The sequence below is a fragment of the Dendrobium catenatum genome, unplaced genomic scaffold, assembly GCF_001605985.2.
Source record: "Dendrobium catenatum unplaced genomic scaffold, ASM160598v2 fragScaff_scaffold_9, whole genome shotgun sequence".
In the NCBI taxonomy this organism is placed as follows: Eukaryota; Viridiplantae; Streptophyta; class Magnoliopsida; order Asparagales; family Orchidaceae; genus Dendrobium; species Dendrobium catenatum.
In genome coordinates this window covers 1,903,602-1,975,690 of record NW_021318471.1, presented here as the reverse complement: position 1 = coordinate 1,975,690, position 72,089 = coordinate 1,903,602, and the positions used below count along the sequence as shown (strand labels likewise).

General features: G+C 35.9%; 2 protein-coding genes across 2 annotated transcripts in view; one reads left to right on the top strand and one right to left on the bottom strand.

Moving 5' to 3' along the window:
• LOC110092479 (E3 ubiquitin protein ligase RIE1) overlaps positions 1 to 14,279 on the bottom strand; it is a 35,234-nt gene extending 20,955 nt beyond the window's left edge. The window contains exon 1 of the mRNA XM_020817048.2: positions 13,546 to 14,279. Within this exon, the coding sequence (XP_020672707.1) occupies positions 13,546 to 14,024 (479 nt within the window). The 5' untranslated portion in view covers positions 14,025 to 14,279. The remainder of the gene's footprint in view (positions 1 to 13,545) is intronic.
• An 11,255-nt stretch (positions 14,280 to 25,534) lies between these two features.
• On the top strand, positions 25,535 to 61,738 carry LOC110092477 (two-component response regulator ARR14). Its single transcript, XM_028700143.1, has 7 exons — positions 25,535 to 25,989; positions 27,639 to 27,791; positions 27,871 to 28,272; positions 28,412 to 28,488; positions 53,942 to 55,158; positions 60,959 to 61,267; positions 61,513 to 61,738. Exons 1-6 carry the CDS (start codon positions 25,797 to 25,799, stop codon positions 60,981 to 60,983), a joined length of 2,067 nt encoding a protein of 688 aa, XP_028555976.1. The 5' UTR covers positions 25,535 to 25,796; the 3' UTR covers positions 60,984 to 61,267; positions 61,513 to 61,738.
• Positions 61,739 to 72,089: the final 10,351 nt, after the last annotated feature.

Below are 72,089 nucleotides of genomic sequence, written 5' to 3'. Positions count from 1 at the left end.
AAAAAAGGTGAGCAAATAGAGTGGTTGAACAAGAGGATGAGTAAACTTTAAACTAGGTGAATCTCTTGAAACTTCAATATGAGATTGCTTCAAAAATTGCATGCACCATGATGATAGCTTACATGACTTTAATGATCTGTATGGTCTCTTAGGGCGCGGTATGTTGTTGTTCTCCAAGTTTCTTTCGATCTCAACGCTTGGCGATAAATTCCATTAGATATGCTTTCTTGATTAACTCCTCAAGCAATCTTTAAATACTTTATAGTCCTTGATTTCAAGGTCATGATCATTATGGTATAAACAATACTTTAAATTTTCTTTTCTCTTAGACAAGCTTTCTCATATAACCAGGCCATTTAAACATAGTCTTCCAAATGGCTAACATGAAAATGACAAGTGGTTGGTTGAAAGGTAGTAATTGAGCTTTATAGTACTTTTGTGCATTATAATAATTTAGAACTTCCTGGTCAGCTTGTTGAGGGGGGCGGAGTTAGTCTTCTTGCTTCTCTTCTCAAGGTTAGTCGATGCTTGCTCAATCTTTTTTTATCACCAACTCAGACACATTTACAAATTCCTCTGATAATGAATTTTATTATTTTCTACAGCAGCTCCAATATAGAGCTGCGAGGATTTTTCAAGAGATTGCAAACCAAAAGTGAAGGTACCTTTAGTTATGGACTTACCTCCATCAATGATATCATTGGAGGCTTTATTGAACCTCGATACATACTCCCCCTAGCTTTATCCTTCATTTTTGTCAATGATGGAAGAAGATAAAAAAATGAACCACCTCCAAATGGCAACCTTGAAAGAACTCAAGTTTCGGAGTCTCAAACTTCAATGGAATGAATTTTTCTAGAAGTTTCAATGCAAAGGGAGAGTTATGTGCAATGCTTATTGCATGTGGAAAGAAAGGAATATCCTAGATCAAAATCTCTTTTCCCTTGTTGAATATGCGAAAAAGTTCGGCGAAAAGAGGAGGTTGGAAAGCGTATGTTGCATTGACAACTTCCATAAGGATAACAAGTTTGTAGGTGTCTTCGAAGTGAGTATCCAATTGTTCACAGGTGCCTAAAGTGTTATTGTTAGTATGCAAGAGAGTTCTCTAATATAATGTTTTGAACACACCAAATTTGGTTGTGGATAAGATTTTGAATGAATGCTACTATTGTGATGGTGTTCTTCCTCCATGGCTCCTTTTCTTCATAAGCACTGATAAATCTTCTACAAACAATGCCAACGATGTGAACGACACAAACTAGCGTACCCGAAAAAATGACTAGTGTAAAGAGTTCAAGAATGAGAAAATGAAAGTAACACTTCTAGATCAGGCTAAGAGAATAATAGCAACACAAAGAGAATGCACAAAATTCATAATGATTTGGTCGAGTGATCTACGCCCATTATAAGGTTATCCAAGGAGAAATATCCATCACTTGAGAGCAATAGTGCTACGATAAAGAGAAGCGACGAGGGAGAAAAAGATCAAAGAATATCTAGCAGTGAGCATCTAAACTCCTTTGTAGCCAACTTTCCTAATGAGTGTCTAAGCATGTATATGAGGATGTGTGTATGTAACCTCAAAAATGAGGTTACGCTACAAAACTTATAGTGGTGATTCTCCTCAAAATAAGGTCTAAACCATTATGATCGTTTGAGAAAGATGATGTGCAGAAGATTTTAAAAGATGGCATTGTGTTAGAATATAAAATCTCTCATTTCTAAATCAAATTCTTAGAAAGATGGTATTAGCAGCTTAAACTTATCCATAACAACAACGCACACACAAATATCAACAAAGAAGAACCCTATTGTATGCATAAAAAATGCTTATTTGATTCTCCTATCTCATCATCGTGCCCTGAGTCAGGATAGGATACCAAAATTCAAGCATATTACAAAGAGGCTAAACTCATTCTCAAAAGATGCCTTACTAATTGAGTAAAGGCACGAGTTATGTTATCCATTTTCTTTTATGAGAGTTATTTCGCATACTCCACAACCCTCTGTAGGCATGCTACAACCAGAGCTCTGCATGGAGAAACTGAAGTGCAGAACATGTGATGATAAATGATTTGACTGAGGTATCTTCACCCAACAATAGAAGTTCACATTATCAGGCTCTATTGGTTAGTCAAGATATGCTGTGTATACTAACTAGCAGACAATAAGCCAAAAGCCTGGTTGGTTAATGCACAACAAATTTACAAACAAAGCTTAGGGTAAAAGGTTCATTAGTCAAGGAAAACAACATGTGATGTAGTCAAGAATTTACGTTATATGTATTTTATTTTTGTATTGTCATATTGGATGCTATGTATTTTTGTATTGCTCAATGATAGAAAACAACCAATGATCATGCTGGGGTTGACTTCTCGGGTTGGTTTATAACATTGGGTTTGATCTTACTTCCCCTCCCCTCTTTGGCTGTTTGGTTTTCCCCCTTGCTGATTTAGTTGTTTGGGATTCTTCCCCTCTTCCTTTTGGCTATTCGGTTCTTCCCCCTTGCTAATTTGGCTGCTTGGGATTCCTCCCCCTTGCTGATTTGGCTGCTTTGGTTTTCCCCTTTTGCTGATTCCTATGCTTGGTGCTTCGGCTTCTCCTTTGAGAGATGATTTGGTTTGTTTTTATTGGTTGAAATGTTTGCTCATTTAATTAAACAATTATATGCCCATTTCCCCTCCTATATAAAGTGGCTGAAATTCTCTTGTTGAGGATAGTTTTTTTAGAAGAAAATTTCAACTTGAGGGTTCTTCGTGGCTTGCAAGCTAATCTTTCCTCTATCCCTTAATACTACATCTCGATCTTCTTTCTACTTATTCTCTCCACGGTTTCCCTTCCATATATATCTTTCTTCTCTAAATATTGTGAGTTGTGAGATGGTGTTGTTACTTTGTTTTATTGGTATTTACCTGAGGAGTGCATACTTGTGCCGGATCAAAATTTCAGTGATGGATTATTAGCTAGATCTTTCATTTGAGCATCTTTTCCTAGTTTTGTGAATTGCATGTGATGTGACCCGTCGTTGTTGGTCTGAGGGTTGCTTTTTATTTATGTGTTTTGTATCTTTCTTTCCTATGTGATTTTTCTAAACAATTTCAAATGTTTGTTTTCTACCAAGTCTCTCTCGGTTTGTGTTTGTGTATGCTTTATTGAAATGAAGTTTCTTAATTGCATGACTAAGTGTTTCCTAAAAGGTTTAGGAACTTAAGTTGCATCAACATGCCTAAGAAACCAGACAACCAAACAATTGCATATAAATTTATGTAATGCGTAGTAACTCCTAGCAAGGCATACATGATAAAAGCAATAGCATTGTGCTAACAGTGCCATATGGGCCATAAAAAGAAAATTAACAAAACAAAACTGAAAATAATAGATCATGAATGCTTGAATTGCCATGTTCAGATGAACAATTAAAACAATATAACTCAAACATGAAGTTGAATACAAAGACACTATGTGGCAAGTACCACATAAAGGGAAGGAATACAGTTAAATGCAAGCCAAAGGATAATTGAATCATGAAATGGGCATGGTCCCCAGAAAATAATCCTAACCCCAAACAAGTCGTTACATAAAAGGGAAAAACAGCATAAAAGGATCAAAAGTACCTCTTCATATCAACACAAATGTATGATCAGCAAAAATTCAGAAATTATAGACTGCGTGACAAATAGAATGTTCAAATCTATTAATTGCATAACTGCCAAGAAAATTTAATGGATTTTGTTAGGCCGGTTCACGCTGAATCTATCTTCCTCCCTTTCTCTTGCCCACCCACATGGTGGGCCCAACTAGACAATTGATTTCAAATTGAAAAGGAGGGGGCAGCTAGAGCTTGGGAGAGAAATTAGATTAGGAAGGTTTTTGTATCTAAGAGCATGAGATGTTTAGGGAGGGATTATGTTTTGATTTGTCTCAATTAGGGTTCCTTGGCGACTTGGGCTCTAGACTCGCTTGTCTAGAGATTTGGGTGCGGGCCGCCGCCGACCGGCAGAGGAGGAGGCGTGCGGGCCGCCGCCGGCCGGCAGAGGAATGGGGCCCCGGAGCATGCAGCATCGGCCGGGAAGGAGACCGCGCGGGTCGATCCGCCGAAGGCGACGCGGGCCGTGTCCGGTTGACGCGGAGCGCGGGGGCTTCGGCTTGAGCGGAACCGGTCCATTTCTGGACCGGTTTGGCTCGGGTCTGGCCTGAGCTGGGCGGTTCAGCTTGGGCAGCCCACTAGTGGGTTTGGTTTGGTCTTTTGCTTACTATAAGTAGGGATTAAGGGGGGATTTCTAGGGTTATGAAAGATTTGAGTTTTCTCTTAGCCTCCTTAGTTTCTTTCTCTTGTTTTTCTAGGGTTTGTAGTGGGAGACCTTGTCCTTCTCGAAGTGGACAAATTGTATCTTGTTTTCCCTTGGATTTTGAATGCAAAGGTTCTTGCTCTTCCTCTCATCCCTCTTGTGTTTATTTTTTTTGGATTTGGTGGAGAAATTCTTTCTTTGAAGGAGCATTAGGGCAAACCCAAACTTGGGAACCCTAGAGCGTATCACAATCCTCCTCTCGAATTGAGGATCTCTGGATTGCTTGCGAACTCAAGTATTACCCTTAGGGTTACTTGCGAACTCAAGCATTTCCTATCAAATTGGTATCAGAGTAAATCTTGAGATTGTTCGTGGGCTGATTTGGGCGAACTCCTGCGACTGATTTTTGGCCAGGAAAGGAGAAAGTTGTTGTTTTTGTAATCCAAATTCAGAATTTTTGGATCTACAACAATCCGGATCGAGATGGCAACCAAGAAAAATAGATGCGCTTGAAGAAAGGCTTGAAGGGGAGATGGATCAAATCAAGACAACGGTGAAGGAAAGGAATTCCTTCATGGAAGGACAAGTAATCAATCACCGGGACATGATGAAGAAAATGTTGGAAATCTACAACGTACAACCAAACGGCGGCTTCCGTGGCAAAAAGGGTGGAAGAGAAAAGCACGAATTCTGAAATCCGTGGGGATGAAGATGAGGAGAAAATCACGGAAGGAGAAAGAAGAATATCCCATTTGAAGCCTGTCCAAAGAGAATAAAGAGGAGGTGGATATAGGGAATGCGAGGAGGGATACTATGATCGTCGAGGTGCTGATTTTGAATAAACAAAGGGGAAATTCGAAGGGGGTTTGGGCTATGTCATGGCAAGGGAAGACCGGGAGACGTGGGGATGGACGAGCACTTGGGAGAGGGGAGGCTAAGGAAGAATAAGAGGGAATGGTGGAGATCAGAAGATGAGGAAATTGAAGATGCCCATATTTGAAAGGAATGATGCTTATGGGTGGATTTATAAGGTGGAGAGGTACTTCGCCGTAAATGGGCTGACGAATGAGGAGAAGCTGACAGCAGCAGGCTTGTGCTTGGAAGGAAAGGCTCTGTCATGATACCAGTGGAGACCATAGGAGACCTATGAGAAACTGGAGGGAATTGAAGGACTGCATAATATAACATTTACAAACCGACTGGGGAGGAGATTTCTATGAGCAGTTCTTTGCTTTGACACAGTAGGGATCAACAGACTACCGGGAGCAGTTTGAGCACCTAGTCAGTACGGTGGAGCGATTATCAGATACTGTAGTGGAGGGGAATTTCATGAAGGGGTTGAAGGCAGAGATCCGAACAGCAGTGAAGGTTCTAATGCCTCGTGACATAGGGGAGGCCATGAAGTTGACACAGCTAGTTGAAAATTAGAGAAATCTGGAGAGGAGAGCCAGTAGTAACAGCATAGGGAGCACTTACAGGATGGCGACCACCCATCTAACACCTAAAGGTCCAGCAACAGGAGGAAGTCGGGAGACCACCAGGGAGAAGACAGTAGGAGGGAGTAGGGGAAATTTAAAGCGGCTGATAGAGAAGGAGATGCAAGAGAAGAGGGCTTAGGAGTTGTGCTTCAGGTGCGATGAGAAGTATACGCCAGGACATCGGTGCAATGATCAAACTCTTCAAATTATCACCGTCTGTGATGACGAGGGGTTAGAGGAGGGGTTAGAGGAGGAGATGGAGGAGAAGCTGCATTTGGATCTGGCCGAGATTTCCCTAAACTCGGTGGTAGGATTCATTACGAATCATGTCATGAAGGTAAAGGGGGAGATAGAGGACAGTGAGGTGGTGGTGTTAATTGATAGTAGGGCTACTCACAATTTCATTTCCACTCTGGTCGTCGACCAATTGGGAGTGAGATTGGTGGATACTGGTTGTTATGGGATGATGATGGGTACAAGGAAGGTGGAGAAAGGCCGGGGATTTGCAGAGGACTGCGATTAACTATCCAGGAGATTCAGGTGAGAGAAGATTTTCTTCCACTGAAGTTAGGGAGTACAGATGTCATCCTAGGGATGAAATGGCTGCAGACTTTGGGAGACACCAAGACGAATTGGGAAGCACTCATATGGAGTTGATGGTAGATGAAAAGGAAAGTGGTAATTAAGGGAGATACAGGGCTATCCAAATCTATAATTTCTCTTAAAACTATGGTGATGGATATACAGTTGGCGGGTAGAGGATATTTGGTGGAGCTGCACAGTTTGGAGGGAGCTAGATTAGAAGAGGAAAGGGACATACCCCTCTCCATACAGCCGTTGATTCAGCAATTCCAAGAGGTGTTTCAGTCACCTCAAGGATTTTTGCCGTAGAGGGAGCAGGAGCAAGCCATCATTTTGAAGGGTCTGTCACTCATCAGCGTACGACCTTATCGCTACCCTCAGTTTCAGAAAGATGAAATTGAAAAGTTGAATAGAGAGATGCTGGAGGCAAGAATCATCAGACCCAACATTAGTCCATTCTCTAGTCCAGTTCTATTGGTGAAGAAGAAAGATGACAATTGGAGATTATGTATGGACTACATGGTGCTCAACAAGAAAATTATACCTGACAAGTTTCTCATACCCGTTATTGACAAGTTGTTAGATGAATTGAGTGGAACAGTGATCTTCAACAAGATGGATTTGAAATCAGAATACCATCAATTTCGAATGAAGGAGGATGTGTCCAAGACTGCCTTCAGAACTCATGGGGGACACAATGAGTTCCTAGTGATGTCTTTTGGCCTCACCAATGCTCCAGCCACTTTCCAGACACTTATGAATAAGGTTTTCAAACTTATCTCAAACGATTTGTACTGTTATTCTTCGATGACATCCTAGTCTACAACAGGATAGAAGAGGAGCACTGGGAGCATTTAAAAAGGGAGTTACAAGTGCTGCAGGAGCACCAGCTGAGAGCCAACTTGAAGAAGTGCTGCTTCGCACAAGTTAGTGTAGAGTACTTGGGCCATGTTGTATCAAAAGAAGGGGTGGCAGTAGATCAGTCAAAAATTGAGACAATGCTGAAATGGCCAGTGCCTAAAAATCTGAAAGAGCTGAGGGGATTCCTAGGACTGACAGGTTACTACATAATGTTTGTAAAGAGATACAGCACCATAACATAGCCACTCACTGAGCAATTGAAGAAGGACGGTTTCCTATGGAGGGAGGTGGCCACATCAGCGTTTGAGAGCTTGAACAAGGCTATGACTACGGTACCGATCCTTGCTTTGCCAGATTTTACTCAGATCTTCATAGTGGAGACAAATGCGTCCGGGTACGGGTTGGGTGCAGTGCTTATGCATAGTTATAGGCTCATTGCTTATTTCAATCAGGTGTTGACTGCTAGAGCCAGGTTGAAGTCAGTCTATGAGAGAGAGTTAATGGCCATCATTTTGGCCATCCAGAAGTGGCGGCCCTACTTACTAGTGAGGCATTTCATTGTCAAGATAGATCAGCGAAGCTTGAAATACCTGCTGGAATAGCGGATGGTTACAGAGGAGCATCAGAAGTGGCTGTCCAAGTTGTTGGGGTACGATTTTGAGATTCAGTACAGGCCAGGAGTGGAGAACAAGGCGGCAGATGCCTTGTCCAGGTGTATGGGGGAGCTGCAGACAGTGGCACTATATGTTCCTTTGATGCTAAATTGAGAGGTCATCAGAGAGGAAAGTGCTAGGGATGAGGATTTGGGAAAGATCATGGCAAATTTAATGAGGAAAGAGGATAGCCAAAGCCACCCAAGGTACTCATTGGAGGGGGGCAGACTGCTATATCAGGGAAGGTTTGTGATGCATCGGACTTTGATCCACATCCCAAACTTACTCCGAGAGTTTCATGAAAGTATTGTTGGGGGTCATTCAGGATTGCAGAAGACATACAGGAGACTAGCTTCGGAGCACTACTAGAAGGGGATGCATAAAGATATAGAGAAGATGGTGGCCAAATGTGAGATCTGTCAAAGAAACAAATATCTGGCTATGTCATCAGGAGGACTACTACAGTCGTTTATTCTACCAGGACGAGTATGGGAGGAGATATACATGGACTTCACAGATGGGCTGCCCCGTTCATAAGGTTTCACGGTGATTTTAGTGGTGGTGGACAGATTGAGCAAGTATGCTCATTTCATTCCCCTCCGACACCCTTACACCACGGTGACAATGGCTTCAGCTTTCACTAGAGAGATGGTCAGATTGCATGTAGTACCAGAGGCGATAGTATCAGATAGAGATAAGGTGCTCCCCAGCCACTTTTGGAGGGAGTTGTTTAGATTACAGGGGACAATTCTAAAGAGGAGCACAGCTTATCACCCACAGACGGATGGCCAAACAAAAGTAGTCAATAGGAGCTTAAAGAATTACCTGAGATGCTGCGTCGGAGACATCCAAGCTATGGGTCAAGTGGCTATCATGGGCTGAGTACTGGTACAATACATCTTTTCATTCTGCTTCTCAGATGACCCCATTCAAGGTGGCGTACGAACATGATCCTCCCCACTTGGTGCACTTTGGGAGTAGCAGTACTTCAGTTTCTTCAGTAGATGAGTACTTGGAGGAGAAGGATAGAGTGCTAGAGGAGTTGAAGAGACATCTAATGAGAGCCTAAAAGATTATGAAAAAATAAGTTGATGCGCATAGGAAGGACATCCAATTCGAAGTGGGGGAGAGGCTGTTTTTAAAGATCCGACCATACAGACAGAAGGCAGTCACCAACAGGAGGAATGAGAAGTTTGCTCCAAAGTACTTTGGACCTTATGAAGTGCTGGAGATGGTCGGAGCAGTAGTATATCGACTGAAACTATCACCAACGGTGACTATACATCCAGTTTTTCATGTATGTCAGTTGAGAATGGCCATTGGTGACTATACAGCCAGTCCCGAGTTACCTGCGACACTTACTGAGGATTTAAAGGTGATTCTGGAACCCTTAGAGCTGATGGGGGCTCGCTAGAAATAAGATGGAACTAAGGAAGTGTTGATCAAGTGGAAGAACCTTCCTGATTACAAGGCCACATGGGAGCCATATAAGAGGGTGAAACATCAGTTTACTTGTTTTCACCTTGAGGACAAGGTGATTCTTTAAGATGGTGGTATTGTTAGGCCGGTTCACCCTGAACTGACTCAGGTCTAAAACAAGTAAACTGATGTTTCACCCTGAACTGACTCAGGTATTGTTAGGCCGGTTCACCCTGAACCGCCTCCCTTTCTCTTGCCCGCCCACATGGTGGGCCCAACTAAGCCAATCCCACTAAGCCAATTGATTGCAAATTGAAAGGAGGGGGCGGCTAGAGCTTAGGAGGGAAATTAGATTAAGAAAGTCTTTGTATTAAAGAGTATGAGATGTTTAAGGAGAGATTATGTTTTGATTTGTTCTCAATTAGGGTTCATTGGCAACTTGGGTTCTAGACTCTCTTGTCTAGAGATTTGAGAGAGACGATTCTCCTCTCGAATTGAGAATCTCTTGTTTGCTTGTGAACTCAAGTATTACCCTTAGGGTTACTTGCGAACTCAAGTATTCCTATCAGATTTAAACTTAAACTAGATCATTTTAGGAGTATTTGTTATCTTCTCCATTAAACAGAAGTATGGTCATTTTCCTAGAGGTAGAAATTGTCGTTTTCATTATTACATAAAACCAACAGAGCATAGTTCAAGGACCTTCGGAGTTAAAAACAGATAGAATGTGTCTTTAAGTCCAGTAGCACATAATAGTTCCAAGAAATTGAATTATTTGCAATGTTATAAGTTATTGTTTTGATAGCATCAATGCCCTCAGTAGTCTTTCCAGTAAAATAGCCCTATCCATCTCTAATATAAGAATAAAACACTAATGTAGCAGAAAGAAAGAAAATATAGCCGACTCAAAAACTTTTGTTTGCTAATTTCACAATTAGTTTTATACTCTTCTTCCCTATCTGTTCCTTTCACAACCATAAAAAAACATTTCTAGCCAACGAAATGCAATGCAGAAGATTTTCAATAGGGCCCTTCAAGTTGGTGAGCATGTAAATCATCAAGGAAATGTTCCTAAGATGGGCAATTCAAACAAACAAAGTAACGTACCTCTGGAGATAAATGTCAAGGATTTAAAACAATGAACGCACTAAATTCATGGTAATATGAAAATGGTAGTTGCAACATCAAACCTACCCAAGGATTTAGCAACATGAAGTCAACAAAGAGTTACTGTGGAGATGTGTGCTTGTTGAGTAGTGGATGTGATGATTAGATAATAGAAGGGAAAGATGTTTTTGTTGAATTGAATATGCTGAGAAAGGATTATTTTGTAGCTAAGAGTTTTGAAGCATTTGTGGCCCGCATAGGCAAAGTTCTATCCGAGAAAGAAGCAGAGGACGAACTTTGGAGCTAATTTGATATTAAAGTGTGGGAGTAAAGGAAGGTGAGCATAAGAAAGGGGTTTGTCTTATCGTAAATGGTATGGTGATCGATTGTTTATTATTGGAGATGGAAATCGGTTTATAGAATATGCCACCATATGAAGGGCATCAACCCAAAGGTTATGAGGTAGGTAGGCTTGGATTAGAAGTGTTCAAAAGGTTTCGATTAGGTGCTTGTGTTTGCATTAGGCGATACCATTTTGCTCTAGAGCTGCTCGCAACTAAGGAGGTGGATAATTCACCTCTATAAAAACCCCTAGCTCAAACAAAAGAGGCGAATATACCAGTGCAAACTTTCAATCCCTTCTCAAATCATGGAATATACCCAAACTATAGAAAAGTCATCCAAAAGTAAAACAATATTTGCATCTTTGATTTGAAATGGTTGAGAAAAGTCCCCATACATCAAAGTGTATTAGTTTTAGAGGATGCAAGCTACATGACATAGATTTGGGGAATGTTAAACAATGGTTGTTGGCCAAGTTACATGAAGTGCATAGCTAAAAAGGAGAAGAAAAGCATATAATATTTGATTATTTTGCTATTGAAGTGAGAACCTATTGATTTGGGTGGCCCAAGCATTGGTTTTATATGGTCGTCAAAACATTGTTGGATAGCAAAGCAGTTTCAAATTTCAAGTAAAGAGAAGATGGTGATTAGTGAATTGGGTAAAAGCCATTGTGGCAAGGACCCAGGAGAAGAATTTGGTTGGTATGAAGGTCCTTCATTGTGCAGTCGTAGGCATCAAAAGATCTATAGCAATGATTGAATGATTAACAGCCAGGAGTATGCAACAAGGAACAAGCGAGCAAAGGAGTTGGCATAAGATGAGCTACGAGTCTGAATTGGTAGTAGGCCCTAAAGTTTGTGAAGAATGGTGATGTTTGTCCAATGAAAATGGTAATTTGTAGTGTGACATTTTAAACAGAAACGTTGGACTATTGAGTTTGGTTTGGTGTGAGATAGGTTGTGGTGTCAGTAACAAGATACCAATTTCTTGTATTTATAAGTAAAGCCCATAAGGAGAAGTAGTTTCATAGTGAAGGTTGGTGCAATGCCTACATTTAGCAGCAGAGTGACCAAATTTGTCATGGATTTGTCATGTGGTTGTTGGCTACCTTGTTCGACCTCCTTAAAGGAGGTAAGCTGCAATGCAATTATGTGAAAACTTGGGTGAGGTACTCTGCCTCGGGTTGCTTGAGGGGCAAGACAGAGCATAACAAATGCAGCCACAGGCGATGGTGAGAATAATTTCTAGTTTGGAGATTCAAAGAGCTTACAATTCTTTTGCGGCAACACAACAAAATTTGTGCCTTCGCTGCAAAGAAGGAATATGGGTCGTAGAGGCTAATGGGTTGAAGAGTGGTTCGAATGGATGCTTTTAAGGCATTATAGCTAGGTGGTAAGCCATTAAGGATGCAAAGGATGATATCCTCGAGATCGAGGGTGGCCCCAATGGCTGCAATAGAATCAATTTTGGATTTGATGGTAGATAAGTATTGAGTCATAGTTTAAGTACCCATAGAGATATTGTGTTGTTCATTTTTGAGCTGCATGAGGTGAGATTTGTTGGATGATTGTAGTCACTTGTCAAGGGTGTCACAGACTTCTGCATGAGTTTAGAGGAAGATAACATGGGGGAAAAGAGAAGTTGAAATGGTGGAGGGGATAGTTGTCCCAAGGTTTTGATCCCCAAGCAACCAGGTGGTGTGGTGAGGGTTAGGAAGGGAAATGGCATGATCATCAATAATAGTCGATGCAGGTGCAAGAAGAGATATGTTGAGGTACTCACTAAAGTTGTTTTCCTTAAAATATTGTAAGAATCTAGGAGCAACCAAATGGGGGGATTTTCTTTGGTGAGTTGGATTGTGATGATATTTTTGAGATTGAACATGAGGAAATTTAGTTGGTGTGGAATGGGGTTGGCTTATTTTTGAGAAATAGAGAACTCTTCACTACTTGAGGAGAGTTAGAATTGGCGGGCTAGAGAACACAATAGGGATACCGGTTGCCATGAGGTTGTTAGATCTCTAAGACCATATAGAAATGTATTAAACTACTATAACACATTGAGATGAGTTAGAAACTAGAACTAGCATATGAATTCATTCAAATTACTCTAGCAATTATAATGAGGTATTTAATCTAAAAGAAGAATGGAGTTTGTTAGAATAGTAGGCTATTAATGGTTGGATTTGTCTCAAGTAGTTAGGAGTGAATGGCGGTGATTTTCCCCAAGAGAGCTGGTGGTAGGGTTTTTGGTGGCACAGAGTACAGTTATAGCTGTCGTTGTAGTTGTGGTTCCGTTATATCTCATTTGAGAGATAGAGAGGTCTTTACTGCTTGAGGAGAGATTAGACTCTGTCATTGCCGGATTATGCAAGACAGTAGGGATCATGAGGATATTACATCTCTGATATCTTGTAGAAATGTAGTAAATCATTGTAGCACAACTAGCAAACCCAAAGGTTATTTCATAGATGTATTTATCCTAAAACAATACATGTGTTCAAGAAAATTGAAAGTTGAAGAAAATCCCTAAAATATCTAAATACAAAAGTCAAGTTTGGAAACAAAAAAACAATCTAAAAGCGTCTCCAATCCAAAAAATAAAAAAATAATCAACTCATAAGCGCCTAAACGTAGCCTGCTGGCTCTACAGCGGCTCCAGGAGGTTTAAATTTCAAAAATTAAAGGCAGACCCCGAGAATATCTACATCAAAAGTCAAGTTCAGAAAGAAAAAAGCTGTATAAATAGTTAAATACAGCTCCAATCCAATAATAATAATCAATATACGTAAAAAGATATATTCTCACAAACCTAGCCCGCTGGCTCCGGCGACCTGATCCGCTATCATCGCTCTCCTCCCCACTATCCACTGAACCGAAATCCAACGCAGTCGGTTCACCGCTGCTCTCCTCGTCGCCAATAACCCGCCCCTCGTCCCCGCGGCGACGCCTGTACTCGGACCAGACCAGAGCAACGTGTAAGACGCACTGAAGAGCATAAACTGCGATCCAAACCCTCACGGGTACATTTGGCCGCTCGCATGTTGAAGCTGCGATGACGGAAGCGGAGACAACGGCAAAGGAGAGATTCCACGCTATGTCCACGGCGACCACCGGCCGGGAATAGGCCCAATCGGCGCGCCGCTCGTCCAGCTGCCGCGCTGCGGTTTCTCGCACCAACGCCGGCGGCCCACGCCGCCCCGCCGCACGACCCAAAAACGCTGCAACACGGTTCTGACGGGATGCCAGCGATCGCCGCAGAAGCGGCTCCGGAGAAGCTATATCCTCCATACCTTTCCTCTGTGCTTCTTCTTTGACCGTGCCTTCGACTAGGTCAGTCGGGATTCATGATGGCTTAAAGAGATTTTGCGACTTTCGTGGGCATCATCAGTGGTGGATGAATCGGCGGAGATGCGGCGGATTTTGCAAAGTGGAGTTTTGTTCCCGGATCTTCTCGTGCTGGCAGGCTTGGCTTTCGTGGTGTGGCGATTGGCGAAGATAGGGAGTAGTTTCGAGACTGACCGATACGTACTGTTCTGAGGGATGTTACGCCTATAGCCCATTAATATACCCCCTAAAGCCCATTAATATAAGAAGGTTTTATGTTATTAAAAGAATTTTTTTTTTTTTTTTTTCCTACGTCAAAATCATGAGCCAAAGGCTCCTTCTACGAACCGTTTTCGATGACTTTTTTAGTATAAAAAAATTAACTTAAAATTTTGTCACTAGAAAATTAATTTAAAAATTAAAAAAAAAAATTCACAAATTAAGTCTAAGATAGATAGGCATAAATTTATTTGGTTCAAAATTATTCTATTAATTATATTATATTATGTGAAAAATTTTAGTTGTTGAGAACTAAAAATACACTTCAAATTAGAGACATTATTGTGGATCAAAGATATATATTATATGATATTTTTATGAAATCTAATAATCATTTTTTCTTTAATTGTTCATTTGCTTTCAACATTGTTAAGAAATATATTCTACGAAGCTCTTACCTTCATATGAGATGCAACATCAACCAAGCACTTATATTTATTGTTGATATTGAATGCATAATCACAAAGAGATTATGCCTTCTTGTTATTCATATCACCACAATTCTTATTAAAAGAAAGGAATAATAGGATTTTTCAAGGTAGAATTATGAAAGCAAATGATCTTATATTGAAAATTCATTTTGTAATTCAGATGAAATGTAGAATGTGGAGATTAAACATGACATTCCTCGAAAATGTTTATTAATTTACTCTATTGGCATTTGATCAGTTCTTTGTGGTCACAGGTTAACTTTAATACCCTATTTTTTTATATTTTTGCATTTGAAAATTTGTGTGCACTATCTGCTTTTTGGTGACCTATTAGCTAATGTTTGGTATATCATTCATTAACAAAAACTACATTATTTCCCTTTAGTATTTTCTTGTTTGTAGGGGAATTCTAAAATTATGTTATATATGAGGCATTAGGCATTTTGGCTATGGTGTCAACTTATGACCCGACCCGAAACCGAATTTCTTGAAACCAACTCAAAAAATTTGGTTTTTAGTCGACCCATTTAACAAATGGGTTGGGTTCCAATTATAATGTCCAACCTATTTAAAAGATCGAATAGGGTATGGGTCAAATCGCCAACCTAAAAATGACCTGGAAATAACCCGCATTATCATACTCCAAGATCTATATTAGAATAATTACTTTTGTCTTTCATTTAACCATTTAACTAGGGCTTACCAATAAAAAGCGGACAGAACCATGATTGCATTTTATTTAGAACTACATAAAGAAAAAATATGCATATTGTTTGGAGCCACATACATAGGAACCTTATCATTTTTTATTTTTTTTTTGAAAATATATAAAACCACATAATGAGAACAAAGCCGAGCAAGTGACTAAAATCTTACAACAACGCAAAATAAATGAGAACAAAATGTTATAAAACATATAAAAATATATATGCATCAGAGTCTATATGAGTTATATATATCAATTTATTCTTCTATAATTCATCACATCTCAATCCACTACATCATCAGTCATTGTATCACTATGAATATTAGTATCATGATCAATAATGTTAAATAGTATAAATGATAATAAATAGTATTAGTGTCAATCATAATATTAGTGTAGTGTTCGTAGCATTGTCATTATAAAAATTTAGATATTCAATGAGTGTATCTTAAGGGTATCTTGCTCTTGCACTTATAACTCTCAATCAGTCTCCTCTTATAACTCACAATTAATGTATTCCTTATAACTCCCCTTAAATCACGTGACTCCTTATAACTCTTAATTAATCTCTAACTCCTTATGACTTTCAATCAGTGAATCACGTGGATCAAAAGGGTATCACATAGAGTTATCATATCATGTATCTGATCTCATTTAGTACTCCATCTAAAATGTAATAAAATCATATCAAATCACTCAGAATATCAGGAGATAATATTTTTTTTTGTAGATTTATTAGAGATAAAATTCACATAAATCAAAATTATTGAAAATAGAAGTAAGCAATTAGTCACTTACAACTAAAAAAAATAAAATATATAACATTAATACTGACAAATATGATCTAATGATCTTTATATCTCCGATATTTTCTTCCCCTCTTTCAATTTGTTCCTGCCAAGTAACCAAGTGAGGGCTAGCACCCAGCGCTTACTATATCAATGTCAAAGCACTCTATTTTTGAATTTTCATGTTTTTCAAATATATTTATTTCACATGTTTGAGCTATTAAATGTGTTCCCACCCCACTCCTGATCGCATGAGGCGTGATTGCATGTAATAACAGTTAAATGTGCTCATCCCAAAGCAATTCTGGGATGGTTGGCCTATTAGAAGTTACACCAACAAGACAAAATTGTGGGGCTCTTAGGCCAAAGCAAATAATATCTCGATAGTTATGAGTTTGGGCTATTATAAATGGTATCAAAGCAATACTCTAGTAATTAAGATGAGAACTAATGTCATACAAGATAAATTGCTACGTCATAGGAGCCACATCTTCAATCCTATATGGGATAAAGTGCTACGTGATGGGAGCCACCACTTGAATTTGTGAGGGCCACCTCTAGAATCTTATTTACATGATTGATGATTTTGGAATAATGTTGAAGAGGACGTTAATTACTTAAGTGAGAGAGATTAGAAATACCCTTAAGTAAAAAGAAGCTAAACTCTTAAACATAGAGGTGCATTTTGGTATAATGGTTAAAATTTTATTTAAGAAATTTGCACTTAAGTGTGATCATCTCAGAGTAATTTTGGAATGGGTGACTTACTGGAAAGTTATACCAATAGGATAGAATCGTGAGGCTCTTAGGTCAAAGTGGAGAATATATCAATAGTTAAGAGTTTGGATTATTACATCGCGTGTCGGGTTTGGTTAACCCGGATTTGGAGCAAGTTAGGTTCAAGTATGCCTTTCTGAATGCGGCTCATTTGGACACTCATGCGAATTACAAACGCCCGAATAGCATTTAGTTTGAGATGCCCTAATACAGAATAGACTCACATTTTAAAGTTTCATAATAATTTTATTTGAATATAATTAATTTTAAAGCTTCTAATCATAAAAGACATATGAATGCTGTTTTTATCTATGTAAAAGTTATTTGAAGTGTAATAATTTGAAACTCTAAATGTAAATATAAATAGTAATTATTTTTATTATGAATGAAACTGCAAGTAGCTGTCATTTTTCCAGCCATTTTATGATATATATGTATAAGTCAACCTGAATATATTTACTTCAAAAAGCTGTGTAATTAGAAGTCTATCATGATAAATTATATGTCCATATTCCCAGGAAATATTTTATTTGAATGTCATTGTTATTTCAATAACAAATTTTTTTTATATAGTTATTATAAGTTGTCATCAAACATGAGATTACACCAGAGTTATGGGAGAAGGTGGTAGCCCAATCCATAAAAGCAAAACTACCCTAACGGATTTTATTAAAAATTATTTCAAGCTTACCCAAGATAATAGCAAGAGGAGACAAAGATTAAATAAGCGAAACTAGTAATGATGATAAACATTGTGTAAACTGTCATATCTCGGATCTGGAAGGCGGTATACCCCAATAATATATAATGGGATAAAGGAATATAATATATATTTTGTACTCACAAAAGAGAAAAATATATAGACCAATAGTATATCTAATTATATTAGAGTAAAAAAATGAAAATAGAAACTAATGTTCATTTCATTTATAAAAAATTAAATAAACAGTACACCCAAATAGTAGTACTAAAATAAGTAAAGGAAATAAAAAAGAAACAATAACAAATAAGAAAACTACCCAACCCTCAAAAGCAATACATAAAAAACTTACTAAACATATAAAAGTATCAACTATAATCTCAACTGTTTATAGCTCCACTCATAAAGTGGCGGTCCACCTAGCACTTTGACATAATCTACTATGAAAAAGTAATAACGAGTGAGTTTGATAAATAAAAATAAGCAAATAACTCATATCTATTAAAATATAAACAACGATGAAATGGGGCATGTAGTATAAACAATCAAAAGGTGGGAGTAGTAACCTCTAGTAATTATATCCAAGTAACAATAATACGTGTCATATGTCCAGTGACAAATTCTAGCATGTTAATGAATATGTTAAATAGCTACTAATGCTAAATAATTTTAATGTTCACAAATGCACCAAATTAGGTGTCCTCATACCACAAAGTGACTTATTTGTCATTTATTGATTTCAAATCATTTCTAATTATATATTCAGATGCACACACACACACAAATATCCATCACTGAAAAGGTAAACACCAGCCATCAGTCTGACTTGCCAATTTCGAATAGGATTCTACCGACTCACATACTATTGCACGTATGCTTATAAATTCTCATGAATGATTTTCAACATGCGTTATATTTTCAATATGAGAATTATCATTTCATAACATAATATAATTTATAAATTTGATATTTATTATATTCAATAAGTATTACAAAAACATATGGGAGATTGTGCAACAATACATCAAGAATAATCTATTTATCAAACTTGCTAGTTCATTATAAGCATATGCAAAAAATAAATGAATTTGTATTAATTTGATTAGTAGTTTAAGTTATTATCAAAACACCTAAATTCAAATAGCATAGATTATACTCCTAATGAAGAATGATACGTTTATCCCAAAATAAATAATAGTTACTTACGTCTAGGTAAGGCATGTCACAACCAAACCCGACCAGGACATGTCCTATCGTGTTAAAATATGACAGACAAACTCCAAGATATAGATTTGAAATTATTTCAGATTTTTTACTGATATTCATTGAAATAAATGACAAATTACATAGTTACTAAAAAATAAAAATTCATCTATAAAGTTTCTTTCATTCATCAAAATAAATATATACACAATACAGGAAATTTCAGTATTACCGGCAGACAAAATCCGTCGTTACTACATAAAATACGATGAAAAGCCTCAATTTTCGGTGCATTTTTGTCGGAATTTCATACACCAGTTTGGTACGCGTTGAAAAAAGTCTTCCAACGAATAGAAGACGCCAGAAATTATTCCGGCGCACTTTGCGACGCATTACTGGCGAAAAATGTGTTAACAAAATGGTGTTTATTACCGGATTATTTCGGCGTTATATACGCCGAAATTTACGATGTACGTATCCTCTGGAAATGCTGGCGGATAAAATACTGTAATGTACGCCGTAACTAAAGCTACGGCTTTTTACCGGCGTGTTTTCGCCGGTAATTCCGGCAGACCTAAAATGTTGGAAATGATGCAGATATTCGTTGTATCATCGTTTTTGGTGAATCACCAACGCCAAATCTGCTAGAAACTTAAGTGAGTGATTCACCCTTTCCATATTGGTTGTTGGGAAGCATGCAACAAATCATAAAAATTTTGTGCATTCTTATTCGGTAACTTTTCTATATTTTGTTCATATTGTATTCCAGTTGCATCGTGAACTAATTTCTCAAGATTTGGTCAGATATTTTCAGCCTTAGCTACATTAGTACTTGTAGAAGGACCACATTGAGAATCAAAATATGACTCGTACTCACAATGAGAAGTCTAATACCAATACCGTCCTTACCAAATTCATTTTGGGGATATGCAATACAAACTGCTATGTATATTTTGAATATTGTACCTTAAAAATCAATACATAAGACACCTTTAGAATTATGGAGTGGGAGTAAACCTAGTTTACGACACATCCATATATGGGGATGTCCGGCACATATATTAAAGACAAAAACTAATAAGTTGGAATCACGTTCAGAAGTATGCATTTTTGTCTGATATCCAAAAGGTACAAGAGGAGGTTTATTTTATAGTCCTCAAGAAAAGAAAGTATTTGTATCGACAAATACTACTTTTCTTGAACATGAATATATAAAAGATTTCAAACCTCAGAGTAAAGTGTTACTCAAAGAATTGCTAAATGAACCAATCACAAAAGAAATGGACACTATTTTTGAAAGTCAACAAAAGGAAACCACCACTCTAAATCAAGAACCTTTATTGCCTCGTCGTAGTGGGAGAGTTATTCGATTACCCTCTCGATATAATATTAATGGAGAATCATATATTGTCGCATCTGATGATGACAATGATGACCCATTAACATATAAACAAGCATTAGAGGATCCTGATAAAGAAAAAATGGTTAGACGCCATGAAACTTGAAATATATTCGATGTATTTCAATTATGTTTGGGAACTTGTGGATCTTCCTAGCGAGATAAGACCTATAGGATGTAAATGGATATATAAGAGAAAAAGAAGTGCTAATGGAAAAGTTGAGACTTATAAAGCAAGGCTAGTGGCAAAAGGATACAACCAAAAGGAGGGTATTGATTTTGATGAAACTTTCTCTCCTGTTGCTATGGTTAAATCTATACGTTTAATTTTATCCATTGCTGCATATTATGACTATGAAATTTGGCAAATGAATGTCAAGACGACTTTTTTGAATGACTATATTGAAGAAAGAATTCATATGAAATAGCCAGAGGGTTTCATAATAGAAGGTCAAGAGCAAAAAGTTTGCAAACTACAAAGATCTATATATGGATTTAAGCAAGCTTCAAGGTCATGGAATATAAGATTTGATGAAGCAATTAAATCTTATGGATTTGATCAAAGCTTAAATGAACCTTGTGTTTACAAATACTTTAAAAATCAAATAGTTGTGTTCTTAATTCTTTACGTAGATGATATTCTACTTATTGGGAATAATACTGAATTATTATTTGACGTAAATAAATGGCTAGCCAAATAATTCCAAATGAAAGATTTGGGAGAGGCAAGTTTTATACTTGGGATAAAACTAATAAGAGATCGCAAAAATAAAATATTAGCACTTTCTCAAGCATCCTATATTGAAAAGATTCTTATAAGATTTGGGATGCAAAACTCCAAGAAATGAAATATGCCTTCACGTCAGGAGTTTATCTTTCTAAAAAGTAATGTCCTCAAATACAACAAGAAAAAGATGATATGCTACAAGTGCCTTATGCATCATCAGTTAGTAGTCTCATGTATGCAATGTTGTGTACAAGACCTGACATTTGTTATGCTGTAGGCATAGTTAGTAGATATCAATCTAACCTAGGAAGGTTTCATTGGGTGGCAGTTAAGCATATACTTAAATATCTTAGAAGAACTAAAGAATATATGCTTGTGTATTCTGGAAGTGATTTGATCCCTACATGATACAATGATGCTGACTTTCAATCAGATAGAGATGAAAGTAAATCCACATCTAGCTCAATATTTATTTTAGGAGGTGGAGATATAGTTTGGAGAAGTATAAAACAATCATGTATTTCTGACTCAACTGTAGAAGCTGAATATGTGGCTGCTGTAGAAGCGGCTAAAGAAGCAGTTTGGCTCTGTAATTTTCTAATAGAATTGAAAGTTGTTCCAAATTTTAAAAAACCTCTAACACTATTTTGTGATAATAGTGCAGCTATATCAAATACAAAAGAAGCCAGAAATCATAAAAGAGCAAAGCATATAGATAGAAAATATCATTTGATAAGAGAGATTGTGAAAGATGATAAAGTATCAGTACAGAAGATAACATCACAAGAGAATATTGCTGATCCTTTTATCAAGACACTGCCTGAAAGAATTTTTCATAAACATGTACAAGAAATGGGATTGAGAAAGATGTCTCATTTACTTTAGGGCAAGTGGGAGTTTGTTAGGGTTGTGCACTAAAAAAATATTATTGTAATATATTTTCTATGGAAATAAATATTTAAAGACAAGTTTAGCATGTTTCGATATTATCATTTGATATAATATTTTTGTTCCATGATTATTTATGCAACCATAATTCAGTATATAATTATATACAAGAGGATTGAATTATGAATAATAATTAAAACAAGTTTATAACTATTAATTATAGTTGGAATCTATAATTAAATATTATTAGTACGGTCCATCAACATTAAGAATGGAATAATCTTATCCAGATTATTCGATATTGAGATATTAAGGATGGAGGTACTTTATATAATATGATTATATAGAACTGGACCAGATAAATTTTGAATTCTATAATAAATTCTGTTTTAATTATAGAGAATTTAAAATTAATCATAAAGATGATCATATATAAAACAATCTTAATCCTGAGTTATTAATAAACTCCTATTTGTGACATTTAGTTTTTTGATTTACTCGGAAATAGTTTGGAAGATATAAACTCAATCCTTGTATTTCAGAAACACAATGAAACAAATGGCTGGGAATGTTAATATATATATATGGAATCCATTACTTTCAATTTTGAAAGTTAGAAAATTAGTTCTCTTGAATAATTAATTCAGAACTTGAATAATTGAGCGCTCAAATTTTGTGACTAGGTCATAAAGTTTATTGTTCATTAGAGAATTAATTGTAATTCAAGGATTAAGATATAATTAGTGAGGTGACAGAATTACCTAGCTCTAATTATTAACTTTTTATGGAGAATTATTTTATATGTAATGATTAAATCAATGGACGATTCAATTTTTTAATTGAGTAAATTACACTATAATTTCAAGAGTGCAATTTCATATTTATAGTAGAATAATATTGAAATTAATAATTTCGATTTATTAATTTAAGAGTTAAATTAATAATCAAATTTATTGGAGCTTGAATTATAGGTCCATAGGTCCCTTCTTCATCACCTAAGCTCTATTATATATTGAACATTAAGAATGTGACATAATATAAATGTTAATTATGATCACATTAATAAAATATTTATGATCACATTTTAATTTTATATTTCATGAAGATAATGATGACTTATCGTTAATACTTTTTTAATATTAAAAGATAAAGATAAGATTGATGATAAGTCATGATGTGCATGATAATTATCATCAAATATCTTTTAATATTAAAAAGATATAGATAAGATTAAAGATAAGATTGATAATGTGTCATGATAATTATCATTTTAATGTTAATTAAAAATACTTCATAAAATACTAAGAGGTGCTTATGAAAAGATGTGAACTTTTCTTATAAATAAGAATTATGTTCTACATGAAGATGATGATGATACATAATTCCTTCATGAGAGATGAAAGAATATGTTTGAGAAGAATGTTGCTCTCATTGTCTTTTCTTTTGAAGGATTAAATTGTGTTTAGAACATAAATTAGATTCAAAAGAAAAAGTGTTCATCAATAGTTGATTGATTGTGCCCACTCACTAAAATATATTTTGTGGGGTGATTAGATGAAGAAGGTTTACGGTCTCAATCAACATTTCGACGAAGAAGATCTCAAATCTCAATCAATAATTCGGTAAAGTTTTCTTCATTTCATATTATAAAGTTATTTATTAAGAAAATTAATATTGAGAATGTCTTAATTTAATTTTCTAAAAATCCTGATTTTTATTTCCGCATTTTATATTATGATATAAAAATTCCAACACTTATCTCTTGAAAGCAGCATAAGGAGTTGCTTATCATGAATCCAGAAATGAAATTGAAACAGATTTTGCTCAGTAGGTTCAAATTTTCATTATTCATTAGATGATAATATTAGTTTAGTTGAATCTTTTTTGAATTGTAAATATTTTTTTCAAAGGTTTCATTCACACCTAATTTATATCAAGTAGACCTTGTTGTGAGAATTCCTAATTTATGAGTCGTAGGGTGGGACTTATGTCACCACCACAGGCGGATCCAGGCACAGCTGAGGGTGGGCAAATGCCCACCCTAAAAAAAAAAAAAATGTGCTGCGGAGGGGTAGTTTTGCTAGTATGCCCCCCCCTAAAAAAAATTTATTTGCCCTAATCTCAGCCATTGCCCCGTTCGCATTTTATTTCGCCTCACTGCCCGCAGCCACTTCGTTAAAACTGAAGAGGTCGTCGTCTCGTCGAAACTCGTCGTCGTCGCCTCGTCGGAGAAGCTGCAGGCGGACTGACTGGCGGAGCACTCTCGAGTCTCGATCACAGTTGCAGCCACCGTCTTCTTCGTCACTTCGCCAGTTCGCGCCGTCTAAGCGTATTCGTGAAGAGGTCGCCGAACGGAAAATATGTTTTCTGCTTATGATAAGGGAAAATTGATTCGTCTTGCAGAATTATATCCAGCAGATTTCTCTATGATTGATCTTGTGTCTCTTGAGCATCAACTATCAACTTATATTGTTGATATGCGTACTAGCGAGGAGTTTACTTCTTTAACTAGCATTGCTGCTCTGGCAAAACAGATGGTAAAGGATAAAAAAAATGTTGTGTATCCACTAGTTTATAAACTTATTATTTTTGCACTGGCATTACCAGTTGTTACTGCTACGATGGAGAGAGCATTTTCTGCAATGAAGATCATTAAGCATCGACTTCGTAGCAAAATGGGTGATGCCTGGCTTAATGACTGTCTAGTGCCATATATTGAAAAAGAAGTATTTGATTATGTTCCGAATGAAGTCATTATGCAACATTATCAGAAAATACAAAGTAGAATGCAAAGTCTGTAACTTTCTTTTTAATTTCAAAAATTATGATGAAATTAATGCTTTGTTTTGAATTTTGTTAGTGAAATATATCTATAATTTTTGTATTTATATTTTTATATATATCGGGTTTGCCCACCCTAAAAAAAAGGGCTGGATCCGCCACTGGTCACCACAAACATTGATGCTAATTTGATAGTTGGTAAAAAAGCCTATAAATATTGTTAAGATTATACATTTACAAATATCTTGACCGGAGGGCTTCTTCTTCACCTCAAAAGCTCCCACAAATTTAGAATAATTCAGCACATGCTATGAAATTAATAAAAATCGCCTCAAGCCAATAAAGCAGGTGGCCACCATACACATTGGAGAATGACACCAATGAAGTTTGCGGGGCGGTTGACACTATAGGAAAAAACAGAAGCTCAATTATTTATGGTGTTGAGATTCGTGCAAGAATGCATCCATCATCAGCACCACGTTGGACAAATACGGCATGAGTAGCGTCGTTAAGATTCGTGCGATTATCCCCATTGTTAGAAGAATAACCAATCATGCAGCGAATCACGAGTTGTGTGTGTCAATCTCAAAGCAAATACAAATGCCGTAATCACGTCGGATGAAGGAATGTGTTAGAATGGTATGGCCCGATCCTTCTCGTCCTGATTGGCCGCCTCGTCGGCCTAAAAAGAGCTCCGAATCTCGCACGCGCACTGCCCCGTGGCCGATGGGCCCCACTCCACTTCTTAGGCCAGTCCCATATCTGAATAAAATAACAATTATCAGAATTCTTTTTCAAAACATTTTGATATTCCTTCAGGCTACAGTGTCTTAGTCACTCCCGCAATAGCTCGCTCTGTTCCTCGCTCGCTTCGTTTCCTCCCTTCTTCAGGCAGCGCGGCTCTCCGTTTCTCTTCACCTCTGCATCCCTCTGCGCCTGCCGCATTCCCTTCTTCCCTGAATCCTTCAAGGGGCATCAGATCCGTCGCTAGTTCCACGCCGTAGCGCGATCTTTTAAGGGATGTGAGGGTAGATCGGGGAGTGTTATAGAGAGAGTGATGGAGGCGATGCAGAAGCTAGCGGCGCCGAACGCTAGCGCGGGGAGTAACTACGGATCAGGCCTTGCTATTGTCACAGTCGCTGGGGCGGCGCCGGAGCAGTTTCCGGCTGGGCTTAGGGTACTCGTGGTCGACGACGATGTTACGTGCCTGAAGATCCTCGAGCACATGCTCCGGAAGTGCCGGTACCACGGTGAGTTGAACTTTGACCTAGCTGTCTTGGGCGTTCAACGGGGCCAATTTAGGGTTTCTTGGGTGTGTTTTTTGCTTAACTTGTTTTTGCGGAGTTGTGGAGTTCTGAATTTGCTTATAGTTGTTGGATATGCTTGCTTGAGTGGCTGAGCTGCTGATGAGCTGAGTAGGGAAATAGCTTGTGCGAGGAGGTTTTTTCCGTCTTTTGGCGAAATATGGCGAGATGATATGAAATATAATTCTTTTGGAAAGGAAAATAAATTAGCAAAACTTTTTTGAATTTATGTTTTAAATCCCGTAAGTTTATTTATTTATTCCTTATTTTGTTTTCTTTGCGGGGTTTTGGCGTTGAAATAAGGAGATAGGGTATTGGAACTTGGAAGCCGTTGTTGCTTTGTTGCTTATCGTTTTCGAGGAAAAAAAACATCCATATTGCTCATGGAGGCTTTTGCCCCTTGATTTATCTTACTCTCTTAGTGATAGTTATAATCTTGATGAACTTCTTGTTGGTTTACCAAGTGTTTCATGGGAATGAACGAGTTAAAAAGAGTTTATTATTTCGGTCTCTGGTTATCTTTTGTTATTTAGTGAACTTAAAAAAAATCATGCAATAGTCGGAAATTACGACATCTTCTGTGGCATGATGGTCATGCTTTTGGCAGAGCTGCCGATAAATAATCTGGAGGCTTCTAAAATTGCAATGATCCATGTAAAATTCATGGCACATCTTCTGAACAAAGCTTCATGATGATTTCAAGTGTTTTGATTCTTAGGGGCAGTTTGGTTAAAACTAGGCTTTAGTAAATCATGTAAATTCAGATTTAGTAAATCTTGATAGGATTAAAAATTGAACACTGTCTGGAATTGCAATTGTTAATGTACTGTTTAGCTGCTAGTAGGACTTAGCAAATCCTGTTAATCTAGATATAATAACTCTTGAGAGGATTAAAACCTTAAAACCCTTTGACATGACATTTGTTAAACCTGACTTAATTTCTGTAAATTATTTGAATGTCTTTATTCTATTTAAGATTTATAAAAAAGAAATCCTTACATTCGTTAAATCTTGGGAATGGTAGAATTTAATAAATTCTTGGATTTAACTGATAATTAGCCAACATGAGATCTATCAACTCATTAGGATTTAAAATTCACAAAATTCTATTTGAAGGATTTAAGCTAGATCTTGTTTAAATCTTGTTTAAAATGGGATACCAAACACCCTGAAAATCTTGCTAAATATTGATAATTTTTTTTTATTTGCTTCAAGATTTTAGAATTGTAACAGGAGGAATCCTTAAAATCGTGAAATCCTATAAATAGTGGTATTTTAAAAATTTTGAATTTAACCAATACTGAGGTTGAAAAGTAGTTTATTGAAATAATGATAATTTAAGTTCCAAAAATTCTGTTTGGCTGGATTTAGGCTCAATCATGCTTAAATCCTACTTAAATTAGGATACCAAATAGCTCATTAGATTAAATTATTTTATACACCATGTAGGCCTAGTAGTCTTGTGGAAAATTTGCCATCTATAATAATATGAAGGAATTCTTGTTATACTTAACTATTTAATACTTAGCTTGGTTCGCATCTATTTTTGCTTTCATGAAGCTTGCATATATTAACAAGATTTTGAAGTTGTGCAGTTATTACTTGTTCTCAAGCCATGATAGCATTATCCCTTCTTCGAGAAAGGAAGGGCTGTTTCGATGTGGTTATCAGTGATGTTCACATGCCCGATATGGATGGGTTTAAGTTACTTGAACTTGTTGGTCTTGAAATGGATCTTCCCGTTATTAGTAAGTAATTGGATTTATTTTTATGTGATTGGTACTTTTTCTAGCAGGCTTACTAATCTTTTTTTTAATAAATATGTAGTGATGTCAGCGGATGGGAGAACTAGTGCTGTTATGAGAGGAATAAAACATGGGGCATGTGATTATTTAATTAAGCCTGTAAGGATGGAAGAGTTAAAGAATGTTTGGCAGCATGTCGTTCGAAAGAAGTGGAATGAAAGTAAAGATGTAGAAAATTCAAGTAGTTTTGAGGATTCCGACCGCCAAGGACGAGTGGCTGATGAAAGTGAATATGCGTCTTCAATGAATGAAGGGACAGATGCCTCATGGAAAACTCAGAAAAAAAAAAGAGATTCTAAAGATGAGGAAGATGATATTGAACTGGATAATGAAGATCCTTCAGCATCAAAGAAGCCACGAGTGGTGTGGTCAGTGGAACTTCATCAACAGTTTGTTAACGCTGTCAACCAAGTTGGCATAGACAGTATGACCAAATTTCCTTTCTACCTAATATAATATATTTATACTTTATAATTTACTTGAATATTTGATTGAGGCTTAAAACTGCTGCTTTAAGCTATTTACAAAATTTATTCAATAATGGATTTATAAATTATATGCAGAAGCTGTCCCAAAGAGAATTCTAGAGTTAATGAATGTTCCTGGTTTAACAAGGGAAAATGTAGCAAGCCACTTGCAGGTGTTGATATCTCTTGTTTACATGCTGCTTCTCTCTTTTCGCTAAACCGTCAGCTTGTCCCTTTTTTAATGAAGAAATTATTATTGTCTTGCAATATTTAAAGTGTTGATAACAAAAATCTATTTCTTTCTTATTTGTTTGGAAGTCGATGCTATTTTATTCTAATTTTAATTTGATTTTATTTGAAGCAGTATTTTAATTTTAAGTTAGTGCATTGTGTCAGCATTGCTACTATCATTTTGAACAATATTTTCTACATTTTAAATTTCTTTAGATGACTTGCTTCATTGCTTCTTTATTCTAAATGAACTTTTAGGGGTATTTACATGAATACCACTGCAATGATCTATTCGTATATTTAATCCCTAAATGTCATTATTTACTCACATAACATTGTAAAATTTTAATTACGTCCAAACTACCATCTTCTTATCATTTCATGGTGCAATTTAGAGCACTTTTTTTAGGGCCTTTGGGGTAATTGAGAACTTTTGAATACTATTTCATATTTTATGCATCGATGTTATAACGGGATGGGGATTCATATCTTTTTGTGGTGTTGATTAAAGATGTGAGAACTTGTGGAAATTTTCTTGCAAATTGTAATTGCTTCTTGCATAGTACAGGTGGCTTTACATAGTTTCCATTTGCTGTAATGCTTTTTTTAATGCGATAGAGTTTTGCTAGAATTTTGCGTAAATGCAGGTGTTGGATTGTAAAGAGACTAGAAAAATTGCACGTTTAGAAGTTAGAACATTAAAATAAATGTCTGGCAAAAGTAAAAAAAAAAAAAAACAAGAAAAGAATTCTTACAATAGTGGGACATGAGAGTGTTTTTTATTGAAGATAGCAACAACAATAACAAATCTTTATTCAACTGCGTGGGGTCAGTTATATGAATACTCTATCTCCATTATGTCTTATTAAGACTCAAATTCTCAATTAAATCTAATAAAAAAAGATAATTTCTAATAGTCTCTAACCAAGTCTTTTTTATGTCTACCTTTATCTTTTTTAAACGTACTCGAATCTAATACATTTACTCTCCTAATAGGGTCATTGAAAGGCTGATGTTTTATGTGATCAAACCATCTAAGGTAACTCTCTCTAACAAGGTTTAAAAAGGCAAAATCAGGAATCAAGGCGATTATTCTAAGTGAGCCGAGATGTAAGCCTCAAGGCGAATCAAAGCGTAACCCTCAAAATGAGAAAATAAAGTACTTACAAAATTATAAATAACTTATAAAAATGAGAAAATATTAAGAAAATGATGAACATAATGATTAGTTTGAAAGTAAATGTTATTGGAACATAAGATTCAAATTAAATACTCACTTAAAACTTAAACAAGCCCCTATGGTCAAGTTCCACGACAATCTCATCGTCACTTTGACAATCTTTAGAAGAATCCTCATTGTAAAGTGCAATATCAACATGTAAAGCAACACATTGAAATGATGTAAACTGTCATGCTTAGTTTTTGGACATAGAAAAGCAAATACTGGACGTGTCTCTTTTTTCTTAAATGTTTTGTCCAACAATAATTCTTGGTCACCAACTAGCATTAGGTAATGATAATGACATGCATTAATTATCACTGAATGATGGTATATGCCAACATAGATTGATAATGGACATCAACATAGATTGATGGCATATATCAACACCTACAAATCCCAATGCAAAGTACTGGTAAGGAAAGCTTTGGAATTCTCATGCCAAGAGTTCTTTCAATCAAAAAGTCCTCATCTATCTAAGAAAATAGCATATTCATAAATTTTTATAAGCAGTATTCCGACCACTTCGATCAAGAATTATTACACCTCATCAAATAATATGAATGCACCCCACTTGGTCAAAACATATTTTTTTGAACATCTCATCATCTCACAGAACATCAAATGACCAAAAGAAATTTTTAATTATCCTTTTAGCACTTGATCTAGTCCTGTTTAAACTCAGGTTATCTTTCCTAATTCATCTTGTCAAGCCACATCATATTAACTATAAATCTAAAGAAAACATAATTTTAGATGATCTCAAAGTTCATTTAAAAGGTTTCTTGCTTGATAAATTTTTTTTAGTTAAATATCAATTATAAGCTTTTAAAATATAATCATAATTTGACCAAAAAGATTAAACCGCATAAATTAGTGTTAAAAAGTGTATAATAAGGTATTAGTAATTTCACTATGTGGGGTTGACTATATGAATCCTTTTTCTCCATTGTGTTTTGTTAAGAGTCAAATTCTCATTTAAATCTAATAAAGAAAAGTAATTTCTAATATTTTCTAACCAAGTCTTTAGGTCTACCTCTACCTTTCTTAACATAGCCAAATCCAATACATTGTCTAAAATTGCGTAATATGAGGAGCACTTGAGGCCCTCCTTAGTGCAATTCTAGTAAAAAATATCTCGAGGCTTACGCCTCATCTTGGATGAGGCCCACCTTGAGGCACGCCTCGCCTCGCTGGCATGAGGTGTACACCTCACTCTATTTATTAATTATTTTATTTAAAATTTACCTAAATCCTATTCAAAAGCAAAAAAAAAATCATGTCTTCTTGCACCCTTAAGCTGCAACAACTTCATCTCAATTACCTCAACCTCCAGCCCATCACCTTCACCATAGACACCACAATCGTAGCCGCCACAGGGAATCACTAGAAAGCTGCATGCCACCACCAACTCCTCTTAAAATTTTGAAGTATTATATTTATGTTGATGACAAATATTTATGAAAGATGAAGATGACTGAAATAAATGAAGAAAAAATAGATTGATAGGTATTGAACCATATAGGGTGAGGCAAGGAAGAGACCAATTTGTTATGATAGTGATTCAAATAAAAATCCCCTTAGTAATGATAATACAAATGATTTCTGAGTTGTTTTCAATTATTTTAACTTTCTTTAGAAATTAAACATAGATGAGTAGGCTACTAAGAAAGGAAAAAAAAAGCTAAACTTGATGTTATATGATACTTTTATGCTATTCATATATTTTATATTGTTTTGTTCCTATAATATTTAGATTTCAATTCTCTTTCATATCATTTATCATTTAACACTTTATATCTTATATAATTTTTTGTTTTATATGTATGTAAATTTATCATTTCATAGTTTAATAGAAAGCTAATATGTCATCATTTAACATATTATTTGAACATTATATAAAAAAATACTTTTAACTTTTATTTTCAATTTACGCAATTTTTAGATTTTTGAGGCTTACGCCTCAAAACGACTTGAGACGTACACCTCACCTCACAAATGAAAAACGCCTCAATACCCAATTGTGCAATTTTAAACTTTGTCCAATATATCTACTTTCCTAACCGGTTCATCAGAATACCATCGTTTTATGTGACCAAACCATATAAGGTGACTCTCTCTAATCTTATCTTCCTCAGGAGTTACTGCCAACCTTTTCATGTATATGCTAATTTCGTATCCTGTCTCTAAGAGTAAAGCCACTCATCCACCTAAGCATCCTCATCTCTGCAATACTTAAGTTATTATTATGCTTCTCTTTTAATGGCCAACATTATGCACCATCAAACATTGTAGGTCTCACCACCATCTTATAGAATTTTACCTTGAGTTTGAGGTGGACTTTTCTATCACACAACAAGCTTGATTCATTCCTCCACTTCCAACTATCCAACTTGAATTATAATAATAATATCCCCATCTATGTCACCGTCACCCTTAACAATAGACCCAAGATATCTAAAATCATAAGCTAAGCAAAATATTATGGTCCTCCTACCTTCATTAGTTGCTTCAAACCCATAACATCTGTGAATGCTTTTAAAATTTTCTACCACCCTACAATATGTCCATTTAAATCTTCTACAATAAAAAATACTTCTTCTTGAGGTATCATTTGCATTAATTCCATGTTATTTCAAAATTTTAATTTTGAACATATATCCAAACCTACTTGAGGAGCATAAACACTTGTTGTTATATTTATTTATTAATAACCTTGCTCGAAGGACAAAGTTTAATAGAGCCCCTAGATGAAACCTATTGTTTGCCTAGGAAAAATAGGCGCAAATCTTGCTCTTACAAGCTTAAGGTCCCTTCTTTCCCTGAGATAGATTGGATTTAAAGTTTAATCATATTTCTCCTTAGTGTTAGGTTTAATTTATACCTGGTTTCTATTTCCCATGAGCACAAGCCCTCATAGCTATGTTACACCGATACACATATTTATGAAGGTGTACTATATCCAATACACCGATACACGGATACGCATCCGATCGGCATCGATACATGTCAGATACGACAAAGCCGTATCCAATTAAAATACTATTAAATTTCAAAAAGACGCGTATCGGATACACGAGTCTGTTGAAAAAAAAAGACGCGTTGTATTTACTTCCGCGGCAGCGAGTGAGGTTCTCTCATTTCCAGGATTTATTTGAGTCTCTTAATGATATGAGAATATTAGAAATTGCAAATCTTTCACTTGATGAGCCTGAATTAGAAGCCATAATATTTATTGAAGATGATATAAAAGTTCAAAGACAAACCACTGAAGAAGCTAATCATATCATTCCTTTTATTGAATAGTTGAAACTTCATGTGCTAGACAATTTATGTTTATGCTTTTTGTTGTTGTACTAGACATTTAATGCTTACTTTTATTTTGATATTATAAGCTACAAAATTACAAATGATTTTGTTTTTTTTTTTGTAATTTCAAATATTATGCTTTGATTGATTTCTTAATTTTTATGTATGATTTATAAATTATAATGCCGTGTCCACGCCGTACCCGTATCCTGTATTTTTAAGAATGATGTGTCTCGTGTCCGTATCGTGTTGTATCCGTGTCGCTGTATCCGTATCGGTGCAACATAGCCTCATTGTTAATTACCTATTCTAACGCGTAGAAGAGTACTCTCGATTAAGGATGAAATTATATTTAGTCCGTGGATGAAGTGCAGATGTGTGTGCAACAGTGTGTGAATGTTCTAAACTTTATTTGTAGGGGATGAAGGTGGACTCGATCAAGATCCCATGGTTCCATCATCCCGTGCATACCGTAGGATTCAATGTACTAATACTAATGACCATTGATCGTAGTGTTCAGGGAATCTGAATAGCAGCCATAGGTTACCTCTTTTCAAGAATCCCGAGTAAACTAAAGTGGATATATATTCATTATTTAGTTTGGGTGGGGACTTATGACTCCATTTTAAAGTTGCCCATAGTTTAAATTTAGAATTGGGTCTTATGGCCTCATTTAGGAGTTGCTTATTGTTTATGTTTGGGTTGGTTCTTTCGGCTGATGAGGACATCCGTAGGAGATTCCGACATACGTACCACCGGAGGGGTCGTCGAGCGACGACCATGATTCAACAGCTTTATTTTTGATGCTTTATTTTAGTCATGTCATTTTATTTCTTGTTTTTCCATTTGTACCCCTATGAGGGAATTAGTGTTTGTTGTAGCCCAAGGGCAATGTCGTCTTTTTTTTTTCTTTATTTTTGATGAGCCTATATATGGGCTTGATCATTGTATTGTAGGGGGGATTGATGAATGAAAATTTTATTTTGTTGTTCTCTTTGTGAGTTCACAATTTCCTCTTGATCTCTTGGTGAGTTCTTGAGGAGAGAGCGTCTTAGATCTCTTCGTGAGTTCTAATGGAGAAAAGTCGAGGTTTGTGTGCTTAAATTTCTCTTTTCCCCTTCTCAAGATCCATAGCCTTCTCCCTGTGAAATTCCCCGCACAATCCCCTCCCAAATCCCCATATCGCCACCCCTCCCCACATACCCGCCGGCTGCAGCACACCCACCACCGCCGGCCTTCCTTGGCCGGCCCAGTTCCCGGCGGTCCTCCCTGCCATCAAGCCGACGACCTCCCCTCCACCATTCCCATGGCCGCCCCCCTATCCTGCCGGCCACCTTGTTCCCAGGAAATGAAATCCAAATTTCAAACGCCTCAATACTTTCCTAATTTACTTCTGGACTCATTTGGAAAGTGGCCTTTTATTTTTTTCTTTTTCCTGATGGATTCCAACGGATCCATGGCTCACTACAAGTTAGGAAACTTTCTTAACTAAGAAAATCTGAAATCAGATTTCAGATTTTTTCTACCATCGTGAATTCTTTTCTAGAGGGCCCACTTAATTGCTATTAATTGCTCTCTCCCAACTACTTATGGCCGGCCCCTTAATTAGCTCTTCTCTCTCCACAAATTAATTTAATTGCTCCACCAAATCAGCCCCTAACTCCTCTCTTTTGCCGCCCATCTTCTCCCTTTGGACTGATTTGAATTTTCAAATTAAGTCCCTCCCATAACCACTTAAAAATCTGAAATTATTTCAGATTTTCCTACAATTACTATTGCTCTCCCATCACAGCCGATCCCTCAATATTTCTTGCCGACCACACCTCCTCTCCTCCTCTTTGTATTGTTGAACTCCACCACGAGAAGACTATTCTACCGCCAAACTCTTCCGCAAACATCTCATAGTCATGCATGGCGGATCCGGAACTTGAATGGGGGCTTGTGTTTGATGCCCAAGGCAATCTCGACGTACTACGATCGCCGTTCTTTGACGCGGGATTTGAATCCGACGAAGACACCGTGGGAGATTACTTGGATCGGATCCTCCCGACCCTCATCCAAGTTATTGATAGACAACGTCCGGACTACGAGTGGACCATCGACGGCCGACCTTCCACACCACCTCCACATCCGGCGCCTTCCTCTCCTTCCCTACGGATCTCCGGCACCGTCGCCCTCGGAGTGGTTTCATCTCTTGTGTGGTTCTTCTTCTTCCAACAACCCTAGAAGTAGATAAATGAGCGTAGCCTCAAGGTGAGACAATCGCTTTGTTAACCGTTGGATTCTCGTTGGCTTTTCATTTGCACTACTACTTATTGCCGTTGTTATTTTATAGATCTTGCTAACTTAGCGGTATTACTTTCCTAGATTTGGTTAAATTCTGAGATCTTTTTTTGAAGTTTCAATTAAGAAAATCATTAAGATTGAACTTTCACTACTTTAACAAACTTTTATTAATTTTCTGAGATTCAAATTCCTGGTTTTATATCATCTTGGTATCAGAGCATGGCTAGCATGCTTTGCTTGTGCTAGAAGTTCCTAGGAAGTTAGTCACCATTTCGTTTAGCTCATTTGCATGCGTACCATTGCTTACTTCATCAAAATTTGCTGTTTTATTTTGCTGTCCTGAAAATTTTCTGCATGTTTTATCATCTTAAGCAAGCTTAGTTCATTACCTAAGTGTTGTCTTAGACTTTCCAACTCATCTAAGTGTTTAGGTCACTCGCTACACTTGAAAACTTTGCTGTCCAGCACTTTTCCTGCACTATTTAGAGACATTTAGATGACCCTAAACCCTTAATAACTTGCTGTCCAACTTTCTAAACCGGTCCCAAACACTTAGCCCACTTGAGTCATTGTGTTAGGTTGCTGTCCATAGCATTATAGCAGCATATAGGAGCCTTAGGAGCTTCCTACCTCAGTGTTTAGGTGCTGTTCACCACCCCGACTCTTCCCTTAGCAACCCTCAACCTTCACCCATGGATCCGGAGCACCTCCAGGCAACCCTAGACCTCATTTTGGGCCAATTGGGGACTGTTACGCAGCAAATTCGTAACACTCAGACAGACTTAGCAGATTTGAGGAGATTAACCAGTGATCGTTTAGATAACATAGAGTGTATTGGGAATCCCGCGATCTATACACCTTCACGACCTCACTCACCCTATGGCGAGGATAACAGAGCAGATCATGGCCACCCTAGAGACCAGTACCGCCATAACCCGAGGCCCCATCAAGACCCCGTAGGAGACGAGAATCCTTGGAGAGACAACGATGCCCAGTTGTTGAAAAATATTAGGATTGATGCCCCAACGTATGATGGAACCCTTGACCCCCAAGTTTTCTTGGATTGGCTTAAATCCATGGATAGTTATTTCAAGTGGTATAACATCTCGGAAGCTAAGAAGGTTAGATTTGCAGAGATGAAACTCACGGGTCGAGCCAACTTATATTGGACCAATTTAGAGAATATGCGCGAGGCTCGAGGCGAATATCCTATTCCAGATTGGAGAACCATGAAGCAAGAACTTAAGAGAAAATACCTCCCTCCATCCTACTACCCTAAGCTTCTAGATAAGTGGAATAGACTGACCCAGGGGAGCAAGCCCGTTAAAGACTATATCTCCGCTTTCGACGACTTCCTGATTCGTTGCAATGGCGAGGAGTCGGCTACCCCAACTCAAATCCTGTCAATGTTTAGAGCTGGCCTTAGGGAAGATTTGCGAACTGAACTTTTTGCTAGAGGAGTAGGCTCGTTAGAGGCAGCCTGCAGCCTAGTTCTCGACCTTGAAGAGTCAAAAACCCATTCCAAAACGAGACACTTTGACTTTCGCTCAAGTCCTTATAGGACCTCTTCTGGACAACCCCAAAACCAACCCTCGGGTTCTACTGCAAGCCGACCCACTGCTAGTTCGGCCCCACCTCGCACAGACCTCAAAGGTAAGGCCCCCGAACGAGACACTTCCAAGCCCAATTCTGGAACCAAGTGTTATAGGTGTCATGGGTATGGACACATTGCTTCGCAATGTTCTAGTCCCTACAAGGTCACCATAATTGAAGAAGTGGACGAAGAGGAGGACGAACCTGAAACCGATTTGATTCACCATGTTGACGAGGAAGAAGACTCTTTCACTGAGGAAGAACCTGTTACCCTTCAAGTTGTTAGATGCGCGTTGTCCCAACCTAAGCTAAGTGATGATTGGCGTAGAACCTCAATTTTTCATACCTTTATTAAGATTGGAGAAAAGATTTGCAAAGTTATCGTCGACAGCAGAAGTTGTATCAATGCAGTCTCTTCAGCTATGGTTTCCAAGCTCAACCTTAAGATGACCCCTCACCTAAATCCGTATAAGGTTTCTTGGATCAACTCGACTACCATAGAAATCAAGGATCGAAGCCTCATTCCCATAGAGTTTGTGGGATATCAAGAGAAGATTTGGTGTGATGTTTTGACTATGAACGTCGGTCAAATTATCCTTGGTCGCCCTTGGCTATTTGACAATGACGTTCATATCTACGGGAGGACGAACACCTGCGTGTTCGAACATAATGGGAAGAAAATTAAGTTAATACCCTCTCAACCTAAACCCCCCAAGACGGATGCAAAGCCTACCCTTGCCAAGCAAAACAAAGGACTACATCTCCTGACTGTTAAGGAGATGGAAGAAGAGATTAACCAAGGAACCACCATGTACGCTCTAGTGGCTAGGGAAACCCATGAGGAAACAAGTGAACCCATTCCTGAAGAGGTTCGCCCACTCCTTAGAACCTTTTCTGATGTTTTCCCTGATGATTTACCTAACCAACTGCCACCACTTCGGGACATACAACACGCAATAGATTTGGTACCGGGAGCTTCACTACCCAACCTTCCCCACTACCGTATGAACCCAACTGAGAATGCTGAACTGAAGAAACAAGTTGATGAACACCTACAACGAGGATTCATTAAGGAGAGCCTTAGTCTGTGCACTGTTCCTGCACTTTTGACTCCCAAGAAGGATGGCTCATGGCGAATGTGTGTTGATAGCCGCGCTATCAACAAGATTACTGTCAAGTATAGGTTCCCCATTCCCCGGCTAGATGACATGTTGGACATAATGACCGGAGCGACTCTCTTTTCCAAGATAGATCTTAAGAGTGGGTACCATCAGATTAGGTACTGTCCAGGAGACGAATGGAAAACGACATTCAAAACTAAAGACGGACTTTACGAATGGACTGTTATGCCGTTTGGTCTGAGCAACGCCCCGAGCACTTTTATGAGGGTCATGACCCAAGTCCTCAGACCCTTCCTAGGCAAATTTGTAGTGGTTTACTTTGATGACATTTTAATCTACAGCACTTCGGTGGATCAACATCTTAATCATATAACACAAGTTTGTGAAGTTTTGAGGAAAGAACAGTTGTTCGCTAACCCGGCCAAATGTAAGTTCCTTACCGATAGTGTAACTTTTCTTGGATTCATCATTTCAACTTAAGGAATATCTGCTAACCCAGAAAAGATGCGAGCTATAAACGAGTGGCTGGAACCTAAGAATATTCGAGATGTTAGAAGTTTTCATGGATTGGCTACTTTTTATCGGAGGTTTATTCGGAATTTCAGCACCATCGTAGCTCCTATAACAGACTGTCTTAAGAAAGGGGAATTTCATTGGACGACAGCCGCCACCAAAGCTTTTGAGGATATTAAGAAGAAAATGGTAGAAGCTCCTGTGATGCGTCTCCCAGATTTTTCTAAAGTTTTTGAGGTAACCTGTGACACATCAGGACTTGGAATAGGAGGAGTCTTGTCACAAGAAGGACATCATGTGGCCTACTTTAGCGAGAAAGTAAATGACATTCGTCAAAGGTACTCTACCTATGATAAGGAGTTTTATGCAATCATTCAGTCCCTCAGGTATTGGAGACAGTACTTGCTTCCCCAGGAGTTTGTAATCTTTTCGGATCATGAAGCTTTGAGATACATTAACTCCTAGAAGAAGTTAAATGCCCGTCATGGTCGTTGGGTCGAATTCCTCCAAGAGTATTCTTACACTATTAGGCATAAGGCCGGAGCCGAGAATAAAGCAGCTGATGCTCTGAGTCGTAGAATAATGGTCACTAGAGAGATGAGAACGGAGATTGTTGGATTTGAACGCATCAAGGATGACTATAAAGAGTGTCCTGATTTTAAAGAGACATATTCCTCACTGACAATTGGAGATAAACAAGTTGTGAATGATTTATTGTTGGAAAATGGATACTTATTCAAGTCTCAGAAGTTGCGTATTCCCAACACCTCTCTTCGTGAATTTCTTGTGTGGGAACTACACGCGGGAGGCTTAGCTGGACATTTTGGGCAGGCTAAGACCATTGCAGCGGTTGAGTATAGATTTTTCTGGCCCAGCCTTAAGCGAGACATTAGTAGACTGATTAAACGTTGCCACACCTGCCAACTAGCTAAACAGAGAAAGCAGAACACGGGCCTCTACACCCCACTTCCCGTCCCAAACTGCCCTTGGCAAGACGTTAGTATGGACTTTGTCCTAGGACTTCCCAAAACCGCTAAAAAGCATGATTCTATCTGTGTTGTAGTAGATCGCTTCTCTAAGATGGCCCACTTCCTTCCTTGTGCTAAAACGTTCGATGCCTCTAGGATTGCCAAACTATACTTTGATGAGATTGTCCGACTCCATGGACTCCCAAAGACAATTTTTTCGGATCGAGACGTGAAATTTACGAGCTATTTCTGGAAAACTTTATGGATTAAGATGGGTACTAAGCTGCAGTTCTCCATCGCCTTTCACCCACAAACGGATGGCCAAACGGAAGTTGTTAATAGAAGCCTTGGGAACCTTCTTAGGACCTTAGTAGGTGAGAACATGTGGGATTGGGATTCTAAACTACCCATTGCTGAATTTGCCTACAATAATTCTGTCAATCGGACCACCGGTATGAGCCTAGCTGAGATTGTTTATGAATACCAACCTAGGCAACCTATAGATTTACTCCCCATGAGTCCTGAACTTAGAGTGTCAGAGTCTGCATCCGCATTTGCATCACATATCCAGGAATTGCATCAAGAAATTAATAAAAAAATTGTACAAAGTAATGAAAAATACAAACTTAATGCTGATCTTAAGCGATACTTCAAGGAGTTCGAAGTTGGAGACTATGTCATGGTTCGGATTCGTCCGGAGCGGTTTCCACCGGGGGCCGTTAAGAAACTACATGCTAAAAGTGCAGGTCCCTTTAAAATAACTTTAAAAATAAACAGTAATGCCTATGTCTTGGACCTTCCTGAAGGTTTCAACATGAATCCCATGTTTAACATTGAGGATCTAGTAGCCTTTGATGGCCCTGATTTTAACCCTGAAAATCCTTTAAATCTTGAGCCTTGTGAGTCCATACCTAGTGAGATCTCAAGCCTACCTTCACTTCCCAAAATTCCCACACTACCTAATACGGAGAAGATTGAAAGCATACTCAGTGATGAGATCATTTCCACCAGGGACGGCGGGCGCCGAAGATACTTAGTTCGTTTGAGAGGGAAGCCGGAAAAGGAGGATACATGGCTGGAGCGAGATGAGATACAGAGACTGGACCCCGACCTTCTGGAGCTGTACGAGAGTTTTCAGGACCCTTACTCGACAGGGTCGAGTTCTCTCCCACCTGGGGAGAATGATGAGGACATCCGTAGGAGATTCCGACATACGTACCACCGGAGGGGTCGTCGAGCGACGACCATGATTCAGCAGCTTTATTTTTGATGCTTTATTTTAGTCATGTCATTTTATTTCTTGTTTTTCCATATTTGTACCCCTATGAGGGAATTAGTGTTTGTTGTAACCCAAGGGCAATGTCGTCTTTTATTTTCTTTATTTTCGATGAGCCTATATATGGGCTTGATCATTGTATTGTAGGGGGGATTGATGAATGAAAATTTTATTTTGTTGTTCATGGATGTTCTCACTAGACATTTGCAAGAGGATGTACCTTGGTGTATGCTTTTTGCTGATGATATTCTTCTTGTTGATAAGACTAGAGAGGGAGTTGAAGGTAAACTTGAATTATGGAGGTCAACTTTAGAGGCTAAAGGTTTTCGCTTGAGTAGATCTAAAACGGAATATATGGAGTGCAATTTTAGTAGGAATAGACCTAGTGAGGGGATTGTGACTTTGGACGATCAAGTCATTAATAAGAGTACACGTTTTAGATATCTTGGATCTATTGTTCAGAGTGATGGTGAAATAGATGGGGATATTATCAGCAGAATTCAAGTTGGATGGTTGAAGTGGAGGAATGCATCGGGCTTGTTATGTGATAGAAATGTACCCTTCAAACTTAAGGGAAAATTCTATAAGATGGTAGTGAGGCCTGCAATGCTTTATGGTGCCGAATGTTGGCCTTTAAAAGAGAAGCATAATACTAAGTTAAGTGTGGCAGAGATGAGGATGCTCAGGTGGATGAGTGGCTTTACCCTTAGAGATAGGATACGAAATGAGCATATACATGAAAAGGTTGGAGTAGCTCCAGTAGAAGATAAGATTAGAGAAAGTCGCCTTAGATGGTTTGGTCACATAAAACGGCGGCCTTGCGATGACCCGGTTAGGAGAGTAGAGGTATTAGATTTGACTTATGTTAAGAAAGATAGGGGTAGACCTAAAAAGACTTGGTTAGAAAATATTAGAAATGACCTTTCTTTATTAGATTTAACGAGAATTTACTTTTATGAGAACATGGAAAAAGATTATGTAGCCGGACCCACGTAGTGGGATAAAGGCTTTGATGTTGTTGTTGTTGTCTTCTTGTGAGTTAACAATTTCCTCTTGATCTCTTGGTGAGTTCTTGAGGAGAGAGCGTCTTAGATCTCTCGTGAGTTCTAGTGGAGAAAGTCGAGGTTTTGTGTGCTTGAATTTCTCTTTTCCCATTCCAAGATCCATAGCCTTCTCTGTGAATTCCCCGCACAATCCTCTCCCAAATCCCCATCTCGCCACCCTCCCCAGATACCCGCCGGCTGCAGCACACCCACCACCAGCCGCCTTCCTTGGCCGGCCCAGTTCCCGCAGTCCTCCCAGCCATTAAGCCCGACGACCTCACCTCCACCATTCTCAATGCGCCCCCCTACCTGCCGGCCACCTTGTTCCCAGGAAATGAAGTCCAAATTTCAACACGCCTCAATACTTTCTAATTTAGCTTCTGGACTCATTTGGAAAGTGGCCCTTTTATTTTTTTTATTTTTCCTCGATGGATTCCACGGATCCATGGCTCACTACAAGTTAGGAAACTTTCTTAACTAAGCAAATCTGAAATCAGATTTCAGATTTTTTCTACCACCGTGAATTCTTTTTCTAGAGTGCCCCTAATTGGCTATTAATTGCTCTCTCCCCACTATTATGGCCGCCCTTAATTAGCTCTTCTCTCTCCCCAAATTAATTTAATTGCTCCACCAAAATCACCCCTAACTCCCTCTCTTTTTGCTGCCCATCTTCTCCCTTTGGACTGATTTGATTTTCAAAATTAAGTCCCTCCCATAACCACTTAAAATCTGAAAATTATTTCAAGATTTTCCTACAATTACTATTGCTCTCCCATCACAGCCGATCCTCATATTTCTTGCCGACCACACCTCCTCTCTCCTTTGTGTTGTTGAACTCTACCACGAGAAGACTATTTTACCACCAAACTCTTCCGCAAACATCTCATAGTCATGCATGGCGATCCGAGAACTTGAATGGGGGTTGTGTTTGATGCGCAAGGCAATCTCGACGTACTACGATCGCCGTTCTTTGACGCGGGATTTGAATCCGACGAAGACACCGTGGGAGATTACTTGGATCGGATCCTCCCGACCCTCATCCAAGTTATTGATAGACAACGTCCGGACTACGAGTGGACCATCGACGGCCGACCTTCCACACCACCTCCACATCCGGCGCCTTCCTCTCCTTCCCTACGGATCTCCGACACCGTCGCCCTCGGAGTGGTTTCATCTCTTGTGTGGTTCTTCTTCTTCCAACAACCCTAGAAGTAGATAAATGAGCGTAGCCTCAAGGTGAGACAATCGCTTTGTTAACCGTTGGATTCTCGTTGGCTTTTCATTTGCACTACTACTTATTGCCGTTGTTATTTTATACATCTCGCTAACTTAGCGGTATTACTTGCCTAGATTTGGTTAAATTCTGAGATCTTTTTTTGAAGTTTCAATTAAGAAAATCATTAAGATTGAACTTTCACTACTTTAACAAACTTTTATTAATTTTCTGAGATTCAAATTCCTGGTCAACGGCCCCATTTAGGAGTTGTCTGTAGTTTGGGTTTGGGTTGGGTCTTATGACCCCATTTAGGAGTTGTCTGTAGTTTGGGTTTGGGTTGGGTCTAATGGCCCAATTTAAGAGTTTCCCGTGTGATTGGATTTGGGTAGGGGCTTACGACTTTCATTTGAAAGCAGCCCTAATAATGTGTCTTACGGCCTCTATTAGAGGTTGCCCATATAACGGGTCTTACAACTTAGCATTATAAGCTTAGATGTCCAATGATTTTGGATGTTCAAATAGGTTTTATGGCTTTTGAATTTAGAAGTTATCTGACGACGGTCTTATGACCTTGCTCTGTAAGCTAAGTGACCCGTACGGTGGGTCTTACAACCTAGCCCTATAGACAAGGATGCCCATTAGAGAGGTCTAGTCTTATGCTATTACCTAAACATTTTCTCGTAAAAGCTGGACTTATGACTTTCATTGAAAGTAACCGGAGTAATTTTAAATGTATATTATTTCACTTCATATATATATTTATTGAAATAGTTACTTGTAGGATTTATTGCTTCTATTAGAAGTGACCCATAGGGCCTAAATTAACGAAGATGTAACTTTACATACTTCCCTCACTTCCCTGTCTTGACATTAGTTTTAGTGTTTCGTAGCAGTGTTCGTAGTTTTTTTACTTTAGCAGTAGTTTTACTAGCACCTATTTTGCCCTACGAGAACTAGTTATTTTTTTATTTGTTTCATGCTAATTTTGTTTACTTGTTTGTAGGTGCTCGTGACCAGTATTTATAGCAGTTGGTGCTTGCAGTCGCAGGGATTGTAGTTTGCAGCTGCAGGGGCTGTAGTTTGCAGCTACAAGAGCTGCGATTTGCAGCTACAGAGGGGTTTAGAGAGCTGAGAGATAGCTTTGAGAGTTGCTGTAACTTTGAGAGAGTGTTTGAGGGCTTTGTTTTCTTCAGAGCTATTATGAGAGCTGTTTGTTCAAGAGTTATGATTTTGTTGCTTGAGTTGTTTAATAGCTTGTACTTAGGTTGAATAGTGGAAAATATTGATTTTGTGTTTTATTTTATTTTATTTTCATTTGAATTACTTTAATCAATTAATTATGCTAATTAATTAAATGAAATTTGAAATTTGAAATTAAATTTGCTCAGCTCGTTGATTAAAATTAAAATTTATTTTCAATTCCATTGAGTTAATTTAATTATATTATTCCTTATTAATTAAATTATTTCCTCAGAAGATTTAATTAATTTAAGATATTTAAATTTTATTAATTGGTTTTGTTTATATTTTAAAGTTATTTAATTATTAATTAAATCACTAGCTCAATAATTTTTTTAATTTTACAAGTAATTTAATTTAATTATTAATTAAATTAGTTGTTTTTAATAGTTAATTAATTTTAATTTCTTATTAATTAATTAAAAGGATTTTAAATTTAATTAGATCTTTAATTTTAAAACTAAGTTTTAATTAGTTTTTCAATTTAAATTAAATTTTAATTTTACTTTAAAGTTAGTTAATTTGTTATTAATTAATCGACTCAATTAATATTTTAATTAATTAAATTGAATTTTTTTTTTAAAAGGTTTCATTGATTAAGATAATTAATTAATTTGGATTTTAATTTTAATTTTAAATTCATTAAATTTAAAATTTAAAATAACTAAAATTTTTCAACTCTTCAAATCGGCTATCTCTCGTTGTGATTTTGACAGTTTTACGTGGCAATTTCGGCAGCCTTCCCTCGTTGTGATTTTGGCAGTTTTACGTGGCAATTTCGGCAACCTTCCGGCATCTTCTCCCCCCGATGAGAGTTTTTGTATGGCACTCTCCCTTTTGAATCGACTTAGTGGGATCAAATTGACGACGGAGAGTTCGAGGACTTTGAGGGAGCAAATCAACCTTGGAAACGTTCTTCGAGTCTTCAATTCACTCGGCCGGATTATATCGATGATAGAGAGCTTCGGGGGATCGAATCAACCCCGACATTTCTTCAATTCTTCCAATCGGCTATCACTATGTCTCATGCTTTTCTTTTTTTAATAATTATTATTTATGGTCATTATTAATTATAATAATAATTATTAATAATATCATTATTAATAATAATTATAGCATATAATATATCTATATTCCTCCTTACCTGTTCAAACAAGAAAGCAAGATTGTGGGCTTTGAACATGAGTAGCGTTCGCAAAGGAAGGCGAATTTGGCTTTAGAGACGGACGTGAGTAGGAGACAGACAGGCCGAAGGGCTTGTTTAAACCTATAGACAAAGGCCTAGGTTGTTCGTGCCAGAGGCGAGTGCTTCGGACGGAGAGGACCACTTCACATGGGAGTTAGATGCTTGCTCGGAGGAATGTGATTGACGGAGGTGGAAGGGGCCACTTGTGTCGACTGCTTGCAAGCATGTCAGTCGGATGTTTGAAGGCATGAATTGATCATGCTGTGAGGGAGGAAGCCTAGCTAGGTCACATGCTTGTGCGAGAGACCAGAATTGGGCCCTATTTACTCGAGCCAGACGGATGAGGGCTTGAGGAGAGCGCTTGTTTGGTACAGGCAGAAGGTCAGAAGCTGTTTGTGCTTGATTGGATCCAAAGAGATAGAGTCATAAGCCACAGGTTCCGATTGCGTAAGTTATATTCATCATGCTCGATTTTGATCTCCCGCACATGCGTGCGATCTAGCTAGTATTCCTCCCTTCTTGTGCGATCAAGTCGCGGCTTTAAACTTCTGGCCGCCTTGCCTGTAAGTGGCCGATACAAGCGGCCCCTTTCACCTCCATCAACTATATTCCACCGAACCTAGCATATGACTCCCACATGGAATGGTCCTCTTCGTCTGAAGCCCTCACCTCCGGCACAAGTGGCCCAGGCCTTCGTCTACAGGTCCGAACAAGCCCTTCGGCCTGTCCGTCTCCTCCTCAAGTAAATCCTCCCGTCCATCTCTAACGTCAAATCTACCTTCCTCTGCGAATATAACTCACATTCATAGTCCACAATCTTGCTTTCTTGTTTGAACAAGTGAGGAAGAATATGGATATATTATATGCTATAATTATTATAAATAGTAATATTATTAATAATAATTATTATAATAAATAATGATTATAAATAATAATAAAGAATAATTATTAATAAAAAAGCAGGAGACATCATGTTCGACGATTGCAAGAATTGAAGGAATTCCGGGGTTGATTCAGTCCCACGAAGCCCTCGACTGTTGATCTGATTCAGCCGAGTGGATTGAAGACTAGAGGTCGATTTGCTTTCCTGAAGAGTTGAAGTCCTTGCCGTCGATTTGATCCGATTGAGTCAATTCAAAAGGGCGAGTGTCCTCCATAACCTCTCATCGCGAGGAGGGGATGCTGGGATTAAGGAGGCTGCCGAAATTGTTCTGTAAAACTGCCAAAATTACGCCGAGCGACCGATGAATTAGAGAGTTGAGAAATTTTAATTATTTTAAACTTTAAATTTAATGAATCTAAAATTAAATTGAAATATAAATTAATTAATTAATTATCTTAATTAATGAAACCTTTTAAATAAAATAAAAATACAATTTAATTAATTAAAAGATTAATTAACTCAATTAATTAACAATTAATTAACTAACTTTAAAGTAAAATTAAAATTCAATAAAAATATAAATTCTAATTAAAACTCAATTTTAAAATTAAAGATCTAATTAAATTTAAATCATTTTAAATAATTAATTAATTAATTAATAAGAAATTAAAATTAATTAACTAATAAAGAGAAACTAATTTAATTAATAGTAATATTAAAATACTTTTAAAATAAAAAAAGTAAATTAATTGAGCAAGTGATTTCATTAATAATTAAATGACTTTAAATTATTTAATAAAACCAATTAATTAAATTTAAATCCCTAAAATTAATTAAATCTTTTGAGAAACTAATTTAATTAAAAACATAATTAAATTAAGTCAATGGAATTGGAAATGCATTTAAAATTTAATCAACGAACTAAGCAAATTTAATTTCAAATTTAAACTTTAAATAAAATTTCATTTAATTAATTAAGACCATTAATTGATTAAAGTAATTTAAAGAAAAACAAACCAAAATAAAACAGAAAATAAATATTTTCCATTATTCAACCTAAGTATAAGCTACTAAATAACTCAAGCAACAAAATCACAACTCTCCAATAAATAGCTCTCACAGTAGCTCTGAACAAAACAAAATCATCAAACACTTTCAAAATTGCAACAACACTCCAAGCTACCTGTGAGCTCTCTAAACCCCACTGTAGTTTCAAATCTCAGCTGTTGTAGCTTTAAACTACATCTCTTATAGTTGCAAACTAAAGCCCTTGCAACTGCAAAGCCCAGCTCCTGTAACTGTTGGTCACGAGCACCTGCAAATAAATGAACAGAAGTTAGCGCAGAGTGAATAAATAAATAAATAATTAGTGTTAGCAAGGCAAAACATGTGCTAGTAAAACTATTGCTAAAGTAAAAAAGTTATGAACACTGCTACAAAATGCAAAAACTAGTGTCAAGACAGGGAGTGTGTAAAGCTACATCTTCATAAATCTAGGCCTTATAGGTCACTTTTAATAGAAGCACTAAATTCTATGGGTAACAATTTTTATATAAAGTGAAATAATATACATTTAAAATTACTCTGGTTTCTTTCAATGAAAACCATAAGTTTGACTTTTATGGGAAAATGTCTATGTAATAGCATAAGCCTAGACCCCTCTAATGGGCATCGTAGTCTATAGGGCTAGGTTGCAAGCTCTTCTATACGGGCCACTTTGCTTACATGGCTAGGTCGTAAGATTCGTGATTAGTCAACTTTTAAATTCAGAAGCCATAAGACTTATTTGAACATTCAAAATCATTGGGCATCTTAGCTTATAGGGCTAAGTTGCACCCGTTATATGGGTCACTTCTAATAGAGGCCGTAAGACCCACTAGTAGGGTTACTTTCAAATGAAAGCCGTAAGCCTTTATCCAAATCAATCACACGGGCAACTCTCAAATGAGGCCGTAAGTCCCAACCCAAATCCAAACTACCGACAACTCCTAAATGGGGCCATAAGAACCAACCCAAACCTAAACTATGGGCAACTTCTAAATGAGGCCATAAGACCTAATTCTAAATTTAAACTAAGAACAAGTTCTAAATGGAGCCATAAATCCCTTCCCAAACTAAATAATGAATATATATCAACTTCAGTTTATTTAAGATCCCTGAGAGGAGGCAACCAATTGCTGCTAATCAGATTCTATGGACATCACGATCAATGGTCGTTAGTGTTGGTAGACTGAATCCTACAGTATGCATGGGATGACGGAACCATGATCTTGATCGGGTCTAATTTCATCCCCCACAACCAGTGTTTAGAACATTCACACACTGTTACACACACATATGCACTTCATACATAGTCTAAATATAATTTTATCCTTAATCGATAGTGCTCTTTAACGCATTAGAAGGGGCAATTAACTATAAGAGCTTGCGCTCATAGGAAGGACCATTCTAAATAAATCATGACACTACTCTTAGGTGAAATCTGGTTAAATTTTAAATCCATTCTACCTTAGGGAAAGAGGGGACCTTAAGCTTGTAAGAGCGAGTTCGCACCTATTTTTTATTGGCGAACAACTATCATTATTGCTCTTGATCTAATTGAGGACCTTTTTGCCTCTATAAGGGCTCACTTTTGTTGTCACACTTGTAGAGGTTACCATAAAAATATATTGTCAACTTATGCTACATAACATGACCTTGTGTAAGCTCATTACAATTTCATTGTTGAACATTTAATTGCATAAATCATTCTTTATAAACTAATCAACGTAGTTCATCAATATGTAGCTTGTAAGTGCAAGATGTTATATTTTTAAAATATAACAATTTAATCAAGTATTAGTATACTCAATAATTCTTTAACATCATGTGTTTTTCATAATTTAAGTTTGATGCATAATAATTTAGTCACGAAGAGAAGGATGTAGACATGCACTTTCTAATATGAAGACTTTCCAAGCATTGAGTACATGCAAATTTAAATAGATATAAATTTACATATAAAAGACTAAAACATACTTGCTTCTAAATTAGAATATCTTACCCAACTACCTATTTTTAATATTACAAACTTCCTTGTTACGATCGCCTCGAAACTTGTTATTCTATTTTCAATCTATGAAATATAAATTTCTCAAATTAACAATACCCCAACTTATATATCATTTTAAAATCAAAATAACCTCAAAATAACCTTTTACATCAAATTAACTTCTCATAAATGCCTCCATGCTGGTGTTTTTTTTTTTTTTTTTTTTTTTTTTTTTTTTTTTTTTTTTTTTTCTGTTGTTTTCCTTCTTTGTTTCTTGCTTTCTATTGTTGGTCTCTGTGTTATTTGGCTGTCCTGTGTTGGCTTCTCATAGTCTATTTGAAAATGCAAATGTTAGAGCCGAAGAGCATTATGCAAAACTCTTCACACAAAGTGCTCAACCTTCTTTACCAAATTCTCCATTAAAATTTCAACAAATCTTGACCCATTCAAATTAAAACTCTATCCTTATCTTTATTCAAATCTGAGTGTAAAACAGTATCCTAGGAGTTTCTTTTTTGCATCAAATAAACCCAAAGGGATTTTAATATCACTCACCCAAACCATTCGAAGTTTTGAACCAAGAGAACCAACCCATATGAATACAGGCAACCTAGTCAATTACTTGCTCAGACATTCGTATTCTAGCATTCTAGCAATCGGCTAGCGGCCTTCATCTTTCAGCAGCACTCAGCCGGTGGTGAAATACTGGTTGGCGCCACATTTGCTTCATTCTTCATTCAAGTTGGGTTTAATACCCTCCTATATCATTTTTCTTATTTTTTTTCCTTTTTATACTTTCCATTTGTATGTTATAATTTCCTTATTCGCTTCATGAAAGTTTAAACATTGTATCATTACAAATATATATTTATGCTTATGTTACTTTATATCTTTAAAGCTTAGCTTTCATCATTATAAACATGATAACTTTTAAACATAATAATCGAATAATTAAATAAAATACTGTATTTATTAATAAAATAAAGTAACGTAAACAACAATAATTACCCACTTTAATTGCTTTCATATGTTTAGATTCCTTCCAAATCTTCAATTCTCTGAAATAGACCCAATTCTCGTCTCAACTCAACTATGGAAATCTTCCACTGCTCCAAATAAATTTAATTTAATTAATTATCATTAAATAGCTTTATGAAAATTAAATGTCTTCATAACAACATTAAATTTATTTGACAACAATAAGGGTAACTTCAAGTACATCAAACATCATCTCATAATATGTAACATTGCACATTTCTTATTTCTCAAACCCATATTTCCAAATACATTGCACATATAATTTCCTAAAGTAGATTGAAAATTTCAATTATCTCACATGCATTATTTTCTTACCTTAATTTTGATTCTTCCTTGCCAAAATCAACTTTCACCAACTTAATTTCCTTCCCATCGAAAGAACACACACTATTGCTTTCCATCAAGGAATAAATTTATATATTTTATTTTGCAAATTTGAATAGAAAAAGAATATAAAATTTGAAATCACTTACAAAGAAATTTCCCAACACAATTTCTTCCTTTTTCTCTCCCAAATTTTCTTCCTCTGCATTCCGTTCAACTATAGATTCGATTCTCAAACTTAGATTACGAATAATTTATACCAAAAGCACAAAAAATATATGAACTTATCTTCTTTCTCTCTCGGTCGATTTCCTTTGACACAGAACTTCTCACGGTATTTTCTCCTGTAGGAGTGTGCGAACAGAAGATATGACTCATGAGTAGTCGTTCTTATTCATTCCCGCACGCATTCCTTCGCTCAGATCCACGAACCGACCTTGTTCGAAGCCTCCGTGCATGCTTGCAGTCCACTCGGTCTGCTGCCTGTATTCAGTCTCATTTGGTAACGTTCCCTGCTTGCATGATTTAATGGTTAGGGAATTGAGCCGCCAATTTAAACCGGCTCTTACACTTGGGTTCATCAATTTCTACATTGTGGCCATGCAATTTGGATTTATGAACCCATCCAAGAATAAACTTAAATCTATTCCCTATCAGTTTTTAAATTTTATGTCAACTCATCTTTAAAACCAACCAAATGGCTTAACTCCACCAAAGGATTTATCTCTTCACATAGCTTATCCATGCTTAACAAGTTTAAGCTAAAGGTAAGTGGGAACCAAGGAGGCTTTGATGGAGATAAGCCAAGGGTAACTGTTCTCTCTCCCACCCCTCCCTTTACATCCTTCTACTTTCCTTCTCTCTCCCCCCTCCTCCCTCTGTCTCCCTCTTTCTCCACCCTCTCAACCTCCTGCTTTGTCTCTTTTTCCCCCACCTTTCCTGCCTGTCACCCACTCTCTTTCTGTCTCCCGCTTACTTATCTCTCCTTGCCTCTCCTAAGTCTCATTCCCTCTCTTTTGCCTTTCACCCTATAGCAAGTTACTGCTTCACTCGTTCCCTGTTACAGGATGAAATGAGTTTGAAGAGCATACCATGAGACAGCTACATCCTTATTCATTGCAGTAATGATGCAGGACAGGTATTGCCCAGTCATTCCTAAAACTCTCTGCCTATCGTTGACCTTAAAACCACCAAAAGAAATTCCCTAAAACCTTCCATAGATCAAGGTTTTAAAAGGTGAAATCGGGATTCGAGGCGCTTTTTCTAAGCGAGGCGAGGCGTAAGCCTCGAGGCGGATCGAGGCGTAAGCCTCAAAACGATTAAAATAAATTAATTTAAAATTTTAAATAATGACAAAAAATAACAATTATTTGTACTACCAATAATAAAATAACATGAATACAAAATAAAACCAGTCTGCCGGAGGTCCAAGGGGGCGCTGCCCCCTGGCGGGGTTCGACCTGTAATTCAGGTCGCGGGGTCAAGGGGCAGCGCTCCTGCGGGGCCACGGAACAAAATTATATTATAAGAGTAATTTTAAAATTCTGGTTGTTATATATGCTCAATACCGAGCGTACCGAGCATGTACCACTCAGTACCGTGCCAGTACCGCTCAGTACCGAGCCAATACCGCTCAGTATCGAGCATACGACGTAATTTACATGTAATTTATATTAATTAGGCTAATTATATTAAAATTTAATTAATAATACTAATTATTAAATTAAGTTAAAATAGATAATTAATTCATGCACTAATTATATTATTAATTATTTAATTAATTTGTTTAATTATTAATATTTTAAATTATATTAACTAAGTTAATCAATAATAACTTAGCTGCGTCTACGGTTTTCCTTTCATCTTCTCTTTTCGTCCTTGCTGTTCAGCTTCGTTGCTTCACAGGAGGTGTAGAGACTGCACGCGTCGCTTCTTTGGCTCCTTCGTGGCTGTTCAACTTTGCTCCTTCGACGACTTTCCCTTTCCTGTCGGATCGTAAGCTATAACATTTTGATCGGAAGAAACAACGGGAGCTCGCTGACTGTGAAGGTAACTTTCTCGCTTTCGAGGCACTGCCTCGATGCTCCTCGACGCCTCACGCGGTGAGGCGTACGCCTCCATGGAAAAAGGCGTAAGCCTCGCCCGAACGTTCGAGGCTTAAGCCTCAGTTCGCCCGACCTCCGCCTTGAGGCTTTCGCCTCGAACGCCTTTTTAATCGCTGCCATAGATTACTATCAATTAATCAAGAAATAGGAAAGCTATTGCATCTATCAATTGTTTTTAATCCCCATCTTAGTCCAATGACGCATCAGGTAGAGGTTGTAATAGTTCCTTAATTTATTTTCAAAATTGATTTTTCAAGAAATTTTTTTATCCAACTTTGAATGCCAAAAACACTAATCATGTTTATGATCTCCTTAGCAATATAGCTCAATGCAACTACTTCATTATTTACTCATCAATCTCAGAAATATCATCTTTTTAACTCATCGACTAGTTTTCTAATCCTATCCTTGACTTTCTGAAATTGTCATTTGATAGTGCCCTTAACAGTACATTTCTTGCAAACGTACCATATGTCTTCTTTTAATCATCATGACCACAAATTCGTTGGTTTTGCCACTTAAAATTCTCAAATTTCACATAAGCAAATCCGAACAATTTCAAATTTAATCAATGTTTATACATTTTTCTCCAAGCCTGGTTGAAGTTGTGATTTCACTCGACTGCTGCTTAACAATGCCTAGCTAAGTTGTGGGCTTCTCTTTTGGAGGCATCCTAATCATTTCCTACTTATCAAAATCGGGTTATTTTGTAGCATGCCATTTCTAGGGAACTTCTAAGTACAAGAATTAATTTAGATTCAAATTAATTATATTGTTAAACAAGTAGGCTCTCTGTTTATAATAGAGTGAAACCTCCCAAATAAATAGCAAAATGAGCCAACAATCCCAAATGAGCTGCTTTCAACTTTATGACTGCTAGTGCTGGCTATTTAATACTCTTATTTTCCACGTGATTTGTATTATAATCATAAAATTATAAAAAGAATCGACATTTCCTGAACTCTATACAGTTATCTTTCTCGGCAATTTTGCTATGGATACATTATTTGTCAGTATACATTTTTTATTCTTTAACATGACACAGAAATTCAGATTGTACCTGAAAAGGATTAGCGGTGTGACTCAACATCAAGCTGCACTTCCCAGCTTGTTCTGCAACCAGGTAGATGCAAAAACAAAATGTGGTTCGTTGGGAAGTCTGGATTTCCACTCACTTGCTGCCTCAGGTCAAATACCTCAACAGACCCTTGCTGCTTTGCATGCTGAGCTCTTGTGCCATCCTTCAAACAACATAGTATTCCCTGCAGTGGACCAGCCAGTCCTATTACAAGCTTCAAACCAAGGCTCCAAGTTTTTGCCATTGGAAAAGGAAGTGGCATTTGGTCAGCCACTATTTAAATGCCAATCGGGAATGCAGAAGCAGTTACCTCCATCCGAAATTACTGTTCATGGCATGTCTCCTGGATTTTCATCCTGGTCATCTAATCAGCTTGGTGTTACAGGTTCTAACAATAAACATGCAGGATTGAGCAACATTCAAAACAATAGTTTGCTGATGCAAATGTTACAACACCAACAGCAGCAGGAGCATCATCAAGAATCATTTCACTATATGGTCTCAGATTCAAATAATGCAATCAATGTACAACCTTCATGTCTTGTAGTTTCATCTCAGTCTCCAAGCGGTATAACTGTTGGGTGCAACTCAGGGCCCATAAATCAGAAGTCGTTGGTTCTATCCCCTCAACCATCAAGCAATATTCAGTTAGGAAACAATTCACTGTTGGCATCCTCAAATTCTACTTCAAATAGCAGTAATTCTCGCTTAAACAATCCACCATTGGGCATGCCACCTGCGGCAAATGGAGATTTCAAGGATATTGGCATGTTAAGTACATATTATCCTACATCTTCATTATCATCTAGTTCAGTTTGCACAAGCAGTGCTGCTGGTTGGCGACCACAGAATAACATGAAAATCAGTTCTATTAACCAGAGGGCTGATCAATTACCAAAATTGTACATTCAGGGTTCTGAACAGATCGCAGGTGCATCAGTAAACCAAGGGCAATTTAGAAATCTCGGTTTTGTTGGTAAAGGTACATGCATACCCAGTAGGTTTGCTGTAGATGATCTTGAATCACCTACTAATGACAAGGGCTTTACAAAAACAAGCACATTTGATGATGTCGAGAAAGTCAAGCAAGAGCTCAATTTGGATTTTCTTGATGGTACTAAAAAAGTTGGAAACGCAATGCTCCCAAATTTCCCCTCAACTGATTTCTTGGGGTCTCTGTCCAAGTATGTGTGATAATTACTTGAAACTCCCCCTTTTCTGGTTTTTACTGAAAAACATAATGAAATGCATTTAGCATGTTTTTTATTCCAATTTTTTTTTTTTTGATGTGAAAACATTACCTTTTTTTCATGATTATTTCTTTTGCCTTTGGTTTAAATCAGTTTGCTGTATGAAAAAAATTAAGAAATAAGTTTCCTATCTTTCAATTTTGGATATTAACAGTCTGATTAGGTTTGCAATATTCTGACTTTTTGTCTTCTTAAGAAATATATTTCCGTGCTGTCTTATAAGAAATATATTATTGGATGGACGTTGCTCTTCATATCTTAGGATTTCAAGTTTTTAGCAATTTCAAATTTGTATGTTCTCCCCATCTTCATGAAATAGACTATTACATATTTACATCTATTCGGAACCTTTGTCTGATAGATCGGAGTTTCAGCGGTTGTGATAATCCTTGTCCTCCTGAGATATTCTTGTAGAAAATCTTTTGCAACTCTTTTGTTTGCTCATCCTAATGAGCGCCTTAATAGTTTCCATATCATGGTGATGCACAATGTTTTATGTTTTAGGTTTTTTTAATGAAATGTCTATGATTAGGCGTAAAATGTCACATGATAAGTTTCAAATCGAAAACCCCTGTTTTTGACAACTATTTGTTATTTTGTATGAATATAAAAATATTAAAAATCCAACACACAATTTAGTTGCCATCTATTATAAATATTATATAGAAATTCACAAGCATAGAAATCATTTGTTAGATTGAAAATCATCAATGTTATAAAAGGCGGAATCAGGAGGTGAGGCGTAAGCCTCAAAATAAAAATAATAAAGTACTAAAATAATTATAAATAATTCACAAAATGTCAAAATAATATTCTTATCCTCATCACATTTCCAAAACTGACCAAGAAAATATTTCTTTCATTCCAAATGTTCGAATGAAGCTTGGCCAAGAAAATATGACAAATATCTTTGATTCTTTAGCATCGTCTTTGATAAAAAGGACTATATGAAGCAAAGTTGATAAATATTGGTACAAACATTTGAGAGAGCTACCAACATGCCTTAACAAAAAATTGATAAATATTTGATTTAGAAAATGCCTCTTTGAGAGAACAACTAGAAGAGTCGATGCTAGAATTCAAGCCGCTTACTTTTGATTCGAAATAGGTCGAATGTGAGGAAAGTGCCTTACCTTTGCTGCGAGCTCTTGTTGGATCAAGTTAAACACGGCACTACAAGCTCCTGTTGGGCAGACGAACCCTACAAGAAGCAGGCGAGGCCGAAGTTACACAACTATCTAAATTCTGCTTCTCACGAAGCAGTCGAACTCTACACGAGCTTGAAAGGAAAGATTGGTTGTTACCTCTTGCTTGGAAGAACTTGTCATGACATGAAGTAGGTGAGGTCGCTTGCTTCGAAGATCGTGTCTGGACACGAAGCGGGCGAGGCGAAGCAGTCAAGGGCCTCGAGGCAAGCGAGGCCGAAGCAGTTGAGATAGAGGAGGCCGAAGCAGTGTACACGGAGGAGAAGTAGAACAAGAGAGCGAGGCCGAAGCATTGTACATGAAGGAACGAGAGAGAATGAGAACTAGAACGAGATAGTGTTACAATTGCGGAAGTGCTTCGAAACAGAAGAAGTCCCAAGTATAAATAAGCGCGCTTGACTCACGCACGAATTTTCCAAAATTGAAGTATATTTAAATGAATCGAGGCAGCGCCTTGAACTGCCTCGACACATTAGGCCTTGAGGCGTACGCCTCAATGAAAAAGGCACAAGTTTTGTTCAAGCAGTCGAGGCTTAAGCCTTAGTGCGCCCACGCTGTGCCTCGATGGGAGGCGCGCCTCGAGGTGTCCGCCTCTAATATTTTTTAAAACCATGAAAATCAGACTACTATTGAAACCCAAATTATACTAAATTCGATAAAACTCAATCACATACACAAGCAAATAACTAGAAATTAGAGAAGAAAAATGAGAATATGTAACAAATAATTGAGAAGTTGAATCGAGCCTTAAGATTATAGAAAGAAATAGCTTTCCCTGGAAAAGTTCAATCTCTGGTTACACTGGAGTTCATAAAAGGCCCAAGGAATTACATCCAACTAAAAGTAGAATCATCATTGGATGTTTTTTTACATGCTTTAGATCCCCACATTTATAATCACAAAAGACCTGTCACAATTAAAAAAAAAAATAGTTGACACATGTTGCATAAATATTTGGCATCCCATTGACTTCAAAATTGAAGGAATTTGTAGAAATCCTCTAAACAAAATAGAAACAGCCCTATCTTATTGTATGAAATCATGTAACTACTGTGATTGTCTAATCGCTAGGCTACAAACTTGCTGCCATGATGGCAAGGGCCATTGAATGTACAGTAATAGAAGGGATGCAATAACAAAAGAGATTATGAGAGCGAAACAAAGAATTGAAGACCAACCTAAGTTGAGATCTGGAACCAACAAAACGAAGAAGCTGCTAGCCAAAATAGATAAGCCAAACAAATCCAGTACAACCTATTCAGAAGATTCATATAATACAACCTATTCTTATAATAGGGAATATAATAAGAATGCCTCAAAGATAAATTTATAATTATAAATTTCATTAAAAAAAAAAAAGAATGCCTTAATAGAAAAACTAAATTTGAAATTTTTAGAAAAAAAAATACTGACGTAAATAATCTCTCAATTTGTTCTTCTTAATGGACGCTTGCATTTCTAGTGGGCAGTGACTATATATAGTGCGATTCAAATCAATTCTATATTACTTGAAAAAAAAATTGGCCCCAATGAATTTTCAGTTGATATTTGTCAAGTACATATCAGCTTAATTGTTGTACCTCCTGTAGAGTAATCTGTGTCATGACTTACAGTCCTGCCACACTAGTAGGCCTTTGGTATGCACCATTAATAGTATACACATTTATTATAACTTCTAGCATAAGGCATTTGTGATTGCCTAGAAAGTGTTAGATGGAAGAATTCAATATATTGGTTGTCAGTTTTTGATATAAAGTCAGATAAGATACATTAATGGTTGAACCAATGTTAGAATTTTTTTGGAAGCTCTACTTGTAAGCATTCCTCCCAAGATCTTGTATGATTTATACAGTCTTAATTTTCAATAGCAAATTTCTTAATTATTATAAACAACTTTTTGGATGTAAATGAAACATTATTTTATCACCTTGTTTGAATTTCTGGTATCTTTTGTTCATATTTGTAATTGACTTATATTTATCACAATTAACAATCAATTTTATACAAATATGCTCATGCAATTAATGCATGTATTATGCTAATATTTGTGTAACTTTATTTGGTGTAAACTCAATAGTAAGTACATTAGATTTACAAGTTTTATATGTTGGAATCTTATGACTATTTTGGATGAATTTGTGTTTGCAGATTTATTAATAATTGAATTGTATCCAAGCTCAATCTTATGTATTAGTTTTTCAAAATGAGACCTATTTAAATCATACAACTAAGATTGAACCAAAATAATATTTGATATATCCTTGAGCAAAGCGTCACCTTCAATCTTATCACTATATGTAGCAGGTTAAATGGGCATTAAGCATCTATGTAATAGAAATGGAAGTCGTATTTACCCTTGCTAATTTATATGGTTATGAATATGATTTAGATTTTAGTTTCATTAAATTAAATTTCCTACTTGGTCATATTATTGATAGAACATCAGATATCTACAGTAATAAGCTTATGTAGCTTTTCATCTTGTTGTAAATATGTTTTCCCGTCAAATTCAATTTTAGCTATGATAGTAATACATCTTATAACATAGAAAGAATTTTCTATTGGAGCATCATCATAATCATTCGTTTCTTTATTAAATTCATGAATATAATCTCCCTTTCTAATATTATTGTCATATTTCATATTGATATGTAAGTTCCTGGAAATTCATTTGCGCAGTGATCAATTTGAAGTTGTTAAAAAAAAAAAAAAGCTTTTGCCAAGATTTAGAACCACATGTACTTGTATTGGATTTTGTTTAATTGTCCTTTTAATAGTAATGCTGCTTTCTTTGTATGTACGTTTTATAGATTGAGTTTGATCATTTGGATGAAAAGATAAATTTCCAGTAGATATATCGAATCTATTAGTGGCAGGAAATTTAAGTGTCATTTCATGCTAATTTTATAAGCATGCTAATGAGGTGTTGAGATGCCATTTCTCTTTTCATGTTAAGCCTTCATTTAGATATAAATCTGGAAAGTGTTGGTTTAGGACTTTCCAATTATCACCTCATAATGCAATTTAATTACTTAAAACCATATTAATATATGCAGGGATAATTTTTTGTTCCATATTATAATATATTGAATTCATTGAACGGATAATCATAATATGATAAGTATATAAATTTTGTTTAAGTTTTCATTTCAGCTAAACCAATTGTGGGATCTCTACCATCTCTCTCTCTCTTGTGATGCAGGGCTTGGCTGATGTCCCCACCTTTTATGTTCTCTTTTTTTATTATTTAATTTGTTGTCCTTTCTTTCTTTAGATAACATTTTCTTTATTTTATTTTATTTTCTTATTCACTAGTCGAGAACTTAATAGAGGTTCCTTAACCCTAAAATTCATATTTTGGTGGAGTTTAGAAAATAATATCAAGGCTGTTCTTCTATATCCTATAATCCTAGACTTCTCCGGGTGGTGGCCACCTTCTCCTCTTCCTCATCCTCCTTAGCCGCAGGTCACTGCAGCCAGCGACAACCCCATCCAGCCTTCCAGCCGCCATATTCCTCCACATAAATTCAAAAGCATAGAACCATATAGTCGATTAAAACTCTCACCTCAATAATAATAAAAAAAAGATTATACTAAGAGGCTGTTTGGTTGGCTGCAAAGTAAATACAGTGTAAAGTAAATGCAGTATAAAGTAAATACTCAAGGTTATTTGGTTGTCTGTAAAGTGAATATAGGGAAACAGTTTTTTTTTTTTTTTTTTGGTTTGGTTGAGTGTATGCAGAGTAAAATAAAATCAGAGATATATTTGGATGAGGCATTTAATCGAAAAAGTAGTGTGCCTATTCCTAAAGTGCGTGCTGTCCGAATCAACCAGATCACAAAAGACACACCTTATAGCTCCAGGAACTGCACTAGGTGGTTCGGTGATCTTGCGGCTACAGGTTCCCTCACGGAGTGGCCAAATCAACCAGATTATAAATGTTGTGTTGCTCAAAAGTGGAAAGGCATGTCTTGGAGAACTGATGTTGTAAGAATTGAACTTGCATGCTATCCACTTCGAGCAGGCTAGACCCATCTAGACTGCTTGCTATTGGATTCCAAATGGTCATCCGCGTCATCCAACTAGTTCGCTGTGTTTGGGAGATTGGCACAGGGACTGTAGGTGTCGGGTTGGCTGTGGCTTGAGATTTTGTTTTTCCCTACATGTCCGACTTTATATCCTTGTGCAAGCAAAGGAAAGCACTCGAACTTATTTCTTGGTTATTGTTGTGGCCGCTAAGAAAACTATTGCTACCATTATTATGATTTCTAACTTCTCAAACTTAAAAACATTGTTCGTCAAGTACATATAACTCTCTGCTTCGCTATTTTCTCGTATTGTGCATCATTCTTATTTTCGACATGAATTTATTGTCTTTGAAGCCTTTATTAATATCCTTTAATTACAGTGATGATCTCGAGCTTTCTCTATCCTGCATTATGGTGATGAAGTAGTACAAGAGATCTTTTGCTTCTATAAGCTTTACATATTATGATTTTCTTTTAAAATTCGAGTGCTTGATTTGCAGCGATTCACAATTCCTTAAATACTAAGAAAGCACACTTACTAAATCGAAGGCAAGGACATCTATCAAAAAGGACTTATAAATTCACCAACCTCACTTGATCAATGATCCCAGAAGCTTGAAAATCATCAGAATACTTCTGAGGGAAGGCACTCATCATTTCTTCTTGCTTCTCTTCTGCTGAATACTAGATAGATTTGGAAAGTAAAAGTGTTTGTTGTGTTATATGAACGTGTCTAAGCTATTGGAGAAGCCAAGATTATTGCGGCTTCAAGAAAAGTTTTGGCTGTTTCTTCTTCCCCTATCTATCAGGTTTACAAAATAAACCTTTTTCATGCAATCTCTGGATCTGTTCATGTTGTGATATTTGTACCATTTTGCCTGGCTAGGTTCAGCTTTTCATCATCTTTATATGGTTCCAATGTAAAATGTATATGATTAATTAAAACATGTAGTTTTCTGTAATCTATGATTATAGTGCATATTGCTTAAAATCTTGATTAGAATTTCTTGTATGCAAATGCCTTTGTACTAACCGGGAGTTGTTCCTTGTGCAGCGATGCTGTGTTCCCTCATACGCACTTCACTGCTTAGCCCAGCACAAAGTATCCATTGTAAACAGGTGAAGTATGTTGATGCTGTTTTAATCATCATGCACCAATCCTTGAAATTGAATCTCATGGAAATTTTAGTTTGTAAAAGCATATAATTAGATTGTTCTGCTCTATGAATTTGTATTAGATGGAAATTATTATTGATAGTCAAATGAAAAGGTTTCATGTCTATTACAAATCATTAAAAAAAACGAAAGTGGTTGATTATAGTAAAGTACACTATGTTAGCAACATGATAATTTGAAGAAATTTAGGCTTCGCTTGGGACGGCTTTCTTACTGCTTCGTAAATCAACTTTTTAGTAAAAAATTAAAAAGTTGCTTTAAGAACAGTATAAAAGTCGTCCCAAACGAAGCCTTAGGGTATGCATGGGATTGTTGCAACGTTTTATAAAGTTGATCGTGAAGTTGATGTAAAAAAAAATATTTTGTTATTATGATTATATAAATCAGTATTTCTTCATTGAAATTTTTGAAAAGCAGTGCAAAATTATCAAGAAACCAGTGTCCAAATGAAATTGTGAATGTTGTCTGAAAAGCAAAGCAGCAGTAAAGCTGCCAAATAGATCCTTACTAATTTGGCATAAGAATTATTTTCATTTCATGTTGTTTTTTATCTTTTATTTTTGGGAAAATTTAAGGTGGTGGATATATGCTGACTAGTGAAAGTAATCATAGCACGGAATGTGCATAGAATGTTAGTTTTGATAACAAAAACTGCATAAGTTTGTGCACCTGATATAATTAGTTATTTGGTTTATTGTCCTTTGTGAACGATAATATATTATTATTCAAATTCCTCTAATCTGTAGGATCAAAGTATAGTGTCCCTAATTGTTGATGCTTTAGATTTTTATTAATTTAAGATGTTTTTTATTAATCTTCTTTTAATCAAATATAAGTATTAGAGAATTGTGAACTATCTAGTCCCTTCGATGTTGCATGGAGCTCAACAAAGGGAAGCGATTCAATCGTGATTGTTTGGTGATGGATGGATGGATGTAGGAGTGTAAACGAGTCAAGTCGACTTGCAAGTTTTCTTGAGCTCGACTTGTTAATGAGTTTGTGAGCCGAGTTTATTGAGTTTTGAGCTTGAGCAGATCTACGAGCTTGTTGGTTAATCGAGCTTGAGTTCGATTGAGTTGATGTTCGACTCATTGGCTTGTCGAGCGGCTTGAATATGTGGATGGCGGAAACCAAATGGGAATTGAAAGAGGAAGCCAAAGTAGGACGAATCACGTCGGTTCATGACGCCGCGTGAGTTGGCTTGCGAGCTTGCATTTATTGCCATGAGTTTAGTTCGTGCACAACATTTGAGCTTGAGTTCGAGCTCACGATTTGCTCGATGAGCCAAGCATGAGCTAAGCATGACTCGAGCTCGTTTCGACTCGTTTACACCCCTAGATGGATGCGATGAGCACATCTTTGTAAAATGGCATTAATTTTTTCTTTGTATTCATCTTGATCAGTTCATCATAGTAATAAAAGGTGTTGCTTGTGATTATTTTTTATCTTATTTTTATATTGTATTATATATTTATTACATTTTGATGTAAAATAAAAAATGCTTTATAACTGTTTCTCTCAAAATTTTATTGAATATCACATATATCTATTCATTTTGCATATTGGATAAGGGTGTTGTTGTCATAGCTTGGAGAATTTGGTAGATTAGATGGCGATGTAATCAACTTTTAATTTTTTATTTTATTTATTTTTTTAAATTTTTTTGTTTTTCAAAATTTTTTTTAATGGCTATTTAATCAATTTGGATTCATGCCGGGTAGGTCAACTATCGAAGCCATATATTTATTAAGAGGTTTGATGAAGAAATATAGAGAAAATGAGGAGGAGGTCGATTAAATGGCGATGTAATCAACTTTGTTGCAGGGTTTCCTAATTTGCTGATGATGGGAAGGAAGTTATTCGAAATTACTTAGTTTTATCACCATTGCTCATCAACCTCCGCATTCGCCATAAACATTTTATATAATATTCAATAAAAATAAAAATAACGGTTGTTTAAGATGTCAAATATATTTTTCTTTTGAACTAAAGGAATAAATAAATAAAAATTCAAATAAAAATAGAAAGTGTTTTCAAACGATCCCTGTTTATAAAAAAAATGTGATTTGTTTTTGAAATTAAAAGGACAAAAATATAAACAAAATTTTGATCAAATATATTTTACCTAAAATTAAAACAATAAAATAAAAATAGAAATAAAAAAACGATGACAAACTGACCCTAAGCTATTTAACCAGAGGGGAATTTCTAATGTGTTTTATCAAATATAATTTTATTTAGAGACTTTTGATTTCTTTTGAATATCCATTGCAAACTTTTCTGATTTCATACAACATGGATGGGATCCCTTTCTAAAAGCTATTGATAAAGTAAAGCTAGCTTTTTTTAGGCTTCATTTGGTATTATTTTTTTATCGCTTTTTAAAGTAATTTTTTAGAAAAAAAAAATTTTGAGTTAAAAAATTTTGTAATAAAAGCTACTTAAAAAAAATAGTAAAAAAATATTGCACTTAATCAACTGAAATAGTTTTAGCTTTTATTTATGCTTTACTTTGCAATGAAGATAACCAAATATATGATCAATAACTTTGATCACATAGCACAAGGGTGGATATATGATTGTATTATAACTTGCGAATAAAATTTCTTATAAAAATTAAAATTTTGCGGATTTTATACAAAGGTTTTACATCTTGTGAAGATTATGTATTCCAGATTTTATGATTTTTTTCATGAGCATAAACACTCACAATTGAATAATTATCCAATGACAGAGAGAAAATGATTATAATTAAGACAACTAATTTCTTGGCTAATTTCACCCTTCTTGATTTAAATAAATAAAATGGCAAGTGGCGAAAACCAATTGTGGACTCTATGAATCAATGTAGTAGCTTCAAGAGAATGAGGAGTTGGGATTGCCATTGTTTTAAGAGTTATTGTAGGAGTTGTGTTAATACTTAACACATATTTAAAATTAGATTTCATGTCATCAACAATCAAGCCGAATATTGGCTCTAGTTGTAGGACTAAAATCTGTGTTTGATGTAGGACTAATGCATCTACTTCTAACTTTTGGCACATAACTTATAGTTAATCAAATCAATGGGCAATATAAAGTTCACAAAAGAAATCCTAGAAAGGCACCTCTTTAAGGTGAAGATAGAAATTGACCAATTTGAATACTTCAAGATATAACATCTTGTGAGGGAAGAGAACTAGCTTGCCGACTTGCACTCTTAGTCGAGGAGCTTAGATGGTCAACCTGGCTTAGAATTATACCATCCCAACATTAAAAAATAGAGGTAATGGGACTTGAAGGAGAATCCTCATTGAGTTAAGTAAATCAATACATCTAATACCTAAATTTTGGAGAAATCTCATCCACCTTAAGTGATTGTCAAAGATTTAAGATTGAGGCTGTCCATAACTTACTAGTGGGAGGTGAGAGTTGTTCTAAAGGTTGGTCACATCATTAAATTTAAGGTGTGTAAAAAGGAGTGAAGTTAAAAAATCTTGGGAGAGTTCATTTAGGAGGATGTGGTAGACATTAAAGGGGGAGAACCTTAGCGCACATGATCTTTAGGCATGAGTATTTCTGGCCAACCCTGATGCTAAAGCTTTCTCTAAAAAAATGATTATTGTGTCAAAAATTTACTCCAATTCAACTACATCCATGTCATAATCTATAGTATATTTCCATTCCTTGTCCATTAGCCATTTAGAGGATGGATTTGATACGGCCATTCTCAACCTCTAATGGCTAAAGGAGATTCAAATTGGTATTAGTTGACTACTATGAATCCCTTGGCAAATACTAATATGAATGTTTTTCATAACTTTATATGGTCTATCATTATTTGTAGATATAAAATCCTAGTGATGATAATCATGGACGATGGGCCACATTTATCCAATAAAAAAAAATTAAAAAAAATGTCAATTATAACAAATTTGTCTAAAGCTTGCCTTAGTTCATCACCCTTAAATCAATGAGAAAGTTGAAAGCTAGGAAGAATGTTGAAGGGACTAAAAGAAAATGAGATGATGTACTACCATCCATTTTTTGTCCCCTGAGAACCACACCTTTCTCAAAAACAAGCTAGAATCACTTTGTTCTTTCTCATGGCCGGATAGAATGGTTAAGTTTTATTAATTAAACATTAAAGAGAAGGCCTTCCATATTAAGAACTTGTTTTTGAGAAACATGGATGCTACAGTTGGGCAATTAATACTCACCAAATTAGTCTTAGCTTGGAAAAGACCTTATATAATCAGAAGTAAATCGACCTAGGATCTTATCAACTCCAGATGTATGTGTAAAAAGAGGCATGAAGAACATGGGCCGAAAAGGACATGAAGATTTTTTATCCATAAAAGAAGAAGATGATCTTAGTCATTAAATTTATGTTAAGATTTTTTTTTTTATAATCCCCATGCATAAAAAAATAAAAATAAAATAAAAAAAAGAGTAGAAGAGAATTTTTTCATTTAAAAAAATGACCTAATAATAATTATCATTAATTCAATTACTCCAATGAATGCTTGATAATTATAGTACAAAGAGAGACGAGTTGAAGTCTCAACAACTTAGACTACAACTAGCACCACAACGTTTAATCCAAGCATCACAACACTATGTCCTCCAACGCTGCAGTTCTCTGAAGTAGAAGTTTCTATATTCAAGATAAAGAGCTTAGCACCGTATCACCAGATTATCCAGCATTGTAATGCCAAATCACTTAGCGTCACATTAGTGTGATAGTTTTTAGTTGTGAGCTGAAGAAAAGCGATGATTTACTAAGGGCAATGTAGTGTTGTGGGTCGTGCTAGTCAACTTGTCTACTATTTTGAAAAGCACCTTAAATAAGTGATTTAATTGGAAAAGATGAGACTTTCATAGAGGAGTTTCTGGGGCAATTTCTGGGGAGATTTTGAGAGAGTTTCTTACCCACTCTCTCCTATATTTTTCTTTCAATAAGGGATTATTGTATGTGTGTTTGTAGATTGCGACAGTTTTGGAGAAAACTTACATATCAGAGCAAGCCTTTGCTTCAAATTTTTATCTTAGTTTGATTGTTTCACTTGTGAAATTTTCATTTAGAATTGAAATAAAAATCTTACTGTTTAATTTGTTAAACATGCAACTTAGTGGCTTATTATTATTTCTGAATTTATGATGTGAGAATGGGCTTTTGTACAACTTAGATATGGGCTACAATATTTCAAGTTTTCTCTCTCTTCATTTAATTATGTTTTGGCCGTATATAATATTAAAGTCTAGTGGAATTTCGCATCCTCGACAGAGGTATAGTGAAACATATAAGGAAGTGTGAAAACAATCCTAAAGACATGAAGCATAGTGGAACAAATAGGGAAGTGTGAAAATACTCCTAAAGACATAGACATATGAAATTTTTAGGATTTTAGGATCATTAAGGAGATGTTGTGCATGCAACGAAATTAGGGATTAGCATAGTTAGTCATGACAGCACTAGAGCTCTAACGAGCTTTATAAAGACGAGGAACTATTTATGCTTTGATTTATAATACATAATTTTAGCCCTATTATGTATGCACATGATAACCATTACACTCATAAATTTAGAATTCTTGGAAAATTGAAAAATCTTTAAAAGCATTGCAGTTAATTTCTTTTTATTCCTTCATAAAAATTTTAATATGCATCCTAAATTTGGTGATTAATTAAACTGGTAATTAGATTGAAAGGATAATAAATGTATTCTCAATGGGAACAATACATTCTAATCATTATATTACTTGAATGACACTTGTACTTGCATAACACCATACAAGTTGGTTAAATTTGTTGGTGCCGTTGTCGGAGAATTGATGCTTTATACTTACTAAGTTAATATTGATTTTAGGATTACATATTTAATCTTAATTCTATTTATATTTTATTTTAGTTTTTCTACTGTGAATTTTCATATAAATAGTTATTGTTATATTTATTTTTTTTGTTTTTTATTATTTCATCTATTGTGTGGAGTGTTTCTTATTAGTTTTATTAGTAGAGAACATTCATTTTAAACACAGTTTGATTCTGAAATTGAGAAAACTCTGAAAAAATTAAAATATCTAAAAAAGATAAAAAATATTTAGAAACCATGGTGAAATAACTTAATAAAGATAAGCAACCCAGACCAGTTAGGGATTATGTTAACCCATTAATTGGTGGAACCTACCAAAGTATTGCTAGGCTGACCATCCAAGATAACAACTTTAAGCTAAAGCCTGCAATCATTAAAATGTTATAGAATTTATTAGTTTCTTAGAGATATGTGTCACTTTTAAATATAATGAAGTCTCTAATAATACCATTAAATTGAGGTTGCTCCAATTTTTTCTCAGGGATAAAACTAAATTATAGTTGAACTTTTTACCCTTCGGCTCAATTATCACTTAGAATAAGTTAGCTCAAAATTTCCTAGCCAAATACTTTCCTCCTTCTAAGATTGTAAAACTTAGGAATTAGAAATCTTCCTTTACCCAATTAGATAGTAGTCAATTAATGAAACCTAAGAGAAATTTGAGTAAGTAAGTGTCCACATCATGACTGGCTAATAATTCAAACCTTCTATAATGTGCTTATGGGTTATTTAAGTTCTATTTAGTATAGGGATCATTAATGTCAACATCTTTTGATGAGGCCTATGCATCAATAGAAGAAGTATTAAAAATCAATTTTTATTGGACTTCTTATAGGATTCATCGTAAGAAGATAGCTAGTGTTCATGAAGTTAATGTTTTAGCAATCTTTACCTTACAAGTAGTTGCTATTTTTAGGAAGCTAGATAATTTAGTTGTAAATTCTAGCCATGGAGTACTTATTAGTATAGATGAGAGTATGCATGGTCAAATAGGTGAACTATGTAATCCTAATGTAGAGTCCTAAATATAGTCCTAGATGAAAGTATGAACTATGTAATCCTTACTGTAACACCTACAATCCAAGTTGGAAAAATCATCAAAACTTTAAATAGAATAATAATCAAAATATAGAAAAGAATCACTAACCTAGTGTGATGCTCTAGAATCTAAATAAGAAGAATTACACATCTTTTTATCTTTTAAACATCAAACATAACTGATAGAATATAATTATTTAAAAAGCATGATTGCATTACTATTCATTGAATAATTACATATATGAAAAGTTCCCAAAAATGTATACAATATACAATTGCCAATAATATGCTACAAAATAACTGATGAAACCAAAGAGAAAGAAATGAAAAATCTAAACTATCACTTGCTTACCAGCCTCCAACTGCACGCTCCTTAGCCTTACCTAAAATCATATAAAAATTATATGATGAGCATATAGCCCAATAAGTAATCAAAACTTATCATTACATTCAAAATAAGGCAAAATAATTAATATGTCTGCTCTAATTTCAGTCAATAACAATCCATAAGTTATCAGAATAAATTATAAGTAATATATAAAATTAATATTAAACAATAGCTGAACCAATATAATAAGTAAAATCAAATTATTCAATGAGCAAAAGGAGTCTGTCAATTTATAAAAAACTTGATAAAATGACTATCAATCAATAACATGTGCAAAATAGTGAATTAAGCTTCAATTATCTAACAATTATATTCATGGTGATGGTTCTATCACATACTTCTATCAGTCAATATGTCATGTATAGTTGTCTATCAATATGTCATGTCAATATTTTTTTTTAATTTTTTTTAATATGTCATATCAATATGCTATATCATTATATATCAATAATAGGCTTATCAGTGTACTGCATTAATATGTTTATCAATAACTATTAATCTCTCTATCATATACTATGCCATGTTGCATCAGTATCAATGCAGGTTCTATCTATTAATCAATTTATATGTTATCATATAAATACAATCATGGATGAGATTATGAATAACATGGCAGAACATCTGGCCTTAAAGTGATATTTTAATTCTTTCATCTATCATCTAGGAGTTTTATCATTTATTCATTATATCATTATATCATCATCATTGTAGGTGACTCTCAATAATCTATAAAGAATTGTCACTCTCTGCTCGTTGGTATAATCTATAAATATGTTAATTGAGATTACAACATAAATCATTCTTAAATAATAGCTCATCGATCCACTCTCATACACAAAGAATTATGTGTTAATAGTCAACCTGTGTTAATTATATAATGTTGATAACCAACTTTTTTTGCTTGCATGTAAATATCATATTTATCTTATATCTATCATATTATTTTATCTATACAATACAAGTCAATATCATTTATGAAATGCAGGAACATCAATATACTATGCATTTAATTTAGAAAATCATAACTATCAACCTACATATTGAACTTTAAGAATATTATAATTAAAATATTTATAAGAATCATATCTATCATAAACAAAAAAGTTATATAGAGAAAGTTTGGCAAATTAGGAGAAAATATGTTCTTATCAATTTGGGGAATGTGAAAACTATAGAAATCAAAACTATAAAAAATAGGAGTAAGAGTTCAATCACTCAAATAAATTAGAATAAAATATGCAACGGATGTGATGGCTTAAAACAACCTAATGAACTCTCTCTCTCTCTCTCTCTCTCTCTCTCTCTCTCCTCATCCTTTCTTTCCCTCCCTGATAAGCCAAATGAATAAGGGGAGGGGTGGCGGGTGGTAGGGATATTTAAAGTAAAAATTAAAAAAAAAAAATAGTGTATGATGTCATGATGTGCAAGATCCAGTGCCGCTGGCTAAATGCCACCCCCATATTTACATAGAATAGAGAACTTAGTGCCACGGTGGTGCTTTCTCAGCAGTGCTGCGCTTGCTAGCCCATCATCGTAGTCCTGTTTACTGGATCAAATTTTATAATTTTCAAATAAATTCATTATAAACTTTTGGATTATTATACTTAGTAACTAATTTTATATTGTAGGCAATTGGAATGATGCACAACCTAATTTTAAAAACCTTAGACCAAACTTTCCTACTACGTTTAATTACAATGATTACTATAATGATATAAAGCCTTCCTTACAAAATTTAGTGTTTCAGATGGGGGCCTAATTATAAATACAAGCACCAACTTTAAAAAATATTGAAAATAAAATAGAATAACTTATTAGCTCCATAAATAATAGACCCTAAGGATCAATACCTAACAACATTGAGGTGAACCCTAAGGATCAATACCTACCTATTGAGATCGATAACGGGTAGGAGTAGTGCAAAGTAATTAAGTTGAAGAGTGGGAAATAATTAAGAGAGACTATTAGATAGGAAGACCATGTTGAAAACCAAGCAGCTAAAGCTGAGCCCAACCAACCCATAGAGTAACAATTGCAGAACTTAGAAGTAGAAAAACCCATTAAAAAGGTAGTAGAGAGAACAACACCACCTTTTATCAAAGAATTCAAAAGGAGAATTTGTATAAGAAAATTTTAAGATTTTAATAGGTTTTTAAGAAGTTGACTATTAATTTCCCATATGCAAAAGCTCCAAAGAAAATGTCTAGCTATATTAAGTTCATGAAGGAAATCTTGAACATTTAAAAAGAAATTAGGTGATTTGAAAATATATAACTAATCGAGGAATATATTGCAATAATTCACAATAAAATCCTTAAAAATTTAAAGGAATTTAGTAGTTTTATGATTTCTTATACTATAGGAGAGATATTTTATGGAAAATAACTATGTGACTTAAGTGTCAACATAAACCTTATGTCTTTGTCCAATTTCAAGAGAATAGATCTAAGACAGATTCAACCCACAACTGTTAGCCTTCAGCTGCATGATAGATCCTTTACTTATCCTAGGGGAGTGATAAGAAATATTTTGTTAAGTTTAACATGTATATATTATTATATATTTCATTATGTTAAACATGAGAATGAAAAGGAGATCCTAATCATTCTAGGGAGACCTTTTCTAGCCACTCATAGATCCATGATAGATGTTCAAAATGGAGAACTGATCATGAGAGCACAAGATTTGGAGGTGACCTATAATGTTTTTAAATCTATGCAATTTTCCAATAATAATAGTGATGATAAGTGCTTTAGAGTAGATTTAGTGGATAGGGTGTGGATGAGAGTATCAATGAGATGTTGGATGTGGGTCTGGTTGAGAAAGTGTTGATTGAGGATGAGATAGGAGACCATATAAGTGATATTGCTCTTTTCTTAGGAGCTGCTCCTAGAATGCATAAAGAGATATTTGAGCCCTTTGTTATGACATCTATAGGGATTTCATTGAAACCTTCAATCGTAAAGACACACACTTTAGATTTTAAAGCCTTACATGCTTATCTTAAATATGCTTTCTTAGTAGATGCATCAACTTTACCTATCATTATATTTGCTAAAATAGATAAATCGTAAGAGAAGAAGTTGATGCGGGTGTTAAGCACACATAAAAAAGCTTTTGGTTGGATAATTACCTATATAAATGGAATAAGTCTATCCATTTGTATGCATAAATT

What these genes read in the sequence shown, in the direction of transcription:
- LOC110092477 (XM_028700143.1), top strand. Translation starts at nt 25,797, where the DNA reads ATGGAGGCGATGCAGAAGCTAGCGGCGCCGAACGCTAGCGCGGGGAGT. An exon ending in AATGGATCTTCCCGTTATTA is followed by an intron (nt 27,792 to 27,870) that starts GTAAGTAATTGG and finishes ATAAATATGTAG; the next exon opens with TGATGTCAGCGGATGGGAGA. An exon ending in TTCTTGGGGTCTCTGTCCAA is followed by an intron (nt 55,159 to 60,958) that starts GTATGTGTGATA and finishes CTTGATTTGCAG; the next exon opens with CGATTCACAATTCCTTAAAT.